Raw genomic sequence first — 72,089 nt, 5'->3', positions numbered from 1 at the left:
CTAGGAACGACCAATCCTACGAGTTTAAAGGGTTGAGAAACTACAAACTAAGGAAATAAATGGTCGCTCTTTACTTTGAGGAAAAAAGGTTTGCATGCCCCCAGGTATAGTGAAGTAAAGTTTCCAGGTTACCATCTAGAAGTTCTCGCGTTCGCAAGATAGTTTCCATCCACATAGCAGACAGAAACACTTCCTCGGCTTAGTCCATCTGGACAAAGGCTCCAATCACCTAACCTTGATGAAAGAATCTTATCCCGGTCTAACTCCCTCTTCCTATACAGACAGGCATCGGACTAGTCTTAAATCCTTCACTGAAACTTATCCTATACCCAAGGTTTTCCTGCCGAAACAGACCAGGGTGCATGCCCCCTAGGTTTCAGTCATGTCCTCCCGAATCACTTGTGCTCTCCAGGTGGATGGACTGGAGATTGATGAGACATTCCTTGCATGAAAAGACCACTTAGGGATGGCATTTGACTATCAGCTATGCGTGAGCCGAGGAACGAAAGCTGGTCTACGAGCTTGACCACTTGGCCTTCATGCGAAAAACACATTACTCTAAAGAGTGAGGAGACAATCGCTCCCATGCTATAAATATAGTCGCGCCCCAAGAGTAGATTATAATCTAGAGGTCCTTGGAATACCATTACATTAATATAAATGGTTTTCCTTCTCAACGTTATGGGCATATTGGGAAGGATCCTTAATGGTCGATTGGGTCCTTTGTCGAAGCCTATCAGATTTCTCATCTCAAGCAGAAGTGATGGCGAACCAAGCGCTTCCCAAGAAGTTGAGGAAAGGATACTCACAGAAGCCCCTTAATCTATGATGGTACTGACCATGATCATGTTGTAAGCTTGCACAATGATTCGAAATGGTACATTAGGCGGTAAACGGGGTCTGCCTAGCAGATTCCAATCGAAGGAAATGACTAGGTTGCTTGGAGGTGGGACCGAATAGACGGCCGGATATGACTCTGACAAACTTCCTTCCTGCGGTAAAGGAACAGGTAGATTTCCCCCATGTTCATCGGAGTCTGTGTTTACGAAAAGAATTTGAACAGTGTCATTCTTATTCTCTTCGATGGTTGTATCATATGAAGATGGAACTCCCGAAGACAAGACCGGGTCGACTGCCACCTCAACCTTTTGACTTTCGTCTGGTATGGACTCAGCGGGTTTATCTTCAATGATAGACACTTCGACCGACAATAATGGCGTGTCGGTCGGATTTTCAACTAGTGATGGAATCGGCAAGAGTTTCCTGTATCTAGGAGGAAGCCGTAGCGGTGAAGCAGGACGATCATCCAAGACTCTTTTAGCTTCGTCTAGGAAGGGACAATGGTGGGCGACATGATCGCCTTCACATAGTTTACAATGAAATTTACATTTCCTTTTCTGTCCAAATGCTTCGCTTTCACTAGTCGATGGTGAACTTTCAACATGATCTTCAGAGGTTGATGACACCTTATTATGCAAATGAGGAGACCAGTCCCTTAAGATCCGAGGGATGCAAGGACAATCTCGATGATAGTGGTCTCCTTTGCAAATGACACATGGAGATTTAGGCTTGGACGGTGCAGTGTGCGGATTTTCACTAGACGATGCCTAGTTACCCCTTTTCTCCTTTGGCTCCTTCTTCTTCTTCTCTTTCTTCTCCTTCCCCTTCTTCTCCTTCTTAGTTACTCGACTTTTGGCTTTACCAGCTTTATCAAGCGAAGAGGAAGGAGGAGAGGGAGAATCGGACGAAGTAGAAGGTTGAGGGGTAACTTTAGTATCATCCAGTTGCTGACCTGATTGTTTAGGAATCACGGTGTTCTGAACGATGGAGGTCGAGAAGAGCCATATTGGCAATCCAATCGTCAATCCTGGAAGTGACAATGTGGCCATATGAGGTGCACCAACATCTCCCCAAGAGGAGAAAGGACTAGGATTTCCTCCAAGGGGAAATCCTTGGTTGGTGGACTCCATTTTTCTCAACCTAAGACCAACGCGGGAATGGTGATATTATTCTGATTAAAATAAATTTTAGACAATTCGACACAACTTGTTTTTTCAATTTTTAAGAGTCGAGAAAAAACAAAAGATGACTCTAGTCACCTTCGATCTTTAATGATCCTAAAGTGACAAGTGTTCAGATGGACCTTTTCCTTTAAGGAGTTTGAAAAGGAACAAAAGAGACTACTCTGGAAATCTAGACAGAGAGATTACCAAACCAATCGCAAAACTGCAGAATACTTTTTATGGTACGGTAGTCCATCTTCCCAAATATTGTGTTCAGTGCATTGCGATCGATAGGGCGGCAGACACAGCTTCCTGTGGATAAAGGATATAGCCTATTATGGTCTCCCAATATATACTCAACTGTACGTGGGAGCACAAGTCCGTACTGGCACTTGTCGTCTCAAAGAGGAGGAATCACCCAACAAACAATGAAAGCGACAGTTACCTTGCTTTACGACGCCAGAATACGTCTCTAGCCTAAACTTCTAGATGTTGTGCGTTAGGTTCTAAAGCACTTTTAGGTTCATTGAATTTATTTTACAGTTGATCTTTCTTAAGAAATTTTCCTTTCAGGTTCATGGCGTGATGTAGATGTACAATTCCTAAAATGCAATCTAAGATGATAAACAATTGTTTAATCTTCTTTTTGCAATGAAAATCCTAGCTACTAAAGAAAGAGAGATGATATTCTTTCAACATAGAGCAGAGAGCACACACTAGATGCACTGTCCTAAATCAAACCAACAAGAAGTCTAAATGCGAATGCACATGCATGTATTTGTTTTCAGCATTCTTAATGTGTGAATGACAAGAAGAATTCTAAGTACAAATCTGAATTATCTTTTCAAAGTGACAGTACTAACAAATTTCTCTTCAAAAACGACAGGAAGATAATGATGACACTTTGCTTTTTTGAATTGAAAACTGCTTTCGACACTTGAAAAACTACTAATTCAAATCAAATACAAGAGTAAATGTATAATCGACCATCAAGAATAGTAGAATTCTTTTCTTTGACTGAAAATGACACTTGCGACACTTCCAAATCAAAAGATGACAGTTTGATTATGCTACTTATTGTAAAAGAGAACTGTAAATGGTGCACAATACATAAAAACATTCACAATTATTTGTACTATGGAGGCAGAATCATGCAAAGGAAGGGAGTTTCTACAATGGTATACTGATCATAGACAACAAAACTCCTGAATAAAGCTGAAGAGAGTGAACACAGAAACCAAAATCTGAGAGCAGAAGAGGTCTTGTCTGATCAACACACCTGCAACACAGGGAAAGTGCGATGTAGCACACCTACTACACACGGGAGGTGCGATGCATCCAAATTCCCAAGAGAAGAAAGTGCGATGGTCTAAGGACGAGACTTCAGCTTGGTTCCGGGTCATAGTTTGCAGCTTAGTTCAAGGATTTAGGCCGAGCTAATGATAGTCAGTAAATAGAAATCACAGGGGCTGATCTAATGAGGTTACTAGAGCCACCACTAGGGAAATTATAATGTTTGCAAATCGATTGTTCAGTTTATAAACAAAACCCGAAGATAGACTGAAGTAGCATTGATCTACTTTGCACTTGCATAGAAAATGCAGTTCGAAGGCTAGCTGGCTTGACTTCAAGCTTCGTCTTTAAGTTTATAAAAAAAACAAATATAAACAAGCAAACAATATATTCGCTCCCCAGCGGAGTCTCCATTTTGTTATCGGGAAATCTAGTGTCCACTCAGAGCTACTAGTCCCACTAAGATTGGTAGCTATCTTAGAAACAAACAAACTAAAACTACTTTCACTTTCCTTTATGAGAAGTAGATAAGAGGGGAACAAAGGACACCAACCTCAGTCTTGCGCTTAGTTCCTTTCCCGGTTCCTCTCTCTTCTGACAGATCCTTGCCGCTCTTCCTTCGTCTACCCTATTAGATACCTATACCAATAGGTTTCATATTTCATGATTGGCAAAGAAAGTTCCAAATATGCTCTGCTTTGGTGATGCAAAGATCCCATATTTTCAAGAGAACGTAATATGTGTACATAGCTTGATGTTGACTCAAATTTGGATGGATGGTCGAACAGCCTAATCTGGATCATTCCATGTTTCAATTTTCCGTTGTAGAATAGAGAAAGAAGTTTGTCCAAACTGTTCAATCTTGGCAGACCAGTAGTTAGGTAGAGAATTAAGGTTCCCAACTGCTTAATCTGGGACCTTGGAAGCAATAAGGGTAGTTCTAGATAGAAAATCAAAAGAAAAAGCCAAAAGAAAAGAAAAGGCACATGAGGGTCTGCAAGTCTAAGTGCACCCTCCATGAAGAAACAAAAAATGCTAGGCAAGTTAATGGGTAGGTAGAGGGGGTTGCAGAAATGTCATTCCTTTCAATTGAATTTTGCTGGTCTAACATAAAGGAAACATCAGTGGATAGAGAAGTTCCTCTTCTCCATCATCTTGCAGCAATACAAAGGAGCATGTCTAACTTCCTATTTCCCCCCCTCACATTCATTGTTAACATCCCATTACCAGTTATGTTCATGAAAGAAAGTCAAGGTCTTATGGTGGTTCTTGTTTCTTTAAAAGCCACATTTCTTGTGTAAAATTCTTTTCATTTTGATCTACTTCCTAAACTAAGTTGATTCCATATAAAACTTAGTGTTTCCACTCCTCATCCACCTCTTCCACTCATATTAACCCCTAACTTCTTACTATGTAACTCCCTATACCCCCTATTCCCCTATTACTATGTAAATTATGCAAAAAAACCAAAATATCTAAGTATCCCTTTCCCCGAGCATTATAGCTCTAAGTTTGGCTTTAAAATGGTTTGAGCGCTAAACATTAGAGCGCGACCCAAAGAGCACCGATAAATTAATCCTGGAATTAATCTAATATCTGCTTGGATTAACCGCCTAAACTCAGTTTTGTAACCAAACCTGTGCATAATCCATTTTACCCGTAATACAGTTGAAAACCCACTTTTCTAATGTTTCGCCGGGCGCGTATTTTACCGAATAATATTATTTTATATGCCCGCCCGCTTCCGTATCGCCCTGACATCTTATTGACCCGTCGACCATCGGATCTGGGCTTTCCCATCCGACGGCCCATATCCATATCGGGTCGGCCCCGATGATTGCACTTTATCGCCTCAGAAACTGTCAAAGGGTGACGTCAGGCCTCTGCCACGCGTCACCCCCATATTCTCTCGGGCTAGCCTCTGAAAAAACCACGACCGTATCCAGAGCGGTCCGAGAAAAACCATTTACCGCTTGTGGTTTACCGCCTACCCACATCAGCGCTACGTCACGCCCACGTCAGTTCAACTCAACGCCCTGTCAGCACCCCCGCCCCCAAGCGCTCCGACATGGCTGCCACCTATGCAATCCGTGTGGACCACTCACAGGCCACCACGTCACCCCATGACGTCATGCTGACGTCACTCGACCCTGACCCCACCTGATGACGTCATGCTGACGTCATCCAAAAAAAAGGCGCCAATGACCCAAAAGTCCATATTTTCACCGAAAATTGTGTTTTTTCTCACTTTTTGCAAAAACAACTATTGCTCCCCCTGCATGTGAATTACGACCAATCCGTCGCCAACCTGCAGAAATCGCTACAAAGACCGTGGGCACGTCCAATCCACCTGCATTTGTAACCATTGCTGGCAATTCACAAGGTATTTATCCAAATCATTCCCTCCGCGCCTGGTTTTGTCCATAATTGTCCAAAGCTAGCTTAAAAAGAGTGAGAAAACACTGTATTTACCAGACAGTCCCCGGTACCAGTGTCTATTTTCAATTGTTGGGTCGAAACTCCTCTGCAGAACCTGCATTTAGCCAAATTTACCTAAATTCACAGTTAGTTCGCGCATTCGTGAACTTAAAGACCCGAGCTCCACTAATTCACCGTGGAGAGAGTTTACCAGTCCTGGAATTTTCTCTATCAATTCTCTGTGCTGTATTTCAATTGCTTCACTACCATTTACCCTCTGCTCCTCTGCAATTCGCCTCTCTGTTCCGGAGATACCCCTCTGTGTTGCTCTGATCAGTAAACACCAGTTCACGTACAAATCAGAGTCCTAATTAGCCATGGAAACACCAATAGCATTAAATATCCCACCTCTGAATGCCCCACAAAGAGAGTTAGAATGGAAGGCCCTGGGTGATAAAGATTATCAGATGATAGAGTCATTTCCAATGAATTCCAAATTTAACATCCATATGCTGAATGAGTTAAAGGCCCAACACCTCAGTGGAGCTGATATTTTGGGGATTTGGGACTCCAATTTGCCCATTTTTAACCTTCCTCAAGTCAATTCCCTTCCAGACTTGATCCATAGATGTTGTGAATGCTATGATCCATGTCAGAGAGCTGTTCTCAGTCCCACAGGCTTAGTCTTGTTCCATATTACCCCTGAGGCCATAAATGAGATGCTGCACTTTCACACTGCAAGACCATTGACTCCTCTCTCCATGTTGGACTTATTAAAGAAGGGGGGCAACCTGTCCAGTGCCCAAATCATCAAAATTAATCAGTTATTTATTCAGCCAAGCTCTGAAACTGTGAGAACGCCTCCTATTGGAAATCCATATCTCAATGACTTGGGAAAAATGCTTGTAGATTTGATTAGCTATGTCCTGGGCTACAAGGGAGTTGAGGATGTTGATAACACCATTATGGCCATGTTGTCCATATTTTCTCCTGGGAAGCCTCCTGCTGTGCACTATGACTATGCTGAATACATTGCAAACAAGATTCATGAGCAACTGATGAATCTAGAAAGGGAAAAGGTGTTTAGATACACCTCATACATATATCATCTGTTCTTATTTTATCAACCTGACAGTTTCCCTATTCCTCTCAAGAAACTTGATGCCCAGGGAAATCCAAGGTCGGTTGTGTTTTGGACTTCAGTTTTTCATCATACCTCTTGTTCACCATACACATACTGTGAATTCATAGACCTTTTCATTCATCCAGCTATGAATTTGTTATTTGGTGTTCCTCCTCCGAGATTGACCGATGAAATGCAAAGAATTCTCCATCTCTCTAAGACCTACAACATTGGTGATTGTTACTTTTACCAACACCATACAGTAATCAGAATATATGGCTGTGAGTTGGACCCTTATAGGATGCCAAGATATGTCCCTATGAGACTATTTGCCTTGGAGTATTTCAGGCAGTTTGGAAATGCAGACCAAATCCATTTCCATAGTAAAAACAAGAAAGTGCAACTAAAAGTCAGGAACCAGCTAGGCCCTTTTCTTTACAACATAAGGGAGGAGGGATGGAAGGAAGCAGATGGCATGCTAGAGGCCCTCCTATTGGAAACCAGTTTTCGCTGGGTACCTTATGACCCTAATCATTTCATTTCTCTCAGGAGGGTAAAACATAAATTGGGTGGCTATGCTCACATTAGATTGCCTCATATTGAGAAATATGCCAATATACTAAGTTGGAAAGAGGGCACCCTAGAAGAGGCAATTACTAGAGAGAAAATGATTCAAAGAGAGGCAAAGAATATTGAAAAAGAGGCTGACTTGGAAACTTGTGGAAAGGTTTCCTCTTCATACCAAAGGCAACTTGGAGCAGCTGCCTCATCTTCTACAGCACATCAGCAAGCAGCCAAAGCTACTTATCAGGCTTCCAGCAAAGGCAAAGAGAAACAGATGGAGCCAGAACAGCCACCTCATGAAGAAGTACAACAACAAGAAGAACAACAAAAACAAGAGCAGCCAGTGCAGCAAGAACAAACAGCTGAAGCCCCAATATCCACTGGGCAGCAGGCACAAGAAACTGTGCCTCCTAGGTAGGAAACGACAGTGGAGGCCTCGGTCCTCCAAACCCCACAAAATGAAGACAGAAATCGGAAGAGGGATAGAGAGCAGGAGACTCCCCTCACCACATCCACAACTAAAGGGGAGAAAAGACAAAGGCTAAATCCCCTTTCAGAAGAAGAAATGCCTATGGGGAAATCTTTCAGCATGGGCCCACCAAGCATGGAAGCATTTGCAAGTTCCTTTCAGCAGGAACAGGAAAGGACAGTTGGAGGAGAAGTCAGCTCCTCAAGCCACCAAAGGGGAGCTGAAACAGGCATCAAACAACAATTTATTGATATCAAAAAGAGGAATGAGCCACTCAAGATACAGCTCTACAATCACTTGTTGAAAATGGCTCCTACAAACCAACAGAGGTTGATGTCTGCATATGATGTACATGAGGGAAAAATGATAATGAGTCATTTCATGCCAACCATGCTGCAACCACAGTCAGCTGCAGACTACATAAGGACCAACCTTGAGGTTCTTGCAAAAGACATCCACCCTATGGATCAGATTGAATTGCACAAGCAAACGGGTGAGATGGTATATGCCACCCTTGCAGACAAAACATTGGTAAACTATAGGCTGGAAAATAGCCTAAACAACACATCTGCCCAACTTGAGTTGGAGAAAGCATCCTCCCAGGCAAAAGACAACCGAATCAAAGCGTTGGAGGATATCATCATAGAGCTTGGGCATGATCCCAAGGACAGCAAGGCTATACAAGCGCTGTTGAAATTAAGAGATGCAGACATGGCAACATTAAGAAAAATGATCAAGATCCCAGCAACTCTTCATCCTCAGATAGAGGAGGTTTCCCAGCTAAGGCATGACCAAGATGCAGCAGCTATGCTGGTATCATTATACAAACAACTAATCCAGACAAAGGAGAAATTGGAGAGTCAGAGGTTGCGCTGCAGGCAGCCCTACAACAGAAGGAAGGAGGCCAAACATCACAGCCCTCTCCACAAATAATCAACCTTGAGGAATCTCCTCAAACTATTGCTCCTCCTATAGAGCAGACAGCTCAAACAACACCATCTACATCAGCACTAGCACCAACAACAGAGCAGGCTCCAAGCCTTGATATGCAGAACCTGAAGAATGAAATTCAGGCCTTAGAAGCCCAAATGGCAGAGTTAAATGAAGCCAGGAAGAATTTAGCTAAGTTGAATGAAAAATATGACAAGTCAAAGCAAAGCATAGCTGAAAAGGGAAGAGAAGTGAAGGCTCTCAAAGAGAAGATAAAGGAGCTGGAGAAAGAGCTCACCCTTGACAAAGTGGTGGCTGAGCTCAAGACAGTTTTATGGGCCAACATTGGCCAATCAATCACAGATCAGTGGCAGTATATAGAGACCATTCATGAGCAAATGGAGCTCATAGGCAAAGCACACAGGGAAGTCCAGAGAGCAAGGGCATCTTTAGGCAATATGCCTGAGATAGCCAATAGAATGATTAACGTGCTCAATAACCGTACAGGTCCTCAGCTGGTAGCAATAGGAATCCCTAACAGAACTGAAACTATCCTGCTGATAAAGAGGGTCCTTACATTGAGAAGCCTGGTACAAACACTGGAAAGAAGAAGCCAAGACATGCAGACAAAAGTAAACAAATTTATGGACAAGTTTGCAGCATTACAAAGCAGAGGTCTTCCTGGCTTACTGAACAGCGCAGGGAGACTACTTTCACATGAGAACTATGCTAAAAGGGTCAATACATTTGCTACCAATCAGATCACTATAAGACTAAGTACCTCAGAAGAAACAGGGCCAGCATCTGGGCAAAGTCTCTATAACAGAGTAGAGAACTTATTTTTCATTATGAATGAGATCAAACATTTGTTTGAAGTGCCTCCAAACTTCTACAAATATACAGAGGTAGATGAGACCTTAGATGCAATTTTGAGACATCAATTGCCCACATAGGAATGGTGGACCAAAATGATACAGTTGATACTATGAACAAGAGCCTCTCATCAGGTTTTTCCTCAAAAAACATAAGTCATCAGGATCAGAAAGTGTGATGCATACACTATGACTAGAGAAGAGTGGACTGAGCCAACTCAGCAGAAAGATTCGGCCACTAAAGCAATACTGACAGCTGCAAATGACAGGGCCGAGAAAGCTACAGCATGACAAAGCCGTAAAAACACATCATTCAGCATTTATGCAGAACGCTCAACCGACTCAGTGGCCTCCAAAGGTCAAAAAGATTTCTGACAGAATTAAAGAGCATTCATTTTGTATTTAGAGCAGTAATAACTTCTTTATCTGCTATTTTGTAAAGTTAGTGAGCGTATTCAATTTATCAAGTGACTCAGCAGTTCAGATATTTTGTAAAAACCGACTGTATATATTCCCCCTCGCATAAGCTTGCAAGGGTTGTTGTTACTTGTTCAGAAAGAGAACTCGGCTGTATCTTTGGAGAGATAATACAAAGAAGTTTTTGGGATTTCAGAGATTGTCTTTTCTGATGTATGTTGTGTTGGAACCATTGAATGCTGCAGAATTCTAGTGCTATAGCTTGATACAATAAGTTTCTCTATCTCTGTCTTTGTTTAATTTTTGTTTATTTCACTTCTCATGTATGTGGTCTAATCTCAACAAGAAAGAAGAAGAATAACTCACGATTTGTCCATGGAGACACCCTGAATTCAATATTTCCTTGTTATAAATGTTTTCTTCAGGTTTATCTGTTAAATTGGAATTCTTAAATGCTCCAACTTACTATAAATCTTTAACAGTTTCTGTGCAGTAATTCTTAGATGCTACTGAATAGAATCGACTTTTTTCAACTTACAGTCACACTATGTATAAGTTTCCATTTCACTCTGTTTCATTTATAAACCAAAAATTGTATCATGAATAGCTGTCTAGCTCTGCAGTAAATCTTTCTCCATCACAGACATCAGGACCTACTCAATTTCTGACTCCATATGCCCAATGGACTAAAAATCCCTCAAACATTTCATGCCCTTCTCAAAACAACAGTTCACAACCAAAACCTTAAACAAAAGCTGAACTCATAACTAGCCTAAAATTTTCACAAACAGAGCTAAAACTTAAAGAGAGAGCCCTCTCTGATTATAGGTAGGCTAGGACCTATAATCCAAAGCTTGGTTAGTGGTTACCCCGGCCGTATTCCCTTGGGAGTCAAAGGGAACAACCTGGGTGTTAACATAAATGGCGACTCCACTGGGGACCTGGATAAACTTTGCAACCTCCTATCTGATTCTTAATGCTGTAGATAAAGCCTGAGTGACAGCCAGATAGCCTTAGAAACTGCCTCTGCTTTGCATTTGCAGGAGTATATAAAAGCTGCCTCAGTCAATCTTTATTCAGTATTAATTTTCATATAGTCATGCCATAACTGACTAGTCCTTGTCAAAAGATCTCTACCTCCTTAGAAATTCTCACAAAGAAAGTTATAGAAGCTGGCTCCTAAGAAGAAAACTCGTTACACAAGATCAAACCCAGATCCTAATCCAGCACCTGAGTTTCAAAATCCAAACTTGATTGCAAGAATCCTCAAGAGACACAAATCAGAAAGCACTTTATTAGATTCAAGTTCGGAAGTAGGTCTCCAAACTGACATTCCAACCCCTGCCAAAGATTCTCTACATCCTCATACAACTGGCCCACAATCTCCTAGTTCCTCATCCACTTCACAAGGTATCCTTTCAACCACTCCATCAAATACACACACCCCTTTCATTCCATTTCCTCCACTTGTCCCATTCATCCCTGTTATCCCTGTTGTCCCACATAACATGGCTAATAGATATGCCCCACTGCAGTTACCGACCAATCCAGCTCCTTTGCCTCAAGAGTACCAAAGAAAGATCTCATACTTTGATGGTACTGGCTCATATCCAGCCCTTCAACATACTAAGAAAATGCAGGACTACTTTGAAAACTACGAAATAGACGATGATGGGGTTAGGATGAAAATTTTTGTGCAAAGCTTAACGGGGGATGTAAGAACATGGTTTAGGTCACTTGCACCAAATTCAATAGCTGACCCTGAAGCCCTCTATCAAACATTTATCAACAGATGGGAGAAGAAGAAAGACCCATTCCATATATTATCTGAATACAATACTATCAAAAGAGGTCCCCAAGAAACTGTCCTGGACTACTGTGCCCGGTTTAACAATGTCTATAATGCTATTCCCCAAAATCTTAGACCCCCACCGGATCTAGCTTTATATACCTTCCCTGATGGGTTTGATTCAGATATGGCATATCAATTAAGGGAAAGGGCTCCCAGAACTTTAGCTAAAATGCAAGATATAGCAGTAAGTGTAGAAGCTAACCTAATAGCCAAGAGAAATAGGAAAAGAACTGAGAGAAAGACTACCTTTAAAGAAGAGCCTTCAGGCTGGGATCAAAAATTGGATGCAATAATCACTGGTATGCAGAGATTAGGTGACAGAGTAGAATCAGTTGAAAGGAAGTCATCATGGGAAGCACCACAGAATAATCCTATTAGGAATCCTAATTTCAGAAGAAACCAAAATCCTAATGTTGGTAAAGCTAATTCTGAACCAGAGATTAGACCTCCATTCCAAGAAAACTATACAGAAGCATCCACTTCTAATGAACAAATAGATGACACCCACATTAACCTAATGGGCCTGAATGATGATCAACAAGTTTTCCTGAGTCAAGAAGATCATAAGGATGATGATATTAAATAGTTTCAAACCAAGTCAGGTGAGTCATTCGACTTTAAACAAGGCTATGACACAACTGTTTATGAAGTTCACAAACAATACAAGCTAAGGAGCAGAACTATAAATGTGACACAGCCTAAGAAAACAAAGCGCACTCTACTGCCTAAGAAAACCATTGTCACAGAGCCAATTGACAAAACTGATTCAATTACAAATGAAGTAATAGTTGAAGAAATAACTGAAACATCTTCCCCAAATCAACAAGCAATGGCTACATCACCCTTGCAGCCTAATTCAAGCATTACTTCGCAGAAGATGAGTATAAAGGACAAGCCTCAAGATCAGAGTGAAAACCAAGAAGAAAATTTGAACAACAAAGAAAAGGTTGTCAAACACAATACCAAGGTCCAAGCCGAAAAACCCTTTGACTTAGAAGCTAAAAAATTGGCAAATTGAAGATGGCCATTCCTCTTTCAGAGCTAGCCAAGCATGAAATTTACAAACAACAAATCAAAAAGTCCCTTCAACTTACCCATAATAAAGATGATGTCAATGTGTTGGATGATACCCCAGAACTACTTTTCGGTCCAGAGGTTGATGGAAAGACAGCAGTTACAGGGATCTTACCTTTTTATGTCAGCTTTCATGTTCATGATAAAATATTACACAATGCAATGTTTGATTTAGGTGCATCTCATAACCTTATGCCTAAATCAGTGATGGAGAGACTTAACCTAGACATTACAAGACCCTATAAGGACCTATTTTCATTTGACTCCAGCCAAGTTAAGTGTTTAGAATTGATAAAAGATCTATGTGTATCCCTGGTCCAGTATCCAAACAAAACAATCTTAATGGATGTTGTAGTTGTTGATATCCCACCCAAATATGGAATGTTGTTATCAAGATCATGGGGGGCTAAACTCCAAGGTTCCCTACAATTAGACATGTCATATGCCACCATCTCAGTCTTTGGTCAACCCAAGAGGCTATATAGAGAGTCACTTATGAAATACATGGTGAGCAGTGACGAAAAGCCTCAGAATTTCCCCATTTATGCAGTCCATTCAGATATGGATTCCTTTATTCTGTTCAATGATGATACAAGCCCTGAGAGTGATAATAAATCGGTCACACTTGAACAAAATATGCATGAGAGTAAGCAACCGAGTCTCCAAGAGATCCAAATTGAGAAACCAATTGATGAGTCACTCCTAAAAGACAAACCAGATGAAAAACAAGAACTCCAACTTATAATCCCAAATTATAGAAAGAATGTTGAAAATCCCTTAAAACAGGAGATCTTATGGTTCCTTGAGTTTGATGGATCAGTCAACAAATTAGGGGCAGGAGCGGGGGTTTGGATACATAACAAACAAAACAGTCATGCAGAGGGCCGAGCCTACAGGTTAAACTTCAGGTGCACCAACAATATGGCAGAATATGAGGCTCTTTTGCTAGGCCTCAAACTAGTAAAATCATTAGAGGCCACAAAACTTTCAATCATGGGAGACTCAGACCTAATTATCCAACAAGTAAAGGGGAATTTTGTCACCAATGACAAAAGACTGAGGTCATATAGGTCTGCTGCTATTGAAATGCTTAAAACTTTCACTGAATTTCAGATAACCAAGATAGCTAGAGCCCATAATCTTCATGCTCATAGTTTGGCTACATTTGCAAGCACTTGTAAACTACCTTTTGAACCCCAGCATTGCTTTACAGCTGAGATAAAACACAGACCTTCTGTCCCAAACAATGTCAAGGATTGGCAAGTGTTTGAGGATGATACACAAATAAACAATTTCTTGACTTTGCAGCAAGAATTTTTAGGATTAAACATTGATACTGAGGCTGCAAGTGATTTACAAATACTAGGTGAACAGCACCAAACAAATATCTCACTCAAAACAGCAAATCAAATGCTTTGTCCAACAAACTTTGACCAGGAGAAAATACAAGAACTTGAACAATTACATTCTGAGGAAATAGTTGATGCTGAAGCTGAAGTTATACAATTAAAAGACAATTTTCTTCCAACAGGCCTAGCTCCATTAGAGGACATTTTTGACTCAAATGATGTCCTTAGAAAACCAAAATTGCAGCCTCTTAATGCTACCATTGAAGAGTGCAACATTGGAACTATTGAAAAACCCAAGATAATTAAATTGTCTGCATCTTTACCACCTGATCAGAAGCCTAAATACATTGACCTCTTTAAAGAATTCCAAGATGTCTTTGCATGGAGTTATGAGGATTTAAAGTCCTATGACACCTCCGTCATTCAACACACTATCCCTCTCAAGCCCAATCAAAAACCCTTTAAACAGAAATTGAGGAGAATAAATCCTATGCTTCTCCCTTCAATTGAAAAAGAGGTACAAAAAATGTTTAAAGCTGGCATCATAGCACCAATCAGGTTTTCTGATTGGATTTCAAATTTTGTCCCTACAAGAAAGAAAACTGGTGAAATAAGGCTTTGTGTTGATCTAAGGAACTTAAATCAAGTTTCCCTAAAAGATAATTACCCCTTACCCAAGATGGATCACATCTTGCAAAGAGTAGTGGGGGCTTCAAGAATTTCTTTACTTGATGGATTCTCAGGTTTCAACCAGATCTTAGTTCACCCTGATGATCAAGACAAAACAGCATTCACAACCCCATGGGGAACCTTCAAATATGTCAAAATGCCTTTTGGATTGAAAAATGCAGGAGCTACCTTTCAAAGAGCAATGGATATTGCGTTTGCCAAAGAAATTCATGATTCCCTTGTCATCTACTTAGATGACCTCACACCTTTCTCAAAATCTAACCAAGAACATTTGAAACATCTAACGCAGATATTGATAACTTGTAGGAAATATGGAATTTCCTTAAATCCCAAGAAATCCCTGTTTGGTTTGGAAGAAGGCAAGTTATTGGGTCATATTATTTCAAAGGGTGGCATTAGGATTGACCCAGACAGAATACAGGCCATCTTGCAAATGCCCCACCCAAGAAACATCAAAGAATTACAAGCATTCTTGGGGAAGATCAACTTCCTAAGGAGGTTTATCCCAAATTTGGTAGAATTGAGCAGATTACTAAATAACATGCTAAAAAAGGATTCAAAAGTAAAATGGACAGTAGAAGCAAATCAAGCTTTTGAAGGAATAAAATTGGCCCTTACCCAAACTCTAGTCTTAACAAATCCACAATTTGACAAAGAGTTTATCATTTTCTCTTTTGCCTCCCAGCATACTATTGCTACTGTCTTATTACAGAAAGATGATCAAGGAAATGAGAGACCTATTGCTTTCTTTAGTAGAGCTCTCAGAGATGCACCCCTGAAATATCAGATCATGGAAAAGCAAGCATATGCTTTGGTCAAAGCCATCAAAGACTTTAGGATTTATATCCTATACTCCCATGTTATAGCTTATGTACCAAGTCCCATTGTGAAAGACATACTTACTCAAGAGAACTTAGAGGGCAGAAGAGGAAAATGGATTGCCAACATTTTAGAATTTGACATTGAAATAAAACCTACAAAACTGATAAAAGGGCAAGGTTTGGCCAAATTAATGTCTGAAACAAATTTCCAAGCCTTGGACATCAACCAACTGGACAGTGAACCGGAGCTGGCGACTCCAAAGATCAATGTAGCCTTTGAACAATCTCTGTGGTATTCTGATATCTGTTATATATTGCAAAACCTGTGTGCTCCCCCAGGATTGTCCAGAACTAAATGTAGGTTCCTAAAAATGAAAGCATCAAAATTCTGTGTTATAGATGGTAATTTACTTTGGAAAAACCATGAGGGTATATTGTTAAACTGCTTAATTGAGAATGAGACTAACAATGTCATGAAAGAATTTCATGCAGGTGATTGTGGTGGACACTTGTATTGGAAGTCCACTGTGGACAAGATACTGAGGGCTGGTTACTATTGGCCCACTGTTTTCTCTGATGTCAAAAAATTTACCACTTCATGTCATAAATGCCAAGTGTTTGAGGGAAAGAGACAGTTACTGCCACTTCCTTTGAGACCTATTGCAACAGAGAGACCTTTTCAACAATGGGGCTTAGATTTCATTGGGGAAATTCATCCCTCATCTTCAGGCCAACATAGATGGATTCTAACAGCTACAGACTACTTTACTAAATGGATTGAAGCTGTTCCATGCAGACAAGCAAATGATTCCACTATCATTCACTTCCTTGAGACCAATATCCTTTCTAGATTTGGCTGTCCTGACAAGATTATAACAGACAATGCTGCTGCTTTTAGATCCAAGAAGATGGTGAACTTCTGCCACAGATTTCATATTACTTTGGGCCATTCCACATCATACTACCCTCAAGGAAATGGCCTAGCTGAATCATCAAATAAAAGCCTTGTAAACATCATAAAGAAGGTGTTGGAAGAAAATAAGAAAAATTGGCATAAGAAGCTTGTGAATGCCTTATGGGTAGATAGACTAACAACCAAGAGATCCATTGGGGTCAGCCCATATGAGTTATTCCATGGATTAGAAGCCAAATTCCCTTCATCCTTAGGGATCCCTGTCACGAAACTTCTTCAAGAAAGCCAGGCTGAACCAAATGATATGCAAAGAAGGGTAAATCAAATTATATGTTTGCAGCAAACTAGAGACCAAGTTTATAGCAGAGTTCAAGTTTTACAAGAAAAGTTAAAGAAAGATTTTGATAGAAGGACTAAGGCTGAAGATTTCAACATTGGTGACAAAGTCCTCAAGTGGGATTCAAGAAGGGAAGATAAAGGAAAACATGGAAAATTTGATTCCCTTTGGAGAGGACCATTTGCTATTCAAGCAGTACAAGGAAACAATACTTACTTCCTAAAAAATCTGGATGAAACTGACTTGGATGAAGGTCCTGTGAATGGCAGAATGTTGAAGCACTATTTTGACTACTTTCCATGTATTATAGCATGGCTGTTCCCCTGTAAATAATCTGTTGTATATAATGTTTTCTTTCAGCATATGAATAGCTCAGTTTGAAAGGTCTTGCAGAACCAAGAAAAGGCTTTTAGTTCAGCAAGTTCCACAAGTATGACAGATTCCAATTTTAAGATTTCAAGGAGGAAAACTCCAAGTTTTGGTAAAAGAAGTCAAGGGCCAAGGCATTCTGACCTTCTATTCTTGGTCTTTCAAATGGAAAAAACCATCCCCATGTGGAGCCACTATTAGATACCTATACCAATAGGTTTCATATTTCATGATTGGCAAAGAAAGTTCCAAATATGCTCTGCTTTGGTGATGCAAAGATCCCATATTTTCAAGAGAAGGTAATATGTGTACATAGCTTGATGTTGACTCAATTTTGGATGGATGGTCCAACAGCCTAATCTGGATCATGCCATGTTTCAATTTTCCATTGTAGAATAGAGAAAGAAGTCTGTCCAAACTGTTCAATCTTGGCAGACCAGTAGTTAGGTAGAGAATTAAGGTTCCCAACTGCTTAATCTGGGACCTTGGAAGCAATAAGGGTAGTTCTAGATAGAAAATCAAAAGAAAAAGCCAAAAGAAAAGAAAAGGCACATGAGGGTCTGCAAGTCTAAGTGCACCCTCCATGAAGAAACAAAAAATGCTAGGCAAGTTAATGGGTAGGTAGAGGGGGTTGCAGAAATGTCATTCCTTTCAATTGAATTTTGCTGGTCTAACATAAAGGAAACATCAGTGGATAGAGAAGTTCCTCTTCTCCATCATCTTGCAGCAATACAAAGGAGCATGTCTAACTTCCTGTTTCCCCCCCTCACATTCATTGTTAACATCCCATTACCAGTTATGTTCATGAAAGAAAGTCAAGGTCTTATGGTGGTTCTTGTTTCTTTAAAAGCCACATTTCTTGTGTAAAATTCTTTTCATTTTGATCTACTTCCTAAACTAAGTTGATTCCATATAAAACTTAGTGTTTCCACTCCTCATCCACCTCTTCCACTCATATTAACCCCTAACTTCTTACTATGTAACTCCCTATACCCCCTATTCCCCTATTACTATGTAAATTATGCAAAAAACCCAAAATATCTAAGTATCCCTTTCCCCGAGCATTATAGCTCTAAGTTTGGCTTTAAAATGGTTTGAGCGCTAAACATTAGAGCGCGACCCAAAGAGCGCCGATAAATTAATCCTGGAATTAATCTAATATCTGCTTGGATTAACCGCCTAAACTCAGTTTTGTAACCAAACCTGTGCATAATCCATTTTACCCGTAATACAGTTGAAAACCCACTTTTCTAATGTTTCGCCGGGCGCGTATTTTACCGAATAATATTATTTTATATGCCCGCCCGCTTCCGTATCGCCCTGACATCTTATTGACCCGTCGACCGTCGGATCTGGGCTTTCCCATCCGACGGCCCATATCCATATCGGGTCGGCCCCGATGATTGCACTTTATCGCCCGAGAAACTGTCAGAGGGTGACGTCAGGCCTCTGCCACGCGTCACCCCCATATTCTCTCGGGCCGCCCTCTGACAAAACCACGACCGTATCCAAAGCGGTCCGAGAAAAACCATTTACCGCTTGTGGTTTACCGCCTGCCCACATCACCGCTACGTCACGCCCACGTCAGTTCAACTCGGCGCCCTGTCAGCACCCCCGCCCGCCAGCGCTCCGACATGTCCGCCACCTATGCAATCCCCGTGGACCACTCACAGGCCGCCACGTCACCCGATGATGTCATGCTGACGTCACCCGACCCTGACCCCACCTGATGACGTCATGCTGACGTCATCCAAAAAAAGGCGCCAATGACCCAAAAGTCCATATTTTCGCCGAAAATTGCGTTTTTTCTCACTTTTTGCAAAAACAACTATTGCTCCCCCTGCATGCGAATTACGACCAATCCGTCGCCAACCTGCAGAAATCGCTACAAAGACCATGGGCATGTCCAATCCACCTGCATTTGTAACCATTGCTGGCAATTCACAAGGTATTTATTCAAATCATTCCCTTCGCGCCTGGTTTTGTCCATAATTGTCCAAAGCTAGCTTAAAAAGAGTGAGAAAACACTGTATTTACCAGACAGTCCCCGGTACCAGTGTCTATTTTCAATTGTTGGGTCGAAACTCCTCTGCAGAACCTGCATTTAGCCAAATTTACCTAAATTCACAGTTAGTTCGCGCATTCATGAACTTAAAGACCCGAGCTCCACTAATTCACCGTGGAGAGAGTTTACCAGTCCTGGCATTTGCTCTATCAATTCTCTGTGCTATATTTCAATTGCTTCACTACCATTTACCCTCTGCAATTCGCCTCTATGTTCCGGAGATACCCCTCTGTGTTGCTCTGATCAGTAAACACCAGTTCACGTACAAATCAGAGTCCTAATTAGCCATGGAAACACCAATAGCATTAAATATCCCACCTCTGAATGCCCCACAAAGAGAGTTAGAATGGAAGGCTCTGGGTGATAAAGATTATCAGATGATAGAGTCATTTCCAATGAATTCCAAATTTAACATCCATATGCTGAATGAGTTAAAGGCCCAACACCTCAGTGGAGCTGATATTTTGGGGATTTGGGACTCCAATTTGCCCATTTTTAACCTTCCTCAAGTCAATTCCCTTCCAGACTTGATCCATAGATGCTGTGAATGCTATGATCCATGTTAGAGAGCTGTTCTATGTCCCACAGGCTCAGTCTTGTTCCATATTACCCCTGAGGCCATAAATGAGATGCTGCACTTTCACACTGCAAGACCATTGACTCCTCTCTCCATGTTGGACTTATTAAAGAAGGGGGACAACCTGTCCAGTGCCCAAATCATCAAAATTAATCAGTTATTTATTCAGCCAAGCTCTAAAACTTTGAGGACGCCTCCTATTGGAAATCCATATCTCAATGACTTGGGCAAAATGCTTGTAGATTTGATTAGCTATGTCTTGGGCTACAAGGGAGTTGAGGATGTTGATAACACCATTATGGCCATGCTGTCCATATTTTCTCCTGGGAAGCCTCCTGCTATGCACTATGACTATGCTGAATACATTGCAAACAAGATTCATGAGCAACTGATGAATCTAGAAAGGGAAAAGGTGTTTAGATACACCTCATACATATATCATTTGTTCTTATTTTATCAACCTGACAGTTTCCCTATTCCTCTCAAGAAACTTGATGCCCAGGGAAATCCAAGGTCGGTTGTGTTTTGGACTTCAGTTTTTCATCATACCTCTTGTTCACCATACACATACTGTGAATTCATAGACCTTTTCATTCATCCAGCTATGACTTTGTTATTTGGTGTTCCTCCTCCGAGATTGACCGATGAAATGAAAAGAATTCTCCATCTCTCTAAGACCTACAACATTGGTGATTGGTACTTTTACCAACACCATACAGTAATCAGAATATATGGCTGTGAGTTGGACCCTTATAGGCTGCCAAGATATGTCCCTATGAGACTATTTGCCTTGGAGTATTTCAGGCAGTTTGGAAATGTAGACCAAATCCATTTCCATAGTAAAAACAAGAAAGTGCAACTAAAAGTCAGGAACCAGCTAGGCCCTTTTCTTTACAACATAAGGGAGGAGGGATGGAAGGAAGCAGATGGCATGCTAGAGGCCCTCCGATTGGAAACCAGTTTTCGCTGGGTACCTTATGACCCTAATCATTTCATTTCTCTCAGGAGGGTAAAACATAAATTGGGTGGCTATGCTCACATTAGATTGCCTCATATTGAGAAATATGCCAATCTAATAAGTTGGAAAGAGGGCACCCTAGAAGAGGCAATTACTAGAGAGAAAATGATTCAAAGAGAGGCAAAGAATATTGAAAAAGAGGCTGACTTGGAAACTTGGTGACAGGTTTCCTCTTCATATCAAAGGAAACTTGGAGCAGCTGCCTCATCTTCTACAGCACATCAGCAAGCATCCAAAGCTACTTATCAGGCTTCCAGCAAAGGCAAAGAGAAACAGATGGAGCTAGAACAGCCACCTCATGAAGAAGTACAGCAACAAGAAGAACAACAAAAACAGGAGCAGCCAGTGCAGCAAGAACAAACAGCTGAAGCCCCAATATCCACTGGGCAGCAGGCACAAGAAACTGTGCCTCCTAGGTAGGAAACGACAGTGGAGGCCTCGGTCCTCCAAGCCCCACAAAATGAAGACAGAAATCGGAAGAGGGATAGAGAGTAGGAGACTCCCCTCACCACATCCACAACTCAAGGGGAGAAAAGACAAAGGCTAAATCCCCTTTCAGAAGAAGAAATGCCTATGGGGCAATCTTTGGGCATGGGCCCACCAAGCATGGAAGCATCTGCAAGTTCCTTTCAGCAGGAACAGGAAAGGACAGTTGGAGGAGAAGTCAGCTCCTCAAGCCACCAAAGGGGAGCTGAAACAGGCATCAAACAACAATTTATTGATATCAAAAAGAGGAATGAGCCACTCAAGATACAACTCTACAATCACTTGTTGAAAATGGCTCCTACAAACCAACAGAGGTTGATGTCTGCATATGATGTACATGAGGGAAAAATGATAATGAGTCATTTCATGCCAACCATGATGTAGCCACAGTCAGCTGCAGACTACATAAGGACCAACCTTGAGGTCCTTGCAAAAGACATCCACCCTATGGATCAGATTGAATTGCACAAGAAAACGGGTGAGATGGTATATGCCACCCTTGCAGACAAAACATTGGTAAACTATAGGCTGGAAAATAGCCTAAACAACTCAGCTGCCCAACTTGAGTTGGAGAAAGCATCCTCCCAGGCAAAAGACAACCGAATCAAAGCATTGGAGGATATCATCATAGAGCTTGGGCATGATCCCAAGGACAACAAGGCTATACAAGCGCTGTTGAAATTAAGAGATGCAGACATGGCAGCATTAAGAAAAATGATCAAGATCCCAGCAACTCTTCATCCTCAGACAGAGGAGGTTTCCTAGCTAAGGCATGACCAAGATGCAGCAGCTATGCTGGTATCATTATACAAACAGCTGATCCAGACAGAGGAGAAATTGGAGAGTCAGAGGTTGCGCTGCAGGCAGCCCTACAACAGAAGGAAGGAGGCCAAACATCACAACCCTCTCCACAAATAATCAACCTTTAGGAATCTCCTCAAACTACTGCTCCTCCTACAGAGCAGACAGCTCAAACAACGCCATCTACATCAGTACCAGCACCAACAACAGAGCAGGCTCCAAGCCTTGATATGCAGAAGCTGAAGAATGAAATTCGGGCTTTAGAAGCCCAAATGGCAGAGTTAAATGAAGCCAGGGAGAATTTAGCTAAGCTGAATGAAAAATATGACAAGTCAAAGAAAAGCATAGCTGAAAAGGGAAGAGAAGTGAAGGCTCTCAAAGAGAAGATAAAGGAGCTGGAGAAAGAGCTCACCCTTGACAAAGTGGTGGCTGAGCTCAAGACAGTTTTATGGGCCAACATTGGCCCATCAATCACAGATCAGTGGCAGTATATAGAGACCATTCATGAGCAAATGGAGCTCATAGGCAAAGCGCACAGGGAAGTCCAGAGAGAAAGGGCATCTCTAGGCAATATGCCTGAGATAGCCAATAGAATGATTAACGTGCTCAATAATCGTACAGGTCCTCAGCTGGCAGCAATAGGAATCTGTAACAGAACTAAAACTATCCTGCTGATAAAGAGGGTCCTTACATTGAGAAGCCTGGTACAAACACTGGAAAGAAGAAGCCAGGACATGCAGACAAAAGTAAACAAATTTATGGACAAGTTTGCAGCATTACAAAGCAGAGGTCTTCCTGGCTTACTGAACAGCGCAGGGAGACTACTTTCACATGAGAACTATGCTAAAAGGGTCAATACATTTGCTACCAATCAGATCACTGTAAGACCAAGTACCTCAGAAGAAACAGGGTCAGCATCTGGGCAAAGTCTCTATAACAGAGTAGAGAACTTATTTTTCATTATGAATGAGATCAAACATTTGTTTGAAGTGCCTCCAAACTTCTACAAATATACAGAGGCAGATGAGACCTTAGATGCAATTTTGAGACATCAATTGCCCACACAGGAATGGTGGACCAAAATGATACAGTTGATACTGTGAACAAGAGCCTCTCATCAGGTTTTTCCTCAAAAAAACGTAAGTCATCAGGATCAGAAAGTTTGATTCATACACTATGACTAGAGAAGAGTGGACTGAGCCAACTCAGCAGAAAGATTCGGCCACTAAAGAAATACTGATAGCTGCAAATGACAGGGCCGAGAAAGCTATAGCATGACAAAGTCATAAAAACACATCATTCAGCATTAATGCAGAACGCTCAACCGACTCAGTGGCCTTCAAAGGTCAAAAAGATTTCTGACAGAATTAAAGAGCATTCATTTTGTATTTAGAGCAGTAATAACTTCTTTATCTGCTATTTTGTAAAGTTAGTGAGCGTATTCAATTTATCAAGTGACTCAGCAGTTCAGGTATTTTTTAAAAACCGACTGTATATATTCCCCCTCGCGTAAGCTTGCAAGGGTTGTTGTTACTTGTTCAGAAAGAGAACTCGGCTGTATCTTTGGAGAGATAATACAAAGAAGTTTTTGGGATTTCAGAGATTGTCTTTTCTGATGTATGCTGTGTTGGAACCATTGAATGCTGCAGAATTCAAGTGCTATAGCTTGATACAATAAGTTTCTCTATCTCTGTCTCTGTTTAATTTTTGTTTATTTCACTTCTCATGTATGTGGTCTAATCTCAACAAGAAAGAAGAAGAATAACTCAGGATTTGTCCATGGAGACACCCTGAATTCAATCTTTCCTTGTTATAAATGTTTTCTTCAGGTTTATCTGTTAAATTGGAATTCTTAAATGCTCCAACTTACTGTAAATCTTTAACAGTTTCTGTGCAGTAATTCTTAGATGCTACTGAATAGAATCGGCTTTTTTTTCAACTTACAGTCACACTATGTATAAGTTCCCATTTCACTCTGTTTCATTTATAAACCAGAAATTGTATCATGAATAGATGTCTAGCTCTGCAATAAATCTTTCTCCATCACAGACATCAGGACCTACTCAATTTCTGACTCCATATGCCCAATGGACTAAAAATCCCTCAAACATTTCACGCCCTTCTCAAAACAACAGTTCACAACCAAAACCTTAAAAAAAAGCTGAACTCATAACTAGCCTAAAATTTTCACAAACAGAGCTAAAACTTAAAGAGAGAGCCCTCTTTGATTATAGGTAGGCTAGGACCTATAATCCAAAGCTTGGTTAGTGGTTACCTCGGCCGTATTCCCTTGGGAGTCAAAGGGAACAACCTGGGTATTAACATACCCAGCTTCAAAGAGCACCTGTGGAATAAAAGCAGCATAATACTATCGAAGAACAGAGATCTACAATCATAAACAATATAGGACTAGATATATATTGACCACACAAATGCATATATCATCAAACATACAAGAATGTGGAGGAAAACTTGAATAGCTTTATTAATATCAAGAATAGCAAAGAGGATTACAACCAATTGTTCTGACCCAGCGTCATCCTCCCAGCATGAAAGCCCTTCTTCACCTCATGAAAAGCTTAGATAACCCAACACTATGATATTCCACCAAGAAACCAACAACACTTCCTTACAAGATACAAAATTCCAGCCCCTAGATCTCTGTGATGAGGGATCCATATATAGATGATTGCAGGGGGTGAGTCAGCTTCTAGGATTTTGATTAGTGTCCTCTCTCTGATAGTTCTTGATTCCACTTGGAGATTGATGATCTCTTACTCATCCCTGGGCGAATTCAGAGAGGCAAGTGTCACAGGAGAAGTTTTTGGAAGATTCCATGACGATCCACCTTGCAAACTATCTCTGCCATTTGTCTACTCTCGCCCATCGCACCCTACAGAAGGGCTTTCCAGTATGCATCACACCCTTTTCATTAAGGAGGTGAGATGCATCGCACCCTCTACACTGGGCAGTCTGTATGGTCCAGCTTTGACCAGTTCTGAGCAGTTTTCTGTGGAGAACTTCTGGGAGATGATATAATCAGTCGACCTTGTTCTTTTAGGGTGCGAAGAAACACTTTTAGGGACTTAGGAGCCCTTGGTTTATGGACATGTATGATTGGGGTTACAGTGCCCAAAAATGTCTATAACACCAGTAATGGGGGAAAGTATGGCCGCGGGAGGTCCACATTGAATACTGGGTGTAGGCCAAGGAATGGTGCAATTTTGAGCTCTAAAACATTGTCCCTAACAACCTCATTGATGATGTAAGGCCCATATCAGAGTGGGAAAATCCTATGTTAGGCGCCAACAAGGTGCTCTTTCTACAAATATAACCAAAATTTGTTGCCCACATGGAACTTGTGTGGCACCCGATGTTGGTCATGATGTTTTTTGTACTTCAAATTTTCTTTGTTCAATATTGATGAGCACCAGTATTGCAGTAATAATGTTGCAATGCCTGGGGCTTCCTACTTTACTTTTATCAACCCGGTAGTTTGTAACAAACTTGGAAGCGATGGTGCTGTATCCACAAGTACCAGCTCTTACTGCAGGCTGTCGCTTGGTCAGCTGGCGCAAGATTGCTAGAAGCTTAAGCAAACTTCTATGAATTCTCATAAGAAGATTTTAACTGTGATGAAAGAAAGCTAACTCTACATAGGCTATTCTATTTACAGAAAGAGAAAGAAGACTGAAATGTAACGCAAACCCTAATTTATCCAACTAACCCTACTTTTGCAGAAAAAGAGATAGAAACTGATGTGATGAGTGCCATTGACTACTGAAAGAGGTAAATTACATTTATTCAAGCTACTTCTGAAAAGAAATGAGAAGAAAACATCTTTTTGTGCTTTTAAGTGTTTTTATGTGAAATTATTATGCTTGTAATTTATCTGGTTGTGGTTTTGCAGAGGTTCGGTGGCGAAGGAAGATGGACTTGGTTTTGAAAGAGGTGGAGAAAGGTGTGGAGAGGTCTTAAGAAGCCCCTAGTACCCTTCTAAAGACGTCCATTGCAATCGGATTTCGAGAAACCACTTACAGGGAATTCTACAAGAGGTTGCAGGGGATCTACAGGAGGATCTATAAGAGGATCTACAGGAGGAGGCCGAGAGATATTTTTGAAATTTTTGAAGGTGGAAAAATGATGGAAAAGGGTAACTGAATGCTAGATTAAGGTGTTGAGGTTTCTGGAGCTTATCAAGGAAGTTCAAGAGGGAACATGATGGTTGGATTTGTTCAAATGGCAAGAGGGAAGCTTGTGGAGAAAAATGCAGAAATTAGGGCAGATTGGTGAAATGTTACGAATGACTTGGGAAATATGTGGGAAGTGAGCTGATGCTGGCTACTTTATGGATGTATGGTGAGCTGAGGTGCCCTGCAAGAGATCTGCACATCTACTTACGAAAATTGATCAAAGGAAGGACTAACTATACCATGAAAACATAACTTTCTCTAGCTTGACCTAATTTTTGACCTACAAACAGAAAATGTTGAACAGTAACCTTTGAACAGAAAAGCATGCAAAGAGATCTATTGTAAAAGAATAGGAAATGATCTAGGCAACTGAATCTGAAGCAATACATTAATCTTTCCAAATCAAGTCATCACACTAGAAATTGCATGGGAGAGCAAAACTGTGTTTTTGGTGGCAACAGTAGTGCCTTGACCTCAAATCATAGTCCTAGAAAGGGAGAAAGGAGATTAGGGCCTGCTGTTGGCCTTTTTGAATCTTATTCTGTCACTGCATTAACCTACTTGAGAAACTAAAACAAAAACAGCTATGCAAACCATTAAAGGCAACCTAATCTAAACAAAGTAAAATGAATCTATGTAATAGAAATTAACTCATGAACCAAAGCAAAAACATATAAGTACAAAGTAAGAGGTAATGGGCAGCTTGGGTTGGGCCCTAACCTAAGAGCTTCAGCCCTTTGAAAGAGATCAGTTCTGGCTCAAATTTTTTTTCATCTCCATTATCAAAAATAAAAGTCACATTACATAAACTATTCTCAAAAAGGAAGCTCGAAAATGAGTTGAACAAGTCCTGCACAAAAGTGTGAAAATTATACAAATGACTGGCTAACCTACTAAGGCTCTAAGCCCCCTTATTTACATAAATGGAGTCCCCCAACACCCTTCCTAAAATCAAGGATCTTGGCTTCCCAGAATTGGAGATAAACAGCAGTCCTTCTTTACTTGCTCGGCTGCCCCTTGGATGCATCAATGTGGCTGCTTGTGCTCCAAGTTGCTGATGGAGGATTTGAGGAAAGGGGTCATAAATGAAGGAGAAAACCCCCTACAAATCCTCTTCCCTATTTTCCTTGAATATTTGCTGCCATTTGCTCATAAATCCTTTGACTTTGTCCAAAATTGACCAAAAAATCTGCATAAAGCACACATTAGACTACATGGCAAAATGACTAACCCAATTCACTCTGTTAGCATAAATATAATAAAAAACATGCATTAAACTAATGAGAATGGCGGATTAAGTTGAATTAAGAGTAAAAATGAGCCCATATAATTACCCATTTCTGGGGCTCATCAAATATGTCATGGACCAACTGGTGGATGTGTTAAATGTGCTCAATGAAGTTGTTAGCTCTGTCAGCTTTAGACTGGACATGAGTCAAATCTTCCTGAGTAGCTACAAGTGGTATGGAAACATCAGTGGGACATAGTGGCTAGAATCCCAATTCCACCTGAAAGGGGTTATGGAAAGTTGAGTTGTGGAGACCCCTATTGTATTTGTGTTTGACATAGGGGAGGATTTCATCCCATGTGCATGGATGATTCGAGTAGAACATGTGCAGGATATACATGATCATCCTGTTGATAACCTCTGTCTGGCCATTAATTTATGGGTGGAAGGTCATGGACTTAGTGAGCTTGGTATTTAACAACGACCACAGGCTTAACCAGAATGCACTTAGGAACCTGTAGTCTTGATCTGAGATAATGGATTGTGGGATCCCAAAGTGTACCCATAATCGTTCAAATAATATTTTGACGGTGGTTTTCGTTGTGATACTCTCCTTGCAGGCCATTAAAATGACCATCTTAAAGAATCTATCAACAACCAAGAAAACACATTCGTTTCCATGCTTGGTAGAAGGAAGTCCCAACATGTAATCCATGGAGATAGATTCCCAAGGCCAGCTAGGAGTAGGTAGAGGAGTATATAAGCCTTGCTGCTATTGGGTGTGGAGCCTGATTATCTTCTATATTCAAAGGTTTCAGCCGGATGTATACCCCAAGAAGATTTTACACCCCTCCACACCAGGGTGTGGGGGGGATTAGGCAAATTATCTAATGGCATAAGTTATGTTTAATTTAGGGTTTTTTGCCCTGGAAGGCAACTCCTCACTATATATGAGGGAATTGTATTGCATATATGTAGATCTGTATTCTAAGTGAGGAAGAGAGAGGAGATTGAGAGCGAAGAGGGAGTTACAATGGATTTGCTGTAGGTTGTATCTCTTTAGTTTGTTGGATAACATAAAAAGAAGGACTGGGTGTTTCTCCATGGACGTAGCCCAAATTGGGTGAACCATGCATATCTATGTCTCTCTTGTTTTATGCATTTTCTGTGTTTATATTTCTGGAATAATTTTTGTATTCCATTTCTCTGTGATATATAATTTTCTAATAGCTGCTTGATTGTAGATTTGGAAATGGTGCTAGTAGTGCAGGATCTGATGTATTTCCCAACATCCTGTCAAAGGTTTGGCGAATAAAATACTTTTGCAAATTTTTCACTGTCTTTTCTACCCCAAAATATCCAGTGACTGGACTGTAGTGTGCTTCCCAAATCACCTTGGCATGCTCGCTTGAAGGAACACAAAGGTGTCCCAGATGGCATAGTAGCGCATCCTAAAGGTGAATGTTTGGAACTTGCTTAACTTCCAGGAGTGTTTGGTATGTGGTGTCAAATCTTGTATCACTCTTGTAAAGATGTGGCCATTACGAAGTCTCATATCCACAATATTAGAGCACAGTGGTTAGCACCATGATCGATGGTCATTTGAGGCAATCTACAACATTATTGGTGCTTCTCTTCTTGTACTTAATGTTCAAATGGAACTGATCTAGGTATGTGTACAATTTATGATGGTGATTGTTCTACAACTTTCCTTGTGTCTATACGAACTGTAGGGATTGGTGGTCTGTGTGGGTGACTGTTTCTTTCCCTAGAATGTAATACTTCCATTGTCAATAGACCTGCATAATGGAATACATCTCTTTATCATAAGTGGGATACTTTCAGACTAAGTCTGAAAATTTCTTAATTTGATATCCCACCGGATGCCCCTGCTGAGTAAGAACTACATAAATAGCATATTTGGAAGCATCTATCTCAATCTCAAATGGTCGATGTAGGTCTAGTAATGTGAGCACTAGTGCAGAGCAGAGGCAATGATTCAACTCTGAAAATGCCTTCTATTGGGATTTGGACCAAAAGAAAATTAATTTCACTCCTCCCTTGGTAGCTTGAATCAAAGGCCAAGTGATATGAGAGAACCCCAAGATGAACCTATGGTAGAAATTGGCAAGACCTGGAAAGTTATAAAGCTCTGTTAGAGTGGTTGGTACTGGCCAATCCTGAATAACTTGTATCTTAGCTAGGTCCACATGCACACCCGCTCATCAATGATGTAGCCCAGATATTGAACCTGCATCATACCAAAAGTGCATTTCTCCAAATTGGCACACAATTTGTGTTGTCATAGGGTTTGGAGTGCCTATCGAATATGGTGAGGTGCTCTTCCCAACTCTGGTTATAGATTAGGATGCCGTCCAAATATGCTACCACAAATGAGTTGGTGAAGGTCCACAAGATGTTTCCCAATAGCCTCATGAATGTTGCGAGGGAATTCATGAATCTAAAAGGCATGGCAAGCCGTTCGAGAAGGCCCTCATTGGATTTGAATGTAGTCTTCTTGTTATGGAACCAACTCACAAAATAGAAGAAGAGATAGAAAAACGACTTCAAAATTAGCCTCTTTGAGGGGGAAACCTCTTGTACATTACACGAATGAAAAATTATTGGATGATTCAAATGAAAAAACCTCCTTTCTATATTTAAGAGTCTCAGGGATCACAATATAACTAGAGCCGACATAAAAATAATAATGTAAGGGCACAATAATAACAACAGTGGGATTTTATGGGTCACAATAATAACAATACGGGGACTAAATGGGCACAACAATAAAAATAAGGGGGTTAAACTAACAATAACAATGAGGAAATACACTAGTATTATAGGGACCTAACATGCCCCTCTCCTTCAAAAAAGTGTTGTCCTCAATGCTTGAGTAGTTCTTGATGCTTCTATATAAAATTCTCATCCTCCCATGCAGAATCTTTAGTAGGTAAGTTCTTCCACTTGATGAGATACTCTGAAATAGATCAATTTCGTAGTTGTCGAGTTCTTGTTTCCATGACTACTTTAGGTTCCAATATGATTTTTCCTCCCTCGTCAAGTTCTGGAAATATTGTTTGAACTGGGACCTTGTCACCTACATCCTTATCTAAGAATGAAACATGGAAACTGGGTGCACTCGGGAAGATGCAGGAAGCTCCAAGTTTTATGCCATAGTACCTGTTGAGAGTTTTAATTCGTTATTTTAAATCTGTTGATATTAAATCATCAACCAGGGGTCGTAAACATGAGTTACACTGCGTATTTCTCCAAGATCTAATTGTAGAGTATGTGATTTCCCTTGAAATCAATGACCAATTGAAAGAACCTATTTACTCAAACTCCTCTTTCTATTTGAGGCATTCAAAGCTCCTTCGTCTACTCAAATAAATTCAAAAAAGAAACCCCTTCTAGCTAATTAAAGTAAAAAATCTTCTATCTTCTTAAAGAATCAAGCATGGAAAACCTCAGAGAAATAATACTTACCTCAGAAGACTCAATGCTCTCACTTACTCAACAAACCCTACAGAAACTATTCTTGTTTTAAATATATTTTAACCACTCAAAGAGACTTATAACTAACACAAGCTTGCTATGAATTATTTCTACAATGCAAAACTTAAATAACTCAATTCAAACACTAAAGCTAGCTCACTTTAACTGATGAAATTCTACCTACAGAATTTAAATCTTATTCATTCAGGACACACACACAGAGTCAACTGTTCTACTTAAAATCACTCTTATGAGACACTTAACTACAAGATTCAAATTGCATATGATGAAAACATTCACTTAATCAAATGATCAACTATGGAATTTAAATTGTATCTAATGAAAACATTCAATCTAACCAAAATCAAAATACTTTAACTACAAGATTCTGATTACATCTAATGGAAAAAATCCATTCAAATCAAAATCAAAATGTTGAACTATAAGATTCAGATTGCATCTAATGGAAAACAAACTTACTCTAATTGAAATCAAAATGATGAACTATAAGATTCATATTGCAATCATGAAAACATTCGTTAATGAAAGTCACCCTGGCTTCAAATTGCATTCAATGAAAAACACTTCTCTTCAACCGAAATCACTCAGGATTTTAAAATGTTAACTACAAAACTTGAATTGCATTCAATGGAAAACACTCATTCTTAATAGAAATCATTCTGGCTTTTAGAATATTAGCTACATATTCAAATCACATTCAATGGTAATTCTACTTTCGATTGTTCCATGCTGAGACATCCACGTGCACTTGTTGAATTGAAATAGTGATAGGGTGTATGGTTTCAAAACACTTATGCACAATCCAATTTAGATCGAAATGATTTTCAACACATTAGTATAATGAAATTATTTGGAAGAGATAATCAGCAATTTGAATTATACTCAATGTTTATGGACTGATCAGAAAGCTTAGTTACAGAATCGAAATGAAATCTTAAGCACAAAATCAGTTAAACCATTCAAAATTTAAATGATCACTCACTATGCTATGTAAGATCACACAGTAAACAATTCCTAAATCTAATATAACTATCAAGCTTGGTTCCAGATGTGGTGGGCCCTTGCCACACCTGGAGCGAGCAAAACTAACTCAGTAAAATGTAATTTAAAATAAAAACACCATTAATTATAGTAGAATAATTTCAAGACTGAATTAAATCAAAGCTTAGATGTAGTCATACATAGTCTAGGATCTCCAATACATAAATTTTCAAAGCCAGTAATAACAGAGCATTACACTGCCATCAGTAATTAACAGTAAAACCCCTATTTTCAACCTCATTAGGACTTTTAGGAGGAAAACCGATGAATATAGGACTTAAAAAACTATTCCTTATCATAGAAAGTTGTTGTCTAATGGCTAGTCTCAAACTGCATGATGTTTTCAGAATATCAACCTTGAATCAGTTGTGTTTGGACTGATAAACTACTTCTATCCTTGGTCACCAAAATATCGGTGTATGAGATGCTAGGATATCTCACAGACCGCTTACACTTCCATCAAAAGGAGTTGCCACTCATTGACTGCCAGCTTGAGTACAGGAATAGAAATGAAGTTATAAGTACATAATAGTAGTGGCATTTAGATGATAAAGCATCCACCACCTCATGCTCCAACCTAGTATTTAGCCTACCATTCACATGTTGATAGTCTTTGTCACTATGATCCCAAGAATAGATAGTTAGGGATGTCCTGATAAGAATGATTCTATAATCTATCTAAATTCAACCAAAAACACTGAAATAATGTTAAGTAAAATGTTTTTACCTCTAGTCATGTGATGGCAGGGTTTTGGCAGTGAATGATATGGTATAGTAGGTGAAAAGAGGTATGATATAGGTAAAAAGGGTAAAAATGTGAGTGAATAGAGTAAAGAAGTGGTGACAAAAATGGGCACCAACATCCCCCCATTCCTGTACGAATGCATGCCCTCATGCATCAGCTATAATCCGCCAAAAGGGTAATGGAAGAGAGACCTCCAGCTAAATTGCTATTGTCTTAACGAAAACCTCTAAACCAAAATTGACTGGGATGGAGCACTTCTTGAATTGGAGAGCCAATTCCTAAGCATTGAGTTTCCTTGTAGGCTTAAGCCGAGATGTTTTCCACCGAAGCAGTTGCTTATTCTTCCACTTTAACAAATCATTTTGAGAAAATATTCTGAGATTAATATCTTTAACCCAATTGTTAACTTCACGCACATAATAGAAAAAAACTTTGTACTTATTTTCTTGCTCCCATATATTTACAATATTATTTTTCAATTGAACCAAACAAATCTTTAAGTTTTCTTCACAAGTAGAAGTGGGGGTCTTGATTGGTGTTGCAGACTGTTGAGAAATAGTCCCCCCTCGAACTCGACTAATGACCTTTTTTCTAAGTTAGTATTATGTCTCCTCTTACTAGTGCTTTTACTGATCACTAGTTGGGGTGGAGACACATCTTTTAGATATTCAACAATGTCTAGGAGAACTTTTTCTTCAAACACTAGAGTGTTCATCTCTTCACTTGTTAGATCGGCCCTTCTAGTATCTGAGTCAAGGGAGTTGAGGACATCGACAGGCTCTAAATTTAGGGTCTCAGTTACAGGGCATTTGACCCTACTCATACTTTTGGTTTATCATCAACCTTGATTTGAGGTTTATGTAGCAGGAGATGACTTCAAGTTGGTCAGAGAGAGTTTTCGTTTCCGTTTGATGGTTTCCTCTACCTGTGCATATTATTCAGGGGCCTTGGAAGTCGGTTCTTCCGTTTCAGGAAGAGATCCCTCCACAACATTAGTTTGTTCAGGTGCTTCGGTGTGCTCAGGTTGATACTTGTGACCCCTCTTCTGTTTTTTCTTCTTCCCTTTGTGTTTCTCCTCTGTGTTTTTTCTCTATTTCTTTACTCTTTTTATTTTCAAAATTGTTCCCTCCTCTGAGGCCCTAGAGTTGGGTGTTGATTCTTGAAGGTTCTCAGTGGGAGTCATTTCTGTAGGAGGGGTAGGTTTAGGTGTAGGGCTAGACTTAGGCTTGGAGCCCTGAGAAACTTCTTCCTTCACATACTTTGACGTCGAGCTGATAAGCCTCTGTTGGCCTTTAAATTGTGTTCCTTCCCCAGGAAAATTCTCAATGAGGAAGTCCTCCCAGGACTTCCGCCTCTTACTCAACTCGACCACTATGATCATTTTGATTAAGCTATGATGATAAATAGTAGTCTTAGGGTTCTTACCCTCAGATTGGACACCCCGAGCCATCTTATGTAGACTCAACCGTAAGAAATGAGGCATGTTAATCCTACTGTCTTCAGAGAAATGTGATAACAATTGAATATGATAAAGGAAAACAATTGCATACCTTCCTTCGCATGTAATGAACCTCTGGAGAATGGTGATCAGTGGGTGCCATCTTTCCTCCACACAATTGCGCAATATCCCCTTTGACAAACTAAGTGTCTGATTTGTCGATTTAAGGAATTTCATGTAGCTAGAGACGTTTATCTGCCCACCTTTGAAGAATGGCTCACCCATGGAAGGCATCCATGTGGCTCGGCTAATAGAATCCTCGGTGATTTTAAATTTCAAATTTTCGACCATCACATTCTCCCCATAAAATCTTTGTGTGAAGGCTAATGCAACTCTGTCATTGAACCCCTAAAATTTTTGGAGAAAAGGCATCCATCCTCTTTCTTCTAGGATCTCCTTACATTGCCTGTACTCTGGGTGTTGTTAAAATTTCTTGAAACTGGGTTCATTCCTATTAGCCCCCATGCCGATGCGAAGCTAAGGTTCCCAAATTTTTAACTGTAATAGAAATTTCACAATTGACTACCTTGTATCAAAAAATCACAATGTTGCTACCCTGTCTCAAAGATCACGATGGTGCAATCTTGGCCTTATGAGAATAAATTTACCCCAATGGTAGATCGACAACCTCCACCGTACTTCTTGTGGGAATGGTGAAGGGGTGGAGGTGAGGTACTGAGCATTGGGTGTTATGATTTCCACCCATTCGAACATCATTTGAATTGACAGTGTTAATCATTAAGGGTGAATGAGGGAGTGACATGCATGAGCATGATTAGGAAGGGAGTGGGGGTAGGAATGAATTGATAATCGTGGGAAGGAGCGGTATTATGGAAGGTGTAATAACATAGTACACATTTACATAACATAAAATCGAATTATCCCGGATGCGGGTGGTTATACGGCATAGCAGGCTTGTGGCTCGTCATAAGGGCATGTGTCCGCCCGGACGAGCCACGTACACCAGAAGGATTTGCATTAGTTATAGCAACAGGCAGCATTTAAGAACGTAGGTAATGGTTCATGGCAGACGAGTCCCTTCTGCATTAACTGCACGTCTTGGTAACTGGAATATGGCGCTTCAAAGCCACAGGTTCTCGGACATTCTCCCGCAATTCGCGTTTGCTCATGCTCTGGTCCTGAGGGAGGTGGTGGTGGCTCACTGTGTTGGCTCCTGTTCGGGTTCTGAGAGCGGTTGTGGAGGTTCTGAGGCCGCGAGGGGGTATTCTTTCAATTCGAGCAATTCGGGGAAGTATGACATCCATGTCATTCACCCGCAGTCTGGTATAAGGATTGGGAGCTCGGCGGTGGTGTATACCTGCTACCCGCAGTCTGGTATAAGGATTGGGAGTCTGGTTCCGAGGGAGGCTACGCGTGAGTATACCTGCTACCCGCCCAATTCAAGGATGCAGCGAGAGCGCCAACGCGGGATAAGTCGGCGTGGGAGTTATAGAGGCAGGGCCTCGTCTCAGAGGCAAGCCCCCTCCCCCTCCTCCTCAATTGAGGTTTCTTCTGAGCGCAGACGAACCAGGGGAAGGGCTGTGGGCAGAGGAAGAGCAGCGGAACACCAGGAACGGATGGAATGTGGGCACTCTGAGCATCCAATGGTAAGATACCGCATTCCATGTACACTGTCAAATTCCACTTTCTTTGTAACGGTTTCGGTGGAGCACTGCAGCAATCCTCGGGGTCAAGATGAGGCTCCTCGTGCCAGCCCTCCGCGGATGCCTGGGTTGGCTCCCACAGTTGACATGCAACTTCCCGCCATTGACATGCTGCGCCCTGTTCAAGACAGCTTCTCCCCAGACCCTGGGGCAGGCCCAAGTGAACCTGTGCAGCGCAACGTTCCCACCGAACAGGACATCCACCAGCCTCCCAGATGCAAAATGGAGGACGACCCGCACACCACTGATGATGAATAGCTCGCCCAGCATTTCGCTCCAGGTTTCTAAGCAAGGAATTTTCTCACTGTCTGCTCTCACCGCTATCTTATATGTGTCTGCTCTATGTCATTATGTAATTCTGTCCTTCTCTGTCACAGTGTCGGCTATCTATAGTTGTTTCAGACTCCATGTGTTTCAGTCTCAGCTAAATATGTATGTCGGTCTCATGAATGTCGATCTGGTTCAAGTGTCAGTCTTTTGTAATCCTGGAGATGATTATTCCTGAGTTTACTGTCAGTCCTACGACAGGAATCACAGGGCTTCGGCTCTGTTGTAATACTGCTGATGTAATTTTTGCTTTTTTTGTAATATAATAGCTCAGCCTTATTTAGAAAAAAAAAAAAAACATAAAATCGAATTATTATGATTTAATCTAGATAAACTATAGTCACATACCTTTAGCTCTAACTCATAATAATTTGGAGCTTGAAACTTTGAAGATCATGCTGAGCCTGACTTGGAAAAATGGAAAAATAATAGTCATAACAATGATGTCTCTGCAACACATATTAACTAGTGGACTCTATACACAACCTTTCCTTTGCAAATGTCATGCTCAGAAACCACAATATTTTGATGACAGTAATCAATTAAGTACATGCAGTTAAGTACAAGAATCTTAAGTACAAGATGAGTCTGAGCAGAACTGGAAATAAACTCTTCCTGCAATATCATCACACAACTTGTTGTAGTTGCCTCTAAATTATTGAAACAAATTCTAGACATCATCCCATGGATTTTAACCAAGCCTGGGGTGATTTCTACCTGAGGCATTTCATATTTAGAGAGTCTGAAATGTCCAGAAAGGAGACTCTAGGGGGGTTTATTTTTTGTAAATATTCTGCTGAGCCTGGAAAAGAATAATTCTATGCTCAGTAGATCCCTAACTACTACCACCTCATGATTTTAACGAGCCTGAAGTAGCCATGTGCTCGAGGCATTCAATTTTAGGGAGTCTGAATAACCCAAAGAAGACTCTAGGGGGCTTCTTTTCTGTAAATATTCCCTTGAGCCCGGAAAAGAATAATTATGTACTCAAGGAATCCCTAAACTACCACTGTTCCATTTGATTTTTATGAGCCTAGATCAGTCACTACTTGGGATTTTCAGTTTTGAGAGTCTGAAACATCCAAAGAAGACTCCAAAAATATCCTTTTCCATAGCTAATATGTCGAGTCTGGTTAAAGGAATAAACCTACCCAAGACATATTTCTCCTTTATTCTACATGAGTTGTGGGGAGAACACCTATAAGTATGAAAAAAATGACAGCTCATTGGTTATTTATACTATATACATATACATAGCTATAAATATATACAATAAAAAGAAAGGAATTAACCAGATGAACCAGTAGGAGGCTGGTCATTTTCATGAACCAACTCCATTTCTGGATCTCCTCTTACTTCCTGCAGAAATTGTTGTCAGGAGAGCGACCGGTGGTAGATCTTTAGTCGATGGCCATTTACCACAAAGGAGGTTTGATTATCATCAATGGTTTTAATTCGAATAGAGCCATTATCAAAAAATTCATCCACTTCATAGGGGCCCAACCATCTAGTTGAAAACTTACCTCTGAAATGTTTGAATTTGTTGTCATAGAGTAAGGCCCAATCTCCTGGGTGGAAGACCTTTTTCTTAATAAACTTATCGTGCCATTGGGCTCTCTGATTTTGCACTAACATAGTTTGATGGAATGCATCATGTCTGATCTCATCAAGTTCATTCAGTTGCATTAACCTTTTCTCTTGGGCTTCATTGAGATTCAACCCCAATTGAGTAGCAATTCAGAATGTTTTCACCTGGAATTCAATAGGAAGCAGTACCTGCTTACCATATACTAGTTCATATGGGGTGTGCCCTGTTACATTCCTCTAGGTTATATGATAGGCCCATAATGCTTCAGGAAACTTGTCAACCCAATCTGTATGGTGAAGCTGAATGGTTTTGGTCAGAATGGATTCTAACACTTTGTTTGTAGACTCCACCTGCCCATTTGCTTGGGGGTGGTAAGGAGTAGATTTCTGGTGCTTGATCTAATACTGTTCAATGATGGCTTTGACCAACTTAGATGTAAATTGTGTGCCTTGGTCAGTGACGATCTCTCGGGGCACTCCAAATCGAGTGAAAATGTCCTCAAAGAGGAAATCCACCACCGCTTTCTCAGTCACGGAATACAAAGCTTTAGCCTCCACCCACTTTGTAACATAGTCGGTGCAAACCAAAATGTATCTCTTCTTCCTTGACATGGGAGAAATAGGTCCCAAAAAATCTAATGCCCACTTCTCAAAAGGTTCTATGGATATTTGTGTCTGAAGGGGCATCTCATCTGAAGGAACTGGCCTCCCCATCCTTTGACAAGCATCACAACTAATCACAAACTTTTTAGCATCCTTGAAAAGCGTGGGCCAGTAATACCCTATACGTAAGACTTTATATGTTGTTCTTTTGTCTGCAAAGTTCCCTCCACAGGGATCACTGTGGTAGGCCTTCAACACATCAAACATTTCATCTTCTCACACACATCTCCTCATAATCAAGTCAGGTCCTATGTGGAATAAGTCTCCATCTATCCAGGAATAGTTGGCACTACGCTGAACAATATTGTGTTTCTCCCTGGTAGAAATATTTTGAGGCAACTTCCTTGATACCAGGTAGTTGGCTATGTCAGAAAACCAGGGGGTGAGGGTTGATATGGAAAACAATTCTTCATCTGGGAAATCATTTGGAACTGAAGTTGGAACATTTTCTTGAGCAATATTCATCCGAGGTAGGAAGTCAACAGCCAAATTATCTTGTTTGGGCCTGTCAACCACAATTATGTTAAACTCTTGTAATAACAACAACCATCTAGTGATCCTACCATTAGTAATAGGTTTGTTCATAAAAAATCTAATAGCAGAATGGTCGGTGTGGACAAAAGTCTCATAACTGGTAATGTAATGTCTAAACTTACTAATGGCATGAATATTGCTAACAATTCCTTTTTAATCACTATATAGTTTAATTTAGCAAGGGAAATATTCTTTCTAACGAAGTAAATAACATAGGGATGGTGATCTTCCATTTGTCCCAAAAATTCTCCAAGGGAAGTATTCGATGCATCAGTGCATATGTTAAATGGAAGGGACGAATTTGGCCCTCTTAATACTGGAGTAGTGGACAACTTGTTCTTCAATTCCCAAAAAGCATTTTCACAGTTATCATCCCAAACAAAATCAACATCTTTAGTAAGTAGTTTAAACAAGGGTGCTGCAATTCTTGTGAAATTTTCAATAAATAGTCTATAGTAACCTACATGTCCCAAAAATCTTCTTACCTCTTTTTGTGTACTAGGAACTAGAATACGTGAGATTACCTCTATCTTGATCGGCTCGACTTTTATTCCTTCAAATGAAACATGATGGCCCAAAACTATTCCCTTAGTCTACATCATTTTACATTTACTATTGCTAAGGGCTAGGTGATCTTCTTGACATTAGACCAATACCTTTTCTAAATTCACCAAATCTTGAGGAAAATCATCCCCATATACTATGAATTCGTCCATGTAGACCTCTACACAGTCATGAATCAAGTCAGAAAAGATGGCTAGAACAACTCACTGAAAGGTAGTTGTGGTGTTGCATAAGCCAAAAGGAAGAACTCTATAGGCATAGGTACCCCACAAGAAAGTAAAGGTAGTTTTCTCTTGGTCTTCCTCAACTATTTGAATCTGGTTATACCCATTGTACCCATCTAGAAAAGAAAAATACCTTTTTTGAGAGAGCGTGTCCAGCACCTGATCAATAAATGGTAAAGGAAAATGAAAATAATATCGCATGGTGGATTTATTCAACTCTCTATAGTCAACACAAATGTGCCACTTACCATTCTTATTTGGAACAAGCACCAAAGGTGATACCCATTTTCTATCAGAAATAGGATAAATAAAATCTGTAGTCAACAACTTTTACAATTCCTCTTTGACAATTTCTTTCAAGGCTAGGTTCATGTGCCTTTGTAGTTGCGTGACATGTTTCATTTCATCATTGGTATAGATATGATGTATGCATGTGTCTGGGTGTATACCTTTCATATCTAAGTAGTCCCAAGCAAATGCTTTGGATTAGTCTCGAACCATGCTTAACCATATTGGACACGGATTGTCATTGATGTCAATATGGTAATATTCAAGGAGTAGACAGAGCCACTAGACGAGTAGATGGAGATGAGAGAAGCAGACAGAGTTATAATAGTGTCCCTCGTTTGTCAGGAGTTGAACCGAAACAATCGAGTGGAGGGTTTCAGATCAAATGGAGTTTTGGGGTGTGGAGGTATAACCTGGGGAGGTTCAAAGCTGTGATCCTGGAGATGGTAAATATCTCCACTTATCACAGGCAGCCCTGGGTGAGATTCAAAATGTAAAGGAAAGTGAGAGAGCTCTCCTCAATGTTCATGTTGATAACAAGAAAGTTGTGCTTGGAGTGCTTACATATGGGAAATATGACCAATTTTCATTGGATATTATGTTTTCTAAACCCTTCAAGCTTTCACACAGTTGCCCCACAGGAAGCGTCTTCTTCATTTGTTATACCACAGTTGTAGAAGAAACAGATGGTGGAATGGGAGGATATGATGACTCAGACTCAGACTCTGATTCTGATGATGATCGACAAGCTCAGGCTCTGATGCATCGTGTTAAGGAAAATGGCCAAAGAGAAGCGAGGCCTGCCAAGCCTAAGTTAATGAAAGATGGTGCGAAACAAGTGAAGCCTGAACCTATGATAATTGATAAAGCAACTGTAAAGGCTAAGAGGGGGGAAAGAACATCACTTCCTGGCAAGAAACTGGTGGAAAAATAAGAATCCACTGATGATGAATGTGAGCTGTTGGATCAAAGAGTAGTGGATCCAACGGTCGTCGCACGCGAAAGATGTGCGGACGATAATGCGCGGGAGATGTAAAGGTAGGCAGTAAATGGTATTCCCCACACTACCCACTGGGGTTCGGTGGTATCCGTATATGGCCGCGTGATCCAATCACAATACGACGTGTGGTAGATGAAAACCGCCACCCCCGCAGGTTAACGCGTATGCAGGTTGCACGATCGGGGCTTGTGACTGCCATCTGATCGTGAGACGGATGGTCAGATGGCGAGGAATATGCACGATGTTTAACGTGGGGGGAAAGGATTGTGACTGTTGGATCACGATGATCAACAACTGTGATTGTAAATGCGGCAGAAGCTAATATGGGCGCGATTACGTGGGTTTTTGGAATAAAACAGAAACAAAGGTAAATTGTAGCTCATTGAATTTGATTGTGAGGTAATACTTACATCTTAGAGGTAAACGTTTGCGACGGGTTTTCTGGTTTCTTTAGACTTGTACAATTTAAAGATCCAGCTTGGTTCTTTGAAAAATGGCTTGCACTCTGTTTAATATGTACATGCCTGCAACTTCTTCTACGTATTCGACTTCAATATCTGGCAGAAATGAATCTTTGTTTCCCTGTGAAAAGTGAATGCGGTCCAAGGTGGGGTTCTGGTGATCAAAGGAGGTCACAGTGATCGAGGAGAGAAGCTGAAAGATCAAGCGAGTCAGAGGCATCTACAGCGACCAAGAAGGAAACCAAAAAGGTAGTGGAAAGTGGAAATGATCAGTCAGAGGTGCCTAGAACATATTAAAACAGAAGAACAAGGTGAAGTAACGTGAATGTATGCATAATCTGTAAGAGAGGAAGCCGAAGAATAGGCAAGAGGCAGGAGAGACCAGAGAAGCAGGAGAACTGGAGAAAGGTAGAATCTCAGCAGAGTTGGGTGCATAAAACTGTAGCAAAACAGTTGATACTAAGATTGGGTTGGAGCCCAAGAGGTTGGAGCCTCAGAAATGAACAGGACTAAAGTCATTAGGGGTAGGTTCTCCTAAGTGTAGAACCACTGCAAAATAGAGTTGGTGCTCTGGAGGTTGGAGCCTCATTGAAGTCCAAGTTGGAGCTTGGCAACTACTCACAGTCAGATATATATTTATATTGTATTTATTTCATTGTACTGTCTTGAGTTTTTTTTAATAAAAGCATTTATTCTAGCTGTTGGTTTTTGTGTTCTATGTATATACATACATATCTATATATGCTTGTGGCAATCACTAGAATAAAAATTGTAAGAAATAATGATTCACCCCCCCCAGTATTTCCAACAATTGGTATCAGAGCAGGCTTCTTCATACTAGCCTAACAGCTTGAAGAAGGATCTGCAGCCATGATGAGAAACAACAAAGCATCAGGAAGACCTCCTTTGTTCGATGGCACTAACTTTGGTTTCTGGAAGAAAAGAATGACTTACTACTTAATGTCCCTTGGACCTGAAGTCTGGCATTTCGTTCAAAATGAATACAAAACTAATTCCACTCTTCCAACAGACCAAGACGAGAGGAAAGCCTACATCGCAAGTGCAAAGGCCATGAACTCCATCACTAGTGGAATCACTGATTCTGAGTTTACAAAAATCATGCACTGTACCTCGGCCAAAGAAATGTGGGAGAAGCTAGTTGGCTTGTACGATGGAGACTCAGAAGTCAAAAAGGAAAAGATTCAAACTCACAGAAGACAATTTGAAAGTTTGAGGATGGAATATGAAGAAGATATTGCAGCATACCTCCTCTGAGTAGCTGAAGTGGTAAATTCCTTGAAAGGATTGGACAAAAAAGTTGAAGAAAGTACCATTGTTCAAAAGATATTAAGGTCTCTTCCAGACAGGGTTGACTCCAAAATAAGCACTATAGAAGAATCAAAGGATCTAGATACCCTCAAAATGGATGAACTCCATGGAATTCTCACTGCCTATGAAATGAGGAAAGGTGGCACAAGCTCCCAAGATGCAGCATTCAAGGCCTCAAGGTCAAAGAAGGGGAAAGAAAGGAATGACTGTCGTGATGAGTCAGATGTGGAATCTGAATTGGCTCAATTTGTACGAAAGATGAAGAAAGGATCTAAGATTAAAGGCAAGTATCCTCTTATCTGTTTTAAATGTGGTAAAATAGGTCATTATGCAACAAAATGTCCTCATAAACATGACAGTGATGATGAAGGAAATTCTAAAAGAATGGCTCATAAAAAGAAAGGGTTCAATAAGAAAAAATTCTTCTCCAAGCAATATGAGTCTGATGAGGATGAGTTTATGGTCATCAAAAGGAAATTAGGTGAGGAAAGCGATCATGATGAAAGCCAAGAAGCATTATTCATGGCACTCACAGATGATGATGACTCAGGGCTGGAAGGAAATGTAGATGAATTGTTAATAAGTGCCATTGAAGAAAATGAGAAACTACGAAACAAAATCATTTCTTTCAAAGTGGAAAAAGAGGAAATACGAAGGAGAGAAGATCTCTTGGAAGCAAAGCTTAAAGAAAAGGAAGAGACTTGTGAAGAACACGAGACCGAAATAGTGTCTCTGAGAAAGGAGTTGGAGAAAATTAAAAAGGGCTGTAAAAGCTCTCAAATACTTGAGACTATTATAAAAAATCAAAAACCTCAACATGAAAAGTCTGGAATAGGTTTCAAAGGAGAATCCTCAAGCACTAAGAATAATGCGAAAAGCTATGCCAATGCACTTTCCTGCAATCCAAAAAATGAAAAGTGCACCCCAGATCCCAAGAATGAAGAGAGAATTACTCCAAAGAAGAATGTGGAGTCGAATCATGGACACTACAGCAAATACAAACCTGTACTCCACCAAGGGCCCATTTCAAATCCAAAGAACAAGGGAGGAGTAATTCCCAAGAAGGAAATCGACTCAAACCATGGTTGCTTCAACAAGTACAAAACCATCTTTCTTGGACAGTGCTTTCACTATAAAAACTTTGGTCATCAAGCCAGACATTGTATGGCTCGCAGAAGTTAAAAGACAAAGCCAAAGGATAGAATAATCAACTCATATGCCCCCAAAAGGCAGGGACAAATCAAATCCTTTAATTCATTTGATCCCTTGACCAAATTTGATCTGATTTGCTCTTTCTGCTACAATAATGGACACTATGAACAAGACTGCCCACTCAAAGGAAGAAAGACGAGCAGCAATAACTCTAGCATGGACAAATGCGGCCTGGATCTATATGCTCAAAATAATGGAATCCAATGGTTTATAGATAGTGGGTGCTCCAGACACATGACAGGAGACAGAAGGAAGTTTGTCTCACTAAGAAAAAAGGAATGGAATGTGTCCTTTGGAAGCGGATCTGGAATAATTGCAGGAAAACAAACAGTTACTCTGATCAATGGAAAAGGAAAAGCTCAAGATGCTCTGCTAGTTGACGGGCTCAAACACAACCTCTTGAGTGTGAGCCAAATCTATGATCAAGGGCATAAGGTCATTTTTAGCACCAAAGACTATGAAATAAGAAACTCTACCATAGGGAAACTTCTGGAAAAAGGGGTGAGGACACCAGACAACATTTACATTCTGAACAAGATTCAAGAAAATAAATGCTACCTGAGTCAGACAGATGAGAGTTGGTTGTGGCACAAGCAACTTGGACATACAAGCTTTGATAAACTGATCAATATTAGAAAGATCAAAGCTGTACGAGACATCCCAAGGCTGTTCAAACCAAATCAAGCACTATGTGGTCCATGTCAACATGGAAAGTAGACCAGAATCAGTCACAAGACAAAGGAACACTCTACATCGAAGCCCTTAGAGATCATCCATGCTGATGTATGTGGGCCAACTAGAAATCAAGCACTCCAAGGAGAAAGGTAATTTGTGTTATTTGTTGATGGTTATACTAGAATGATGTGGATATATTTCATAAAGTATAAATCTGAAACTTTTGAGTGTTTTAAGAATCTAAAATTCGTTGTAGAAAATGAAAAAGATAAAAAAATTAAGTGCCTCAGAAGAGACAGAGGAGGAGAATTCACATCAAACGAGTTTAGTGAGTTCTGTAATATTCATGGAATTAAAAGGGAATTCTCGGCTTCCAGAACACCTCAACAAAATGGGGTAGTTGAAAGAAGAAACCAAACAGTCCAAGAAATGGTAAGAACTATGTTATTAGCAACAGATTTACAACCTAAATTCTGGGGAGAAGCAGTAGGAACAGCTGTCTATACCCTGAATCGAACTCAATTAAGACCAAATTGTGAAAAAACTCCTTATGAGCTATGGAAAGGAAGACCTGCTTCGGTGAAGTACTTCAAGATCTTTGGAAGCAAGTGATTCATAAAAATAAATTATGGCTCACCCGAAAAGTTTGATTCTCAGGTTGATGAAGGGATATTTCTTGGATACTCTACACAGAGCAAGGCTTACAAGTGCTACAATTATCGACCGAAGAAAATAGTGGAAAGCATTGATGTAAAAATTGATGAAGATCTTCCAGAAAAGGAAATTGAAGAACATGAAGATGACTCTCTCATTGAAGAAGAAGAACCTAAAGATGAATAAATAGAAGATGAAGAAGAAGAAGAAGGAGAGGAAAGAGAACCACCTAATACCCGTTCAAAGATGAAGTATGTCCAATGCCATCATCCAGAAGAGTAGATCATTGTCAATAGACATGAAGGTGTGTAGACCCAAAGAAGGATAACAATCACCCCCAAGAGAAAAGTCATTGCCCTCCTATCCATGATAGAACCAGAAACATTTGTAGAAGCAAGTAAGGGTCCTCATTAGGTAAAAGCCATGGAAGAAGAAATGACCCAAATTGAGAAGAACAAGACATGGGAGTTGGTACCTCGCTCAAAGGACAAAAACATAATAGGAGCCAAATGGATGTTCAAAAATAAAATGAATGAGGAAGGACAGGTTATCAGAAACAAGGCAAGACTTGTCTGCAAAGGCTATTCACAAATTGAAGGAACTGACTTTGAAGAGACATTTGCACCAGTGGCCCATATGGAAGCTATCAGGATGTTCTTGGCATTTGCTTGCTCAAAAGGATTCAAAAGCTATCAAATGGATGTGAAATCAGCATTTCTAAATGGGGAACTCAAGTAGGAAGTCTACATGGAGCAGCCAGAAGGTTTTGATCTAACAACAGGAAAGGACTTAGTTTGTAAGTTGAAAAAGGCTTTATATGGGTTGAAACAAGCTCCTAGAGCTTGGTATGCAAGACTGCATCACTATTTACAACAACAAGGCTTCAAAAAGGGAGTGGCTGGAAGAAATCTATACATAAAGATAGATCAAGGTAAGTTACTAGTTGCTCTTGTTTATGTCAATGATATTATTTTTTCTAGTAATAATGATGAAATGAGCCATGAATTTTCTCAAAACATGTCAAAAGAGTTTGAGATGTCAATGATAGGAGAGCTGTCCCACTTCCTTGGACTTCAGATATCTCAAACTAGAGCAAGATTGTGTATATCTCAAACCAAATATCTAAAGGACATGCTAAAAAATATGGAATGGAGGATTGTGCACCCATGAGAACACCTATGACCACAAACTGCAAACTGAGCAAATATGATGACTCCCCTCTAGTAGATGCAACTCATTACAGGTCAATGATTGGAGTCCTTCTATACTTAACAACTACATGACCAAACATAATGCAAGCAGTAGGAATGGTGGGAAGATTTCAATCTGCTCCCAAACAATCCCATTTATTAGTTGTAAAAAGAATTCTCAGATATCTGAAGGGAACTTCTGATTTCGGTCTTTGGTACCCGAAGGACTCAACACTGACTGTAACTGCATACACCGATGTTGATTGGGCTAGAATTATATATGATCGGAAAAGCACTAGTGGAAATGCATTCTTCCTAGGAGATTGTTTGGTATCCTGGCTCAGAAAAAAATAATCATCCATATCATTGTCCACAGCCAAAGCTGAGTATATTGCTACAACAGACTGTTGTTCTCAGATATTATGGATGAAGGAAGCTCTAAAAGATCTCGACATATGTACAGATCAACCAATTTCTGTCTATTGTGACAACACAAGTGCTATTAGTCTCAGCAAAAATCCTGTGATGCACTCAAGAACCAAACACATACCAATCAAGTATCATTTCCTCCGTGAGCAAGTAGCTGAACAAAACATCGTCCTGGAATATATCAGTACAAAGGAGAAGATAGCTAATATTTTCACAAAACCTCTTCCTCGAGAAGCATTCGAACATCTGCTTCAAATGATGGGGGTTATTTCTTTATCATCACTCAATTTCATTCATAAAGATGTAGCGGGATAGGGGGAGTCTGTATGCATTCCTTTGCCATTGATGTCAAAGGGGGAGAGAGCAGAAGAATATTGCCATCAATAACAAAGGGGGAGATTGTTGGACACGGATTGTCATTGATGTCAATATGGAAATATTCAAGGAGTAGACAGAGCCACCAGAGGAGCAGATGGAGATGAGAGAAGCAGTCAAAGTTATAATAGAGTCCCTCGTTTGTCAAGAGTTGAAGCGAAACAATCGAGCGGAGGGTTTCAAATCAAATGGATTTTTGAGGTGTGGAGGTAAAACCTGGGGAGGTTCAGAGCTGTGATCTTGGAGATGGTAAATATCTCCACTTATCGCAGGCAGCCCTGGGCGAGATTCAAAATGCGAAAGAAAGTGAGAGAGCTCTCCTCAATGTTCATGTTGATAACAAGAAAGTTGTGCTTGGTGCGCTTACATATGGGAAATGCAACCAGTTTTCATTGGATATTATGTTTTCTAAACCTTTCAAGCTTTCACACAGTTGCACCATAGGAAGCATCTTCTTCATTAGTTATACCAAAGTTGTAGAAGAAACAGATGGTGGAATGGGAGGATATGATGACTCAAACTCTGATTCTGATGATGATTGAAAAGCTCAGGCTATGATGCATCGTGTTATGGAAAATGGCCAAAGAGAAGCGAGGCCTACTAAGCCTGAGTTAATGAAAGATGGTGCAAAACAAGTGAAGCTTGAACTTGTGATAATTGATAAAGCAGCTGCAAAGGCTAAGCCGGGGGAAAGAAAATCACTTCTTGGCAAGAAATTGGTGGAAAAAGAAGAATCCACTGATGATGAATGTGAGCCATCAGATCAAAGAGCGGCGGATCCAACGGTCTTCGCACGTGAAATATGCATAGATGATAATGCACGGAAGACGTACAGGTAGGCGGTAAGCGGTATTCCCCGCACTGCCCACCGGGGTTCGGTGGTATCCGTATATGGCCACGAGATCCAGTCACAATACGACGCGTGGCGGATGAAAACCGCCACCCTCGCAGGTTAACGCGTATGCAGGTTGCGCGATCGGGGCTTGTGACTGTCATTCGATTGTGCGATAGACAATCAAATGGCGAGGAATATGCATGATGTTTAACGTGCGGGGAAAAGGACTGTGACGGTTGGATCGCAATTATCAACGGTGACGATTGTGAATGCGGCATAAGCTAATATGGGCACGATTACGTGGGTTTTTGGAATAAAATAGAAATAAAAGGAAATTGTAGCTCATTGCATTTGATTGTGAGGTAATACTTACATCTTAGAGGTAAATGTTTGCGACAGGTTTTCTGGTTTCTTTAGACTTGTACAATTTAAAGATCCAGCTTGGTTCTGTGAAAAATGGCTTGCACTCTGTTTATTATGTACATGCCTGCAACTTCTTCTACTTGTTTGACTTCAAAATCTGGCAGAAATGAATCTTTGTTTCCCTGTGAAAAGTGAATGTGGTCCAAGGTGGGGTTCTGGTGATCAAAGGAGGTCACAGTGATCGAGGAGGGAAGCTAAAAGATCAAGCGAGTCAGAGGAATCTACAGCGACCAAGAAGGAAACCAAAAAGGCGGTGGAAAGTGGAAACGATCAGTCAGAGGTGCCTGAAACATATAAAAACAGAAGCACAAGGTGAAGTAATGTGAATGTATGCATAAACTATAAGAGAGGAAGCCAAAGAACAGGCAAGAGGTAGGAGAGACCAGAGAAGTAGGAGAACCGAAGAAAGGTAGAAGCTCAGCAGGGTTGGGTGCAGAAAACTGCAGCAAAACAGTTGATACTAAGATTCAGTTGGAGCCTCAGAACTGAATAGGACTAAAGTAATTAGGGGTAGGTTCTCCTAAGTCCAGAACCACTGGAAAACAGAGTTGGTGCTCTAGAGGTTGGAGCCTCACTGAAGTCCAAGTTGGAGCTTGGCAACTATTCACAATAAGATATATATTTATATTGTATTTATTTCATTGTACTGTCTTGAGTTTTTTTTTAATAAAAGAATTTATTCCAGCTCCTGGTTTCTGTGTTTTGTGTATATACATACATATCTATATATTCTTGTGGCAATCACTAGAATAAAAATTGTAAGAAACACTGATTCACTCCCCCCCCAGTATTTCCAACAAACAATTGTTGCTTTTGTTATGTGTTTAACTCAGTGCCAATTTATAGGATCTTCCCATCACTGATCTCGATAGGTTTAGTAGTGATTTCATTGTTGGCTTCTAATGTTTCCATAGTAAATGTCATGAATACAGCTGGATGACAAGCTTCCTAAAACTCATTACTGAAAACATGTTGATAACTGTTAAAAGAGATGGGATAATTGATGCAAGAAATATCAGATAAAAATTGTTGTAAAATATGATCTTCTGATTTTTCTTGGAGTCCTCTAGACTGTTCTAAAGTTAACAAAGGAAACATACAGTCTTCGTCCCCATAAGGAATCAGGAGGAAAAATTGTCAATGTTTGATTATGTGATCCATTGGAAATAATCATTTCTCCATTTCTGCACCCTATGACAATGTTAGCAGTAGCTAACCAAGGGCTTCCTAGGACTACTGGATGTTTGGATCTAGAATTTTTTGGAGAAATTATAATAAAATCAATGGGATATTCCCAAGAGGTGATCATGACCACTATGTCTTCTAATATCCCCATGGGTTTGACAATGGATTTGTCTACTAATTCCAAGATTATAGGTGTGGGTTTGATTCCTTGTAGTTGTAAGGATGTCATGGTGTATATTTTTGCACCTAGATCTATAAGGGTGTTTGGAAAGAGAGCTCTATTGATTTCTATGGTAACTATGGGGTTTCTTGGATCATTATACTTTAGTGGTAAATCAGAAATCATTTTGGACATTTCACTCATGATTTTCACATTCTGATTTTTATGTCCTTTTCTGCTTGGTTTCTTAATGTAGATATATTTAATGATTTTAGTATATATAGGAATGTCTCTAATGGCTTGTAACAAGGGTATTTTGATACAGACATTCCTTAATTCAGATTCTAGATCATATTCTATAGGGATCTCAGTTTTCTTAACAAGTAACCTTTCCAAGTAAGGAGGTTCATTTGGTTCTTCTGGTTCATTTTGTTTTTTATTTTCTTTATGTTGGTGATTTTCAAATTTTTCTATAGAGTCCTCTTCCTGAATTATGACAACTGATTTTTCCTTATTAACCGTTTTCCCATATCTCAATTGAATTTCACTCATTGGGACAACAGTAATAACATAGGTGGGAAAGGGTTGTACTTCCATGTTTTGTATAGGTTGAGGCTATTTATTATGATTTGGATTAGCTATGGGTTGTGTAGGCAGCAAGGTAGGATGAGGTGGGTTAAATGGTTGTGGTTCCTATCGAGGTGATAAGTTAGAACTAGAGGGTAAATTTTGGTGCAAAGGAGGTGGCGGCAACAAGCGTTGCTGATAATAATTGGGGTTATATCCTTGTTGATATGGAGGGATATTTTTTGTGTAGGGCATGTTGGGCATGACTTGGTAATGAGGATACCACTGATTTTGGGGTTGGAATGTATTCCCATAAAATTTTCCCCTCCACCCTTGGTTCCATGGGAAATTTTGGGGTTGTTGATTACTCCAAGGGGGGTAGTGATCCAGGTGGCTCCAGAGAGACACACAGGACAAAGAGGGCTTATGAACGCTTGAAAATCAAAGTGCTCAGAATGACTTTGATCGAGGACGAGAGCATAGATCTCGTCATCCTGATCATGGAGGTGTAAACCTGTTGGGTAGTGAAGCTCCCCATAGCAAGTTTTTGGGGCTTGAAGCCTGAGGTTTTGGTCAATGTAATGTAAAGACCCAAAAAAATGTGGGCACGGAGCGTGAGAGTCTATGGTTGTCTACCCTAAAGTAATGTAAATTAATGTAAAGGGTGTCAGCCTACCCATGGTCCGTAGACCATGGGATTGTATAAATAGAGTAAGGCTCTAAGTGTAAAAGTTGGTTTCTTGGTTAGAATGGTAAAAGATGATGCGAAGGTCTGATTAGAGAATAAAAGTGGATATGAAGGTCTTGGGTCATAGTAGAGGATAGAGGCTTTGCAGCTGTGTGCACAGAGGCCTAGAAGAGTCCGCAGTTGAGTGCACAAACCCCTGTAGCTAAGTGCACAGGAAGGAGTCAAGTCTGTATTGAATCAAGCTTTGAAGACAGTAATAATAAAGATCAGTTAGTTTGATATCTTATGCATTTGGCTCATAAATCTGTAATTGAATGTTATATGTTTCTATAACCTGTTTATTTATCTATGTGCACATATATGTATGTTTATGATTGTGAATCTCCTTAATAATTAACCAATGAACCCTAATTAAGAAATAATCAGGTACTTAATGTTGATCGTGTTGCGACTAAAGCTGCGCAAGGAACACTAGAATATTTCGATACATGTAATCTAGTAAGTGCGAAGGTTGGATCGGGCACCGATATCCCACATCCAGACATCCATAGGGTGCAGAAACCTAGTTCTAACACCCTCCCGTACTACCTTGGGTGAGACCTCAGTCCGCCCTCCGCGGACTGTTGCCAAAATGGATGGTAGTATTGGGATTTGCTTGGCTAACCTCACTACTGAACCTCGGTCAAGCCCCTAGTAGCCAACAAATGATTCCGTTGCTCACACTAGGATCTACCTAGGGGATGTTTGATGTCAAGCCACTGGAACCCAACAAAGAAATAAATTGAAGAGTGGGTGGATCAGAAGATTCATGAGTTCGTGACACAGGAAAATAGAACTCCGCAACTATCTGAGAAGAGGTGGCTAGATCGCTACATGTATACCAAAATCCACGAGATTTTCCTTGCATCCTTTCCGTCTGAACTGTATGATTGGATCGCGAGATTAGCTGACAGTTAGGGAAGGTATATGATCGACCAACCAATAGTGTGGACCTCGGAGTTGGTGCGCAAACTAGAAGCATCAGAAGACAATATTGCGTGAGCTGTGGACCACTTGCTCAATTGGATCATAGGGGGATTCATCACTGAGTTCGTGATAGATACAACCGTGAGCTACAACAAAGCTGAATGATGTTTTCTCAAGGGACTGCGAGGCAGGTACGTCAAATCTTTAAATACCTGGATTAAGATGTTGTTATCTGAAAAGAGGGTTATGCGAACACATTAATTTTTGGGACAACGTGGAGCGAAAGGTCCACCAGGGTAGCGAGGGATTAGAAAACAGTCCCCTAATTTCACTGTCATGAGAAAGTGAGGAAGAGCTCACTCAGTTCTCTGCAAGAAGTGCGGTTAGGTTGATAAAGCAGCACATTCCATAGATACCACCTCCACCCATGACACCACCCACTTCACCTCCATGACCGCCATCCCCTCCCACTCCACTTTCAACAATCCCACAATTCAGCATGGTGAACGTAATCAAGATACCCGTATTCAAAGGAGTAGGAAATGAAGATCCAAATCAATTCTCGTTCGTGGTAAGAGCAGTGTGGGAAGTGCAATGGGTCACAGATGATAACATTCTGAAGGCTACATTGGTGAGCATGCTATAGGATCGCGCATTGACTTGGTATATCAAGCACTCCAACGATGACCCAAATGTAGGGATAGCAAATATCTAGAATGTGTTGAACAGAGAATTTAGTTGTCTGAAATCCGAGACACAGTCGATCATTGGGTTCAAAGAGATAGCGATGCTCCCAGGTGAGACCCCTTGTGATCTGGATCAACGACTAAAGAGTACGATCCATAAGGCAAATATGATGCTCACAGACGTGTAACACTGTGCATGGTTTGTGGCATCTCTGATACCGCACCTGAGGACGACACTGTCATATCAAAAGCTTTCAACCTAGGCTGAAGCATTGGAAATGGCGATGAGGTTGCATGACACCCCAATACAAGATCCTGGGATGTGAGTTCAACAAATCCACGTGAAACTACAGAATCTATGCTTGGAGATGTAGAGTTTGAAGCAGGATAGGGTACCACATCCAAAGGCGCATGAAGAAGTATGGTGTATAAAATGTAAAGGTCAGGGTCACGATAAGGATCACTGCCCAGCATTTGTGAACTACTTGGTAGGGGGGGGCCCAATGTCGTTGAGACCAGAAGCATAGGCAGGGCCAAGTGCAACACCATTGTTATGGTGTGCGATTTGTCAAATAGGAGGGAAACACATGACAAACAACTATCACTTGCTGTAGAAGTATAGGCAGACTCCCTAGTAGCTATTTTGTAATTTCTGTCAGCCAGTAGGTCACGATGAGCAAACTTGTTGCATCTACAAGCTCATGATGGACGAGACTCTAGCCTATAAGATGCAGACAGAAACGCGAAGCCTTGACCCAACTGCAGGAATGGCGCGCGCTGGATTTCAAGAGCAAGGTCGAGGACGAGGAGGAATGGGACCAGGAAGGGGATGCAGACAGTTGGTTTGTTACAATTGTGGAGGATTAGGGCACTACAGCCATGATTGCACTAACTCGACGAGGATGTCTTATTCATACTATGCTCAGTTTGATCATGAGCTAGTGGATTGTCCTACGTTGATCACAAAGATGCACGAGAAAGGGGTACTCCAGCCCCCTCCAACTCAGAATATCTAGATGATGAGATCTGAACCCCACAAAGAAGACCCTAACGTGAACTTGATGCTCAGAAGTGGTGCGACCATAGGGGAAGATAAGGGGAAATAGGATGAGGAGGATACATTGGTTCATAAGTCTCCTGCAAGGGAACCTGAGTTTGACTTGGAACGCGTAAAGGAGACATTTATGGAAGCTAAGAAGAGCTTCACGGAAGCCTCCACTTTAGGTAGTAAGGACCCACTAGAGCCAGAAATGGATCTGTCCATGCCTACTACCTTTCTGGAGACCTACATGAAGCTGTTGCATGACAATAAGGTAGTTAAAAGACTACAAGGGTTGATCACTCGGTGTGCGGGATCAGGAGAGCCGCACGTAGTCCGGAAGGTGGGAAAGCATGCATTGCGCATTGGGAGGGAGATGTGATTAACAACACAAATTGGTGAATACAAAATGGATCAGGTTATCTTGGACTTGGGATCGAATGAAAATGTGTTACCTAAGAAAACCTGGGAATGAATGGGCAAACCCGTGTTGTAGTGGTCCCCTATTCAGTTACGAATGGCAAACCAACAAAAGATTGTGCCTATGGGAAGGTTGCAAGGAGTAATAGTCGATATTGAAGGTGCGAGCATAGAGACAGACTTTGAGGTGATAGAGATTGTCGATGAGAGTAATCCTTATCCCGTGTTGTTAGGAATAGGCTGGGCAACTGATATGAATGGGGTCATCAATCCAAAGAAGAGGAATATGATATTCGAGAAAAAATCACTACGCATAGTAGTCCCGTTAGACCCATCCGAAGGAGTGCACTACACTGAACTGGTGCGCGACGATGACAACGACGATGAGCTGGATTGCATTTACCAAATAACTGTGTAGGACTAGGATCAGGTGAACTCGACTATAGATGGTAGAATATCATGGGAGTGTGACAGCTCCTGCATGTCAGATTCAGAATGAGGAAGTAGAGCGTTGGCAAAACCGGTTACACGAGGTGATGACACTAAATTGCAACATGATGATTAGACCATTCCATCGTGTAACAACAGAAGCAAGGGAATTGTCAACACATGATCATGTGATAGTGGTAGGGGAATTCCTAGACAACTCTGAAAGTGCAGTACCAGAACAGCCGCGGTACGCGCTGCTGGAAAGGGCACTATGCACGACTCCTACACGTAGAAGGAGTACACATCCAAAGACCATGGTAAGTTGGCGCGAAGGTAAAAGGCGGATGTGATTACAGGTCAGAAGCCCTCGTTGCCAAACAAGAATCAGGAAGCCAAGACAGAGAAGTCAGCATACGCACCTAGGTTGATGGGTAAAAATGTGGGTTGTGTCGTTCGCAATCGCACCCTCCAAACTATGGAGCGGCACTTGGAACCAACTGCAGCAGCAGGAGAAGTGATGCACACCACTAAAGTTCCACTTGGATGCATTCAAGAGGCTATGTAGGATCCTGAACAAGGTTCACTAGGCTAGACAAACTAATTGGGACTAGCACGCATCAGTGGGTCAATGGACGTCTAGGGCCATATACATGAATCTGAGCGCGAAGATGATCCTACAGATGACGGGCTTAATTGGAACGATTCATCAGGACCAGGACGAAGGAATCAGCAAACGGGAAACCAAACCCGCACAGGCAGGTAACCATATTACTGCATTAGAGGAATTGGTGGCTTTACTACCATGGTTGGGGCCACATCTTACTAGAAAAAGGAACCAAGGGAGTGCGTCGTTTAAGGAATAACGCGATGCACTGCCTGACGCAAGGGTGATCGAGGGTTGCCCATGGACTAGGTTGGAAGGTGTAGGGAAGCCTTGCATGGGTGGCATCACCAACTAACTATCTGTAGAAAGCACAGTCTCAGAGCTTAAGCAGTTGAAAGAGAGAGTGGGACTATAAACAAGTCTATAGGAGAGCTACTCGAAAAGGAGGTTACGCATAGGATCAGTATGTCACAAAGGTCACGCTGGGCATAGAAGACTTCACTGCTACAGGGGTCAGTAGGGAGGTGACCGTTGGTGTCACTGTTCATGACAAGAGGTCCAATTTAAGGCAAAAAGGAGCGGGCGGCGGGCAATTAAGTCACGAATTAAGAATGAGATTTGGGATGATCTTCTGCCAAAAGAGCATTAATGACTCAGAAGTGGGGGGAAGGGTCAAATTCAAATTCCAAAGATGCTATAAAACCACTAGGGCTAACCACAGGACAACACTTGGTTGTTTGGGAATTAAGTAGCTACAGAGCACTAAGCGCCACGTACTCTTACCACCCTCAACTATAGACACAATGATGGCTGTGAGAACAAGAGTGTGATTCTTGGAAGTTACCCCAGAGCCCCGTATGGTCTAGGAGGAGCCTGAAGAGGTGGCAACTGCACCAAAGGTTCCAAAGTCCCCATGCAAGCCATGACCAAAGAAAGACAAGAAAACAATGGGGCCAGTTAGGGTATCACCACGGAACCTACGGTTTGGTAAACTGTCAATAGCAGAGAAAGGCAAAGCCATCTCCCTTGAGGCAAAGGAGGAGGAGGAAGATTTGCAGGCTCTGATCGCCCAAATCAAAGTGCAGGATGACAAGGCGAAGAATGTCTCCCAAGTGCCTTCAGCGGTAAAAATACCCCCTACATCCCCCCATGGAAGGGGAAAGCCAAAATACTGAAGGAGCTGGAGGCCACGAAGAGTGTGCTCTAGACCCCGCTCATTTCTGATGACATAAGTTTTGATGGTCCGCCATTGGGATGGGTACCAAATATGAAGTTCAAAGACTAGGACCTCATAGACAGCGAGAAGTTTCCACAATTGACAACAGAAATATTACTGAAGCGGAAACGGCTACACGGTGTAGAAAGGGTTGGGCTACTCAATCTACGATGGATACCCCACTACCACTGCGCACTCGTCATAATTTTTGTCATTTGGCAGCTACTGTGCTTAGTACGTGATGGGTATCTCTGGCTGTAGGAGCTTATCTCCATCATGGCTGATCTCATTCACTGGATATCTCGGCTGCCCATTAAAGGAAACAACCCCATATCCATAGCAGGGAAGAGCAGTGACTTGGGCCTCGCAGAAGCAATGAAGACCAAATATACACTGGAGAAGAGGAAGTGAGGGTACGCCATCACAAGCATCAAGGACCAAGGAGTACATGTCGCCACCCAGTTGCTGGCTAGAAAGCTGATGAGGAAATTCCACGTAGAGGTGGTGTTGGCGTCTGTAATTGCATTGGCAGAGCAATGTGCAGAGGGGGTCCAGTTCAAGAAGGCATAGTTCCTCTGTAATGAGTTTTTGACAAACTGCAGGGAGGCCTAGGAGCAGGGTAAGACCTTCCACTATGCGTGGTTGCTCTTATCCATCCTGTTGGTTGTAGGAGAGCTGCCATGATCTGAATTGGATCCATGAAGAATTATCAAGTGCCATGATTGTATCAAATCAGGACAGACCTAAAAAATTTATGAACATAGAGCAATCAGGAAGACCTTTGGACAGTGGCAGTTTGCATCCAACAAGGAACGACGAGGACCTTGGTCAAAGCGCAGTGACCGAGGCCCATGGAGACTGCGCAAGAGGCAAAACTGTCAGTTGGGAAGCCCAGATCTGAAAACAGAGGCCATTTCTAATGTGCGATTAGTGCTAGTGCTAATCACGCATCGCTGGGTAGAACCCCTAGAGAAGGAAAGCCCCCGAGCACTCGGTCACATGGGAAGCTAGGAAACCATGGGGAAATCGCTAAGCGCGAAAGGTAGGACTCGCGCTCCAAAACTGGCGTATATCGGGAGCACCCTTGGGCAGTAAGCAGATTTGGCTGAAACCAAGTGATTCCTATCATCGCACAATGTGTGTCCAGCGAATGAGAGACAAAACTGCCTCTCATCACGTGCTAATGGTCGAGTAAGTCAACCGGGTGAAATGAGATAATAACGTAGGATCTGGAGGCTCCAGATCTGATGGTGGAGATTGCGCCTGATGGAAACACCGGATTTGACAGGGGAATTAAGCCATGGCATGTAAAATTCTGAAGTCCAATTTGACCGTTGAGTTGGTGGATGAGTCATTCCACACTGTAACTGAATTACCAAACCGCCGAGGAAGAGCTGGCGCAGTTCGTGAGAGGACAAGTGGCCACTTCCCTATGGACGATGGCGATGATGTAGAGGCAGGGAACTCCAAATAAACAATAGCAGGCGAACTGAAGGGGCAGAAGAGGAATCGAATAGTCAGGGACAGATTGGCTTTAAGCCATGAACAAACAGAGAATAGAACATGACGATGATGACAACGAAGTAGAGAATGAAGATAGAGAAAGCAAGAATGAAGAAAGTACAGTGAAGCAAGAAGCAGAAAACAGAGAGCCGAGCTAACCTAAGGCAGCATCGAGCAGATAGAAGGCTTGAGAGGTTCAAGCAAATCCCTGTGAGGATCTGTCGAGAATTGAGCACCACATTGGGCTCCTCCCATTAAAGACCAGAGAGGTCAAGACTTGGAAAGGGAAAGAGTCTGTGCACTCTAGTGGCTTGGGGAATCCAAGAACCACCCTACCAAGCATAATCTGTTTCAGGAGACTCAAATTGAGCTCCTCATTCTAAATCTTTGCTTCAATGACACAATAAAAGAAGGCCACCACTAAAAGCTGGACTGGAGACATAGCCCTGGAGAATAGGGTGAACTCCTTATTAAATCTATTGTGTTCTTGCATTTTATTACTGTGTTTCTCTTACTATTTTCCATTCTTCCAATGTCTGTGTATTTTGCAATCTGATCGATCCGTTGCCTAAAATAACATAGACACACACCAGCACATGAGTCTGTAATACCTTCATTTATTAATTAATTAACTGAGGTCACTCAAGAGTGATTTTCAGATCAAGTGGTATCAGAGCTTTAGGCTATTAAGGTTAGACAAGCTTGTGTTGGTTTAGTTGTTGAATGCTAACTATATCAAAGCTCAAATTAGGAGAATAAGAGTTGGTCGAAACTAATCCTGAAATTGGGAGAGTCTATCCTCAGAAGACAATGTCAGAGGAAGGTTCTATGGGGCCAGACCCTCAATTCATAGATAGTTTCCTAGCCATAAAGTCCATGGTAGAAGAAATGTATAAGGACTTTAGAAAACATAAGGATGAATATTCATCAGGCTCTAAGCAAGACAAAGGAGAAGATGAATCACATTCCCATCACCACTCAGAAGGCAAAGGGAAAGAAGAAAGATTTCTCACACCTCCTAATAGCCCTAAAAAGAAAGCATCCTTGATCAAACTAGATGTTAAATTTGATCTACCTATATATGATGGAGAGTTGAATGCAGAAAAGCTGGACAATTGGATTAGACAAATTGATGTTTACTACAAAGTGCAGAATATCGACTCAGACAAAAGCAAGATTCAGCTGGCAAGCCTACGCCTTGGAGGTACTGACTTGGTTTGGTAGGAAGGCAGAACCCAAGCTGACATTAAAAGACATTGTAAGACCATCTCTGTCTGGTGTGAATTTGTTTCTGCAATCAAAAAAAAGTTATATCCATTGGCCTACATGCAGCAAGCCATGATGAGTTTGCAAACTCTTCGACAGTTGAAAGGGAAAAGTGTGTAAGGGTACACTCAAGACTTTAGAAAGAGAGAATTGATTCTAGGAATCTAATAGACTCACCTGCGACTCTGTTGAAGTACATTGGTGGTCTACACAACTACATGAGGCATACTATCCTCATGTTTAATTCCACTAGTATAGATGAGGTATTTGTACAAGCTACTCATCTACAAGCTAGAGGAAAGAATGGAAGTCCAAAAGTTGAGGGATCATCCCAACCCACTGCAAGCAAGAATTAGGAGAAAAGAAAGTAGAAGTGGAAAGAAAGTAAGGCTAACACTGCACAGAAAAGCAATGCTTCATGCACTCACTATAAAAAGGATGGGCATGATGATTAGCATTGTTGGATTCTGCATCCAGAGCTGAGACTTGAGAAGTTCAAGGGCAAGAAGAAGAAGATTGTTGCAGGTATTAAGAAAGATTAGGGGTCGGACTCGGGAGATGAAACAACCATTGCAGCCACAGGTATAAGATGTAAGAATTCTGAAGCATCTACTAGTAATTCTGCACAATCTACCATTGATGGAGAAAATGAGAGAAAAAGACATGAGATTTTCCATATTCGAGTTATTTCCAAACATCAAAAGATTGATACATTGTTTGATAGTGGCTCACAACTAAATTTAATTTCTGAAGCAATTGTAAAGAAGTTGGGATTAGCAAATACACCTAACAAGAAACCATACTCGTTAGGATCACTGAATGATAAAGCACAACTACAAGTGACTAGACAGTGCAAACTCAAGTTTTCTTTTGGGTTAGCATTAGTAGATGAGGTTGAGTTAGACATAAATCCTTTGGACATATGTGGAATTGTTTTAGGAATTCCTTACTTGTATGATAGGAAAGCTATTTTCTATAGAGCTGAGAACAAGTATCTACTTGTTAGAGATGGAATCGAATACTTTGTAAGAGCTCATAAGCTCAAGAATAATTATACTCTCATAAACTTAGGGCAGATGAAAAGAATGATAAATTCATGCAAACAATTCTTACTGATGGTTGTAAAGGAAAAGAAACCTGATAAAACCAATGTATTTGATGGCTGTAGTGCTAAACAACAAGTCGATTTAGAAAAGGTTGTTTCAAAGTATGATATCTTGTTTCAAGAACCTAAAGGTCTGACACCCAAAAGGAAATAGTAAATGATATTATTTTGTAGCAAGATGCTCCATTGCCTAACATTGGAATGTACAAGTTGTCCGCTTTAGAGAATGCTAAAATCAAGAAGCAGGTGCAGGAGTTGCTCGAGAAAGGGTTCATCAGACCTAGCACATCACCATGTGGGTCACCAATCATTTTGGTGAGCAAGAAAGATGGCTCGTGGAGAATGTGCTTTGATTACTGAGCACTGAATAAGATAACAATCAAAATCATTATCCCCTTCCTCGCATAGATGATCTTTTAGATCACTTGAAGGAAGTTGTTTATTTCTCCAAGCTAGACTTGCACAGTGGATACCATCAGGTCAGAGTTGTAGAACAAGATGCATGGAAAACTGCTTTCAAAACAAAGAAGGGATTGTATGAGTGGCTGGTTATGCCTTTTGGCTTAACTAATGATCCTGCTACTTTCATGAGATTAATGAATGATGTACTCAGACCTTTTCTTGATGATTTTGGTATTGTGTATCTGGATGACATTCTGATTTTTAGCAAAATGTGGGAAGAACAATTAAAGCATGTTAGGCAGACACTAGATGTTTTGAAAAGAGAAATTCTTCATGTTAAACTCTCAAAATGTGAATTTGGAAAAACATCTCTGAATTATTTGGGTCATATAGTAGGGGGTGGTTAATTGAAGATAGATCCATCTAAGGTGGCAGTCATTGTAAACTGGCCTAAACCCAAATCTGCTACAGAAGTTAGAAGCTTCTTAGGAGCAGCACAATATTGGAGGAAGTTAATTTCTAACTTTTCCTTAATTGCAACTCCCTTACATGCTTTAACAATATTGAACAAGGAATTTCAGTGGGGAGGCAAATGGCAGAAAGCCTTCGACACCTTGAAAGAAAAGATTAGTACAATACCTGTACTAGCACTGCATGATCTTCAAAGACCATTTGAGATCCAAATAGATACCAGTGACTATGCCATGGGAGCAGTGTTGAAACAGCACGGTAAACCAATATGTTATCATTTTGAGACTTTTAATCCTGCAGTAGGTAACTATTCTACATATGATAAAGAATTGTATGCATTAGTTCAGAGTGTGAAAAAGTGGAAACATTACTTAATGGGAAAAGAGACAGTAATACATATTGATCATCAACCACTTCAATATCTACACTCCCAAAATAAGTTGCAGCGATCAAGGCACTATAGATGGATGGGTTTCCTACAATAGTTTCATTTAGTCATCAGATATAAAAAGGGCATACACAATAAAGTTGCAGACATGTTATCTAGACCTATTATAAATGCATCTACTATACTTAAGCATAATTTTGTGCTACATGAAAGCTACATTGAACAATATGCTCAAGATATAGACTTTAAAGATGTATATGCAACTTTAAGTCAAGGCAAACGAGTAGAAGAATTAGATTATCATATAAAGGACCGACTCTTATACCATTGTGGGAAGTTATGCATTCCACAAATTGAGAGAGTAAAGATAATTAGAGAAGCACACACTTCTCTGATATTAGGTCACTTTGGGGTAAGTAAAACAGTTTCATAGCTACAAAGATTTTGTTATTGGCCAAAAATGAACGAGACAATTTCTAGATATGTAAGAGGGTGTACTATGTGTGCTAAAAGCAAGCCCAGCAACAGAAAACTAGGCTTGTACACTTCATTACTAGTTCCTTCTCACCCTTGGGAAAGTGTTTCCATGGATTTTGTTGGAGGACTTCCTAAATCTAGAAAAGTTCATGATTATCTATATGTTGTTGTGGATAGGGTTAGCAAAATGTGTATTTTGATACCTTGTAATAAATAGATTACAGTTGAACAAACTGCAAAACTATTTTTTGAACATGTATGGGTTCATTTTGGATTACCCACTTCCATTGTATCTGATCAAGACAATGGATTTGTGGGGAAGTTTTGGTCAAGTCTGTGGGAACTGATGAACACCAAACTAAAGAAAAGCACAGCTTTTCATCCACAAACAATGTAAACTTTGAAATGGGAACTATAAACTCAAAACGGGAACTCTGGCCAAAAAACGCCAACAAAACATCAAAAATAGTGCTAAAAACGAAAAGTGTGTATACTGGAATGATGGTTTTTTTTTAGGGACAATTTTGAACACATTTTAAAAATGGCAGTGAAAACAAAATTTTGGTGCAAAATATAGCTTGAAAACGAAAAAGTGATTATACTGGAACGATGATTTTTTTTTAGGGTCAATCTTCAAAATTTTTAAAAAAATGCTAGTAAAATGATATAACAACATAAAAATGACTCATAACTTCTCATTTAACACCATATGGAAATCAAAAATTTTATTTCAAGAGATGATGCATACATCAGTTAGATAAACTGTCTTAAACAATTATTCAAAATCACTCATATTTTCTTGCACGCCATTAGAATTCACATCTTCAGATGAGTGACTAGATACTGATGAGGATGTTCCATATTCTTCTCTTTCATTAACTAGTGCCCCATCTGAGTCCACATGCATGCCCATCATTTTAGGTTTCAAAATTCTTCTAGATCTACGACTAGTTTCAGCAGACTCCCATCTCAATATTGTTCCTTCTGGTAACAACCTTTTCAGAATCTCTATCATCTTGAAGCGAAGAGTTCCCTCTTTGTTAAATTGAATTCATAAACAAGTATGTCAACATCCTCCAATTTCAGTATGTCTGTGCATACGATTTATAATTTTACCCTTTCTTTTTCTCTTTCCGCCATTTTTTTTGTCAACTACCATCTCTGGCTTATACACGCCATTGAATGGGTGTGTATTTGTGGCATACCAATGTACTTCAACACTTGTAACATCCTCATTTTCTGTAAAGACCTTTATAACTTTAGCAACCGAAAATGGATAGCCATTGAGATCTCCATCTGCTAACACTGCGATCATGCAACCCTCCTTAATATCCTATACTGAACCCCTGTAAAGGTCTTCCATGGCTTCACGTTGTGTACGAGATCTTCTGGAACCAACATACATCTCTCTTTCCTCTGCGTGTGAAGAATTAATGATACCTTGAGATTGTTGTTGTTCAACAATGTTTATTTCCTCATGTGCATTCGACACATTTTGTTACCAAATAAATGGATTTTTCAAAGGTATATCTTCATTTGTTCTTGTTGAAATGATATCACTTTGATTATTGAAAAATGACTCCCACCAAACTGATTCAGCAATGTCAAAGTACTCATATGTATATCTAATACATTTTTCAATTTATAGCTCTGTTTTTTTTGCGTGCATTATGAACTTCACAACCTGATTGTAATAACAATATTTTCGATGCAAATATTGGATGATCTAGAATGAAATTCAAAAATTGCAAACGTGATGACGGTTCCCATTCTGTAGTAGTTGAATACTTCTTGCCCCATATTAGTGTTTTCCCATCAATTTGTTTGATACGAAATTGATGTTGGAAGCTAATGTCATTAAGTTGTTCAATGCATTTCCCCTCACCATATGATCCCATAATAAACCTTCGCATGTCAACAGTTTCTTCCAACACATCAAAAGTAGGCTCTGGCATGTATGATTTCTTAATACATTCAATTAATGATGGCAAGCTCCCAGCTTCCTTCCTCCTCAATGTGACTGAAAAATGACTGAACATCTGATCAAAATGGTCATGAGTGTGCTCAAAAAGAAGGAAACCAACCTTTACCTTCTGAAAAATTCTCAATTCAACAAGCATGTTTAGATATCCAAAAACAACTTGATTTTTGTTTTCATGGCAAGTGTTGTCCAATTGTAGATACAAAACTTTAGGAAGATTACTAGACCAATGAGAAAGCACATCATGAATTATGGTTATGGTCAGATTTGCATCATTATGAATATTTGGAGCTGTGAAGTACACCTTTGGCAACATTTTCCCATTGAAGACCATACAACCAACCAAGTGATACTGAATAAAATTTTCCTCCTATAAATTTTTGGGTGTGTGAACAAAATGTGGTAAAGGTGTTTTCTTCTGGTCCATACCATCAATTATCAAACCCAAATATTTATTCGGATTATCATAACACTTCTTTTGATGCTTGTACAACTTTTTCCATTCATTTGTTTGTTGTTCACGATGCTCCTGAAGTTCTTTGACAATTGAATCTACACAACATAAAAGAAAGCCATTAAGAAATATGTTTTCATACTTGATGAATATAAAATCTTAAAAGTTAAAGTTATGAATGCCTACCTCTTTCTGACCCTTCACATTTGTCCCTTTTTTATTTAAGATAAACACATGTACTGCAAATCCCCATCCTTGTCTTCTTAGGAATACGGACAATGTTGAATTCTTTCTTCCATATCTTCACAAAATATTGATATGTAATAAACCGGCCATGTCCCTCAGCACCTTCTACATATTCTTTATATAAGTTGTAGATTTCGCGTCTCGAAAAATTATCTGGAATATGTATTGTCTCTCTATTTGGCATACACTCTCCATGCTTTGAAAAGAAATCTTTCATCCATGACATTGCAGTGTTTGATAATGGCCCAAACTATCTTTTATGACGTACTTCAGAATAAAATGTGGGATCCTTTTCCAAATTTTCTTGAATTCTCGAGAGACGAAAATTCCCAATCGAATGAAACATTTTGAAAGCTTTTCTATAGATAAATAAAGTCTTAATATGATAATCATAACCTGACAATGTAGATTGTATGCACCCAACTAAATATGAATTTTGCATGCTTTTATTCATTGACAAATATCTCTTCCTGCTCTCTAATGCAAATTTGAAATCCATATGTTTCAAGCAATCTTTTTGGCAACATTCACTTGAAATGAGTGCACTGATAGAACTTCTTCTCATCAGGTATTTCGCTCTACCTCTTGTATAACTAGAACATCTTGCATTGATACGAAAAGGTCTACTCCTACTCCTCGATACAATATTTCTTGGCAACATCTCCATCATTAGATCATCATTTGTATAAGGATTTTTATCATCATTAAGAGGAATGTTATCCACACTATGATCAACTGTGCTTTTCAAATACTGACTTGGAGGATATTCTTCATCTTCCCCTTCTTCAGTGCTACTATCAGTCCATAGAATTCAGACTCAATGGAAATTTTGACTCGATGTTTATTGGATATTCTTCCTCATGTGCATTTTCAGTGCTGCTCTCACAATCCATAGAATTAGGACTAAGTGTATCATCTTGTCCTTCATCACTGCTACCTTTATACTCATTAGAATTAGGACTAAGTGCATCATCATGTCCTTCATCACTGCTGCTCTCATAGTCCTTAGAATCAGGACTAAGAGGACATTGTGACACTCCATTCTTTTGAAATTCATCATCGCGCTCTTCATCACTGTTGCTCTCATAGTCCTTAGAATTAGGACTAAGTGGACACCGTGACACTCCATTATTTTGAAATTCATCATCCCGCTCTTCATCTGTTAGGCCCCTATACTACTAGTGTAACCCCTTATTGTTATTAGTATAACCCACTTATTATATTGATGTACCCATGTAGGCCCATATTGTTACTATTGTGCCCCATACATAGAAGCCCACTATCGTTATTATTGTGCCCTTACATTATTACTGTTATGTCGGCTCTGATTATGTTATAACCCCTTAGACTCCTATATATAGAAAGGAGGTCTTTTCATTTGTATCATCCAAGAATTATTCATTTATGTAATGTAAAGGAGGCTACCCCCTAGAAGAGGCTGAATTATAAGGCATTGATCTATCTTTTCTATCTTTTCTTGAGTTGGTTTCATAACATTTGGTATCAGAGCTTTGGATTAGAGGGTTTCGCTGCTCCAAACAGGTCATCGTGGCATTTTCGCTATAACCTTTTTTCTGTGACGGTTCAGAAGTCGCAAGAAAAACCCATTTGAGAAGAAGTCACGCTGAACCTTGGATCCCAATTTCAGAGCTTTTCACATGATATGTTCAGAGATATGATCTGAGGAAGTTGGTGTTTTTGCAGACACCTGAATTACACTCAAAACAGGTGACCTGGGGAAAATCGTCATAATTTTCTTTCTGAGCATCAGATTGAAATTTCGTAAGAAGGTACAGAAAGAGGACAGACTATAGTTTTCTTTTATATATTTTTTAGAGTCAAAGGTTGAAACAGTGACACGTGGAACTTCATACAAGTTTTCTCTACTGAACTAGTCTATAATCAGGTCACTACGGGAGATTGTGCATAACTATTTCTTGGAGAATCCAATTTGGATCAGACTGGTGGAATTGGAAAGAGGACATAGAGGGCTACTATAATTCAAAATTTCAAAACTTAAAGATTTGAAAGTACAGAGTTACAGTCGTTTCAATGTCGAGCTCATAAAATCAAGAAAAAGCAAGATGAGGAAGTTTGATGGCAAGGATCCGGTAAAATGGATACTTCAGATGGAGAAATATTTTGATCTACATGGTGTAAAACTGTTACAAAAGGTATGTATTGCATCTTCATATTTAGAACCAGATCAATTTTTATGGTATGAAGGGCTTTGTTCTCGTAACAAACTTGTTACGTGGTCAATTTTCACGGAGGAAATGATAGCACATTATGAGGATACAAAGAGCAACACCTTCTTTAGAGCAACACCACAACAATTGGAAAGAGTAAAAGGGCTTTGTGACATAATGGAAAGAAAAATTATGGAAACTAGGAAGCATACCCCTCGCAACTATAAAGATGGAAGTGTTGTTTCTCCCAGCCTTCCACAACCTACAAGGGTTACACCACAACAATTGGAAGAAAAAAGAGAAAGAGGGCTTTGTTACAATTGTGATAGCAAATGCACTAAAGGTCATAGGTGTGCTGAGAAGAAATTATTTTACATTGAATATGAAGAAGAAGAAGAAAAGGATCAAGAAACATCAAAACAAGAGGATATACGCCAGGACATCACCCCAGAGAAAGAAGAAATGAATCAGACCATATCTTGTAAAGCATTGGCAAGAATTACCACTCCTGAAACTCTCAAGATAGAAGGACATATCAAGAAGAAAAAGGTGCAAGAAGTGAAAGATCACATCGAGAAAGAAGAAATGAATCCAACCATATCTTGTAATTCAATGGACGAAATTACCACTCCTCAAACTATCAAGATAGAAGGACACATCAAGAAAAAAAATGTTCAAGAAGCGAAAGATCACATCGAGCATCAAGAAATGAATCCGACCATATCTTGTAAAGGCCTGGAAGAAATTACCACTCCTCAAAAGATAGAAGGACATATCAAGAAGAAAAAGGTTCAAGCAAAGAAAGATCACATCAAGCATCAACAACAAGTTCTCCAACTTTTAAAGGATAACGCCACTCCGGTGCAAAATCAAATGAAAAAACAGGTAGATCAACATCGTTTTGATGTAGGTGATTGGGTATTTTTACTGTTACATCTCAAGCAAGCTATTTATGAGAAGGAAATGTTGGCAATACTACATGCACTTAAAAAATGGCGACCTTACCGAATGGGAAGACTCTTCAAGGATGAGGATGTGGAAGCATTGTTTTGTGCTATTTATATTATCCAACCAAATTGGATAATCGAAGCAAGGGATGAATGGAAGAAGGACGAAGAAGTATGGCTACTTATTCAAAAGTTGCAAAAGATCCTAATTCAAGCAATATTGCCAGAAATTGAAGAGGAAGGAAAAATCATATTGGAACCTGGAGCAGTCACAGAAACAAGAACCCAACAGCTATGAAATCGATCAATTTCAGAGTATCTCATCAAGTGGAAGAACTTACCCGCTGAATATTCCACATGGGAGGACAAGAATTTTATACAGAAGCATCAAGAACTACTTAAGCGTTGAGGACAACGCTTTTTGAAGGAGAGGGGCATTTTAGGCCCCTATACTACTAGTGTAACCCCTTATTGTTATTAGTATAACCCACTTATTATATTGATGTACCCATGTAGGCCCATATTGTTACTATTGTGCCCCATAGAAGCCCACTATCGTTATTATTGTGCCCTTACATTATTATTGTTATGTCGGCTCTGATTATGTTATAACCCCTTAGACTCCTATATATAGAAAGGAGGTCTTTTCATTTGTATCATCCAATAATTTTTCATTTATGTAATGTAAAGGAGGTTGCCCCCTCGAAGAGGCTGAATTCTAAGGCGTTGATCTATATTTTCTATCTTTTCTTGAGCTGGTTTCATAACATCATCACTGTTGCTGTCATAGTCCTTAGAATTAGGACTAACTAGACATCGTGGCACTCCATACTTTTGAAATTAATCATCCCTCTCTTTATCAAAGCTGCTTTCATAGTCCTTAGAATTAGGACTAATTGGACACCATGGCATTCCATACTTTTGAAATTCCTCATCCCACTCTTCATCAAAGCTTCTCTCATAGTCCTTAGAATTAGGACTAACTGGACACCATGACACTCCATACTTTTGAAATTCATCATCATGCACTTCATCGCTGCTGCTCTCATAGTCCTTAGAATTAGGACTAAGTGGACACTTTGACACTCCATTCTTTTCAAATTCGTTATCACACTCTTCATCACTGCTACTCTCATAGTCCTTACAATTAGGACTGAGTGGACACCGTGACACTCCATTCTTTTGAACTTCACCATCTTGCTCTTCATCACTGCTGCTTTCATAGTCCATAGAATTAGGACTAAGTGGACATCGTGAGACTCCATTCTTTTGAAATTTGTCATCAATCTCATCATCACTACTGCTTTCATAGTCCTTCGAATTCAGACTAAGTGGAATATGTGGCTCTTTATTTATTTGAAATTCTCCATCTCCTCTTTAATCAGTGCTGCTCTCATAGTCCTTAAGATCAGGACTAAGTGGAAGAATTGACTTTCTATTCATAGTTGAAGAATTCCTGCTATATTCATCCATATGAATAGAGTTGTTACGCGATGAAGATGTTGATGCTGTATAAATCAAAACTTCACTATCAGGACAATCCATCCCTTTCAAATAGAATATGTTGAATGATACAAATGGAGAGTCTCCTAAAGATATTATATAGCTTAGAGAATGAAATTTTCCCTCCAAAAATTTCCCTCCCAAAAAATTTCGCGAAAATATTTCCCTCCAAAAATTTTCCAACCAAAAAATTTCGCGAAAATATTTCCCTTCTAAAAGTTTGTGAGATTTATTTCACTTCATTATTTTATTATACAATTTAATGAAAAAGTAAACTTAATTTTTTTATGAAATAAATCATTAAAGTTAAAATTATAAACTACAACTTCTACCTAAATTATTTTAATAGTCAAAGTATATAATATTTACTAAACAATTGAATGTTTTTTTAAATTTTTATAATACATTCTGAAACAAGTTAATCCCACATTCACCCCGCTATAAAACAATTCCATAATGTTCGCTTTATCATATTTTCATTCATCGCCATAAAAAAATTAACATGTTAAAATTTATTAAAACTAATTAATCCCGCATTCACCATACGGTAAAACATCTCCATAGTTTCACCTATATATTCCATTATCACTATTACTCACGTTACATCAAGGTTTGCTAAGGTTCGTTAAAAGACTTGGAGTGAATTTGTGGAGCAGCTACATTGGGATCAACAACATATTCAACAAAGAATTTCCGCAATTGAAAGGTCAGCTAAATTTTTTTCCTTGAAATTTCTCATATTAAATTAGTTTAATGAAGTAGTTTTTTTTCTAAACTTAAAATTTTTTGTCAACAAAACTAAGAAATATTTCCTCCATGAGCATGGTGGGACCAGGGCAACCCCATCCTGCAATCGACCGAGCACTAGATTTTTTTTTTACAAACTTAAAATTTTTTGTCAACCAAATTAATAAATATTTCCAACGTGAGCATGGTGGGCCCAGGGTAACCTCATCCTGCAATCGATCGGCCACCCACTCCCTCTGCACACCCTTCGGGGCCCCTCCCCAAACTCAGCAACCCCTTTCCCCCTCACCCCTCAACCCCCCTTTCCCACTTCCCTACCCCACACGACCCCGTCACCCTACCCGGCTGTTATCGGGAAAACTAGTGTCTATGCAGAGCTGCTAGTCCCACTAAGGCTGGTAGCTATCTTAGAAACAAACAAACTAAAACTACTTTCGTTTTCCTTTATGAGAAATAGATAAGAGGGGAATAAGGAGACCAACCTCTGTCTTGCGCTTGGTTCCTCGTTCGATTCCTCTCCCTTCTGATAGATCTTTGCCACTCGTTTCCTCGTCTACCCAGCTTCAAAGAGCACATGTAGAATCAAAGCAGCATAACACTATCCAAGAACATAGATCTATTATCATAAACAATATAGGACCAGATGTATATTGACCACACAAATGCATATAACATCAATCATACGGGAATGTGGAGGAAAACTTGAATAGCTTTATTGATAATCAAGAAAGAGCAAAGAGGATTACAACCAATTGTTCTGACCTAGCATCATCCTCTCAGCAAGAAAACCCTTCTTCACCTCATGAAAAGCTTAGATCACCCAACACTATGATATTGCACCAAGAAACTAGCAGCACTTCCTTACAAGATACAAAATTCCATCCTCTGGATCTCTGGGATGAGGGATCCATATATAAATGTTTGCAAGGGGGTTGAGTCAGCTTTTGAGAGTTGATTAGTGTCCTCTCTCTCATAGTTCTTGATTCCACTTGGAGATTGATGATCTCTTACTCATCCCTGGGCGAATCCAGAGAGGCAAGTGTCACAGGAGAAGTTTCTACAAGATTCCATGATCCTCCACCTTGCAGATTGACCCTGCCATTTGTCCACTCTCGCCCATCACACCCCATAGAAGGGCTTTTCAAGATGCATCACACCTACTGTGTGTGTTTAGGTGGGATGCAACGCACTTTGACCATGGAGCAAGTGAGATGGTCTAGTTTTGACCAGTTCTGAGCAGTATTTCATGGAGAACTTCTGGGAGAAGATGTAATCAGTTGACCTTGTTCTTTTAGAGGTTGGAACAACACTTTTAGGGACTTGAGAGCCCTTGGTTTATGGAAATTTATGA

The 72,089-nt window shown here is 40.2% G+C and overlaps 2 pseudogenes; both read left to right on the top strand.

Annotated features, from left to right (window-relative positions):
* Positions 1-40,901: 40,901 nt before the first annotated feature.
* LOC149147315 (histone deacetylase HDT1-like) lies at positions 40,902-41,552 on the top strand (annotated as a pseudogene).
* A 6,477-nt stretch (positions 41,553-48,029) lies between these two features.
* LOC149147314 (histone deacetylase HDT2-like) lies at positions 48,030-48,680 on the top strand (annotated as a pseudogene).
* Positions 48,681-72,089: the final 23,409 nt, after the last annotated feature.

This window comes from Pinus tabuliformis, chromosome 9, assembly GCF_031772625.1.
Source record: "Pinus tabuliformis cultivar Carrire ecotype Pingquan chromosome 9, CPIR1, whole genome shotgun sequence".
NCBI lineage: Eukaryota > Viridiplantae > Streptophyta > Pinopsida > Pinales > Pinaceae > Pinus > Pinus tabuliformis.
Note: the sequence above shows the minus strand (reverse complement) of the source record. Positions and strands in the feature narration are given on the sequence as shown.